Here is a 72,089-nt window from a genome sequence, read left to right as displayed (position 1 = left end):
TCAAATAGTTAAAAATAAATCTTGTATGATGCATGTGACTCTTGGTGAAAATTTTTGAATTCAATAATATAAACTTGTGTTTTGCATGCTTCCGCTCCTTCAACACAAACCTAAATTCTGACCATAACCTATCTAAAAAGTGAGCTGCAGTCAGCATATCAAAACTGCTAGAACCGAGAAAGTGCCTAGAATTATGGGTTTGAACTAATCTGGCCAGCCTTAGAAAAATAGGCATATATTGGGTTAAAAAACTTCAAATAGAGTGATTCAAAAAGGGAATTCAAGCTAAAACAATAAGGAACAATTTTGATGAAGAACATTTAGCCAAATTTCCACAGTAACCAGACCAATGGAACAGTGCAAGATAGAGAACCAAAACTGAAAAATTGAAATTTCTCTTAGGAGACCTAGAAATGGAAATGGCAACCAATGCCAACAAATTAGATACCCACAATGTGGTATGTAGGTATAATTGGAATTCACATACCTACTAAGCATGAGAAAGTCAACATTTTAACTTAAATAGTGCCATGAATAGTAACCCCAAAATGCAAAATTTAAATAATACCATTTTAAGCACATTTAAGGGTACCATTAAATAAGCAAGAAATAAATTGTTGGATTTATTATGAGATATGATACTAAAACACTATAAACTGTGTGTTTAATTGAAAAAGACACTGAGCAGGATAAGGACAAGTGAGTCAAGGCCTAGAGGTGACTCAGTCCAGGTTTGTGCATAGTAACTTTAAACTATTGTTTTCACATTGAAACCTTGATTTGTTACTCATTGTAAGTGTATTGTGCTAATTTTGAATTTCAAGAACTATTGTGTTGCCACTTTGTGAATGTAAATAGGACTTCGGAAATTGATTAGATTTTGTATGGAAAATTTCAATAAATAATTTTAAATTGATTTCGGATTCACACTTAGCATGACAGCACCATATTATTCCTCCTCCATTTGTGGGGTTGAGATCGATTATTTTCCTTCCTCTCTGGCTTGCCAGTTGAGGTTGAGATCGAATGAGTACTCATATAGCTAGCTAGCCACCTCCCTCATTGATTTTGACTAGTGAGGTTGTAGATTACTTTGTCGTGGTGTTCAACACGGCATTGATCGGAAATTTTGTGTCATGACCTAAGTTGTGTATGGATCGGCAACACTGTGTTTATTAAATTATTTGATAAAATTGTATTATAAATGTGAATTGAAAATTGTGAAATGTGATTGTAAAATGTTTGAATTATGATTTATCAATAAATGGTTTATGTTTAGTATTTTAAATTTTTATTGTGCACCATTGAGTAAATTATGCTCAGCGATAGCTTATTTTGCTGTCACAGATAAAGAAGAGGAAAAAGCAGCAGAGTAAGCTGCTGAGTGGACAAGGACTACACTGAAATTTTTGTACGAGTATTTATTGATACCCTTATAGTTTACTTTAATGTAGATATAGAATTGTTCATATGTGTTGATGTAAATTGAGCAGTTGTATAGTAATTTTGTAATAATATTATTTTTAAATTTTGTGTATGTAAATAAACTTTAATGCAATATTTATGATTTCATGGATTTATTTTGACAATATTCTGAAATTTGAATTTTGATTTGAATTGTGGTTGACTATGTTGAGATATTGGAGGTTGGGGTGTGATTGAAAATCATTTGAAAATGCTTTTTACAAGTTTTTTAAAACTTAGTTTTTTCCAATTACAGACGACACTTTGCTGAAATTTTTACAAAATTTGCAGAAAAATAAAAGTTATCAAAATTTTTACCTAGTCTTTGAAATGAAATTAAAAGTTTTTAATACCTATTAAAAGTGCTTACCACCTTCAAAAGAAGACAAAATTGTTTTACAATCCCTTATAGTGTATTTAATGTGTTATCGATAGGCGAACTTTGGTAATTCATTAAGTATACTATGGGATCATGTTATGCCTTACGAAGGGATAAGGTCCCTCAGTGTGAGACCTGTGGCAGAACACATGGTGGGGTATGCTTCAGAGCCATAGGGACATGTTTTAACTGTGGAGGGACCAGACATTTTGCTAAAGATTGTAACAGTTCATGCTGTTCTGGACCATCTGCCACATCAAAGGGATCAGCTAAAGCCTCTACACTGAGGGGTTCACAGCCAACTAGCAGAGGCAGAGGCAGAGGTTGGGGTAGTACCCCAAGGAGTCAGAGCACAGTGAATCAGTTGGAACAAGGTAGTGCTCTAGCCAAAGTTTATACAATGAGACAGCGAAAAGAGACTGAGACTTACGACATAGTTGCTGGTACCTTCTCAACTTTTAATCAAGATGTATTTGTGCTCTTTGATCTGGGTTTCACCCATTCCTATGTTAGTGCTAGCATCTTTGATTGTCTTGCTGTTCCATGTGAAAAAAATGGATTTTGAGGTGCTGGTAATGAGTCCGCTAGAATAAGAGGTCAGGGTCAACAGAATATATAGAGATTGTCCTTTGGTCATCCAACGACATACTTTTCTGTCCAATCTGATTGAAATGACCTTCAGAGATTATGATATCATCTTGGGCATAAATTGGTTAGCCAGGCATCACGTTATGATTGACTATAGACTAAAAACGGTCACTTTTGGTCTCCCTCAGTACGGTGATATGGTAATACATGGGGGGAGATAGTTATTGCCATCAAACATTATTTCGGTTACACTGGCCAGAAAAATGATCAGAAAGATATGTGAAGCATACTTGGCCCATATGGTAGACACCCAAGTGGGGAGTCCAACATTGAGGGACATCCCTACAGTAAGTGACTTTTTGGATGTGTTCCCTAATGAGTTGCCAGGATTACCTCCTGAAAGAGAGGTGCAGCTTGAAATGGATGTTATACCTAGTGTGGACCCAATCTCCATAACACCATACAGAATAGCACCTGCTGAATTGAAGGAGTTGAAGGTGCAGTTACAAGAATTGCTTGACAAGGGCTTTATTCGCTCTAGTGTGTCACCTTGGGGAGCGCCATTGTTGTTTGTTAAGAAGAAAAATGGCACTCTCCGCTTGTGTATTGATTATCAGCAATTGAATAAGGTGATAATAAAGAACAAATATCTGTTGCCCCATATTGATGACCTGTTTGATCAATTGAATAGTGCAGCTGTGTTCTCCAAAATTGATTTAAGATTTGATTATTATCAGCTGAAGGTACAAGAGCAGAGTATCTCAAAAACTACTTTTAGAACTCTATATGGCCATTATGAGTTCCTTGTCATGCCATTCGAGTTAACTAATGCTCCGACTGCATTTACAGACCTAATGAATACTATCTTTAAGCCATACCTGGATCAATTTGTGGTGGTATTCATTGATGACATATTAGTCTATTCTAAGAGTGCAAAGGAGCATGATAGATATCTGCGGATTGTGCTACAAACTTTGAGAGAAAAACAACTATATGTCAAATTGTCGAAATGTGAATTTTGGCTAAAAGAAATTTCTTTCTTGGGGCACATAGTATCAACAGAGGGCATTAAAGTAGATCCCAGCAAGATAGAAGCTATCCTTTATTGGAAGCCACCTAGGAATATCATAAAAATTTATAGTTTTCTGGGTTTAGCTAGATACTACCATCGGTTTGTGAAAGGATTTTCTATGTTAGCTTCTCCACTGACCAAGCTGCTTCGGAAAGATGTGAAATTTCAATGAACGGATAAATGCCAGCAGAGTTTTAATGAGTTGAAGAGATGTTTGACTAAAGCTCCAGTCTTGACTTTACCTACATCGGGTAAAAAATATACAGTTTATAGCGATGCTTCTTATAATGGGTTAGGCTATGTACTGATGCAAGATCGGAATGTCATTACTTATACATCACGCCAGCTAAAACCACATGAGAGAAACTACCCGACACATGATTTAGAGCTTGCTGCCATTGTATTTGCTTTGAAGATCTGGAGACACTATTTGTATGGGGAGAAGTGTTACATCTATACAGATCATAAGAGCATAAAGTGTCTAGGCACTCAAAAAGAGTTGAATTTGAGACAGAAGAGATGGTTAGAGCTGATAAAAGACTATGATTGTCTAATAGACTACTAGCCAGGGAAAGCAAATGTGGTGGCTGTTGCCTTAAGTCGAAAGACTATGACAAGTCTAAGAATTTCTCCTTTGTCCATGGTACATGAGTTGAAAGTACTGCATGCCAGTTTGGAGATTAATAATGAGGGACAAACAATAGTTGCATGGCATGTACAGCTAGTGTTGATCGATCAGATTAGAATGGCTGCACAGAATGATGAGAAATATCAGAAATTGATGAAGAAAGCTCAAGATGGCAAGAAACCTGAATTCTCTGTGAGAGATGATGGGTTAGTACTACACCAGGGCAGGATGTGCGTTCCTAATGATGTTAACTTGAGACAAATCATTATGAAGGAAGCACGTGAGTCTCCTTTTGCTAAGCACCCTGGTGGTACTAAAATGTACAGAGGGCTAAAGGAACACTATTGGTAGATGGGTATGAAGAGGGATGTAGCTGATTTTGTCTCCAAGTGCCTAACTTATCAGCAAGTGAAGGCAAAACATCAAGTACCAGCTGGGTTACTACATCCATTGCCAATGCCTGAGTGGAAATGGGAAAGGATAACAGTAGATTTTGTAATGGGACTTCCGAGAACACAAAAGAGCTATGATGTAGTATGGGTCATAGTTGACAGATTAACCAAGTCTGCTCATTTTTTGCCAATTCGAATGGACTATAGTTTAGAGAGATTGGCCAAACTGTACATTGATGAAATAGTAAGACTGCATGGAGTGCTAGTATCGATTGTGTCAGACAGAGATCCTAGGTTCACTTCTAGATTCTCGGGTAGTCTCCAGAGAGCCCTAGGAACTAGATTGACTTTTAGTATGGCATTCCACCTACAGACAGATGGCCAGTCTAAGAGGGTAATTCAGATATTGGAGGATATGCTACGGGCATGTGTGATTGAGTTTGAAGGTAGTTGGGATATACACTTATCTTTGATTGAGTTTGCTTACAACAACAGCTACCAATCAAGCATTGGGATGCCTCCTTATAAAGCTTTGTTTGGCAGAAAGTGCAGGACTCCCCTGTATTGGGATAAAGTGGGTGAAAGAAAAATGATTGGGCTAGAGATTGTTCAGCAGACAGAGAAAAAGATCAAACTGATCAAAGATTGACTCAAGGCTGTATTAGAGCATTAAAAGTCCTACATCGATCTAAAGAGAAGAGACATTGAATATGCAGTGGGTGATAAGGTATTCCTCAAGGTTTCCCTTTAGAAAAAAATTATGAGATTTGGCAGAAAGGGAAAACTGAGTCCTCATTTCATTGGATCATATGAGGTTCTGGAAAGAGTGGGTCCTCTGGTATATCGATTGGCACTACCTCCAGAGTTGGAGAAGATACATAATGTCTTCCATGTGTCTATGTTGAGGAGGTATCGATCAGACCCATCTCATGTACTACCAATAGAGGAGATTGAGGTGAATCCAGACCTCACATATGAGGAAGAACCTATTGAAATTATGGCATATGAGGTGAAGCAGCTGAGAAATAAGCAGATACCACTGGTAAAAGTGCTGTGGAACCATCATTCAGGCCAGGAAGCTACTTGGGAGCGTGAGGAGGATATAAGGAGACAGCACCCACAGCTATTCAAAGATTGACCCCAGGTAAAATTTCGAGATGAAATTTATTTTAAGGGGGGCAGAATTGTAACACCCCTATATGCATAGCCTGGCATATTTCACTATTTCGTTGACTGGTATCGGTCCGGACAATTAAGGGGATTAGAACTATATTTAAGTCACCTAGAAAAGCCCTAAATGAAAATAAATAGTGATTACCAGAAGGTCAAGTATAAATAAGAAAAACAAAGCATAAAAGGTTAAATGAGCTAGGGGTTACAACGATGGGTGACCTTACTGGGAAATGACTGTGAGGTCAGTTCTAACCCTATTTTTGAATGGGACATTGTGACACCGCAGTCTTAAGAATTATTACAAAGCTATTGGAAAAGAGAAAATCATATAAAAGAGTTGATAAGTAGGTCAAATAATTAGATTAGGATTCTGAAAGAAATACCAAATTATTGGTAAACCGGATCAGACCGGCGAGAGGCAAATTGGTCAATTCACCCCTAGAGGTGACTTATGACCTAACTGTCCAATAAAATCTAAGAAATGAAAAATTTTGAAATATGAAATTAAATTAAAGAAGTATGGAAAAACAAAAGAAAAAGAAAAGAAAAGAAAAATAAAAATAATGACATCACATGTGTGACATAAGCAATGACATCATAAACAATTTTTATTTAATTCAAGTTTCACTAAGTTAATTAAAGGAAATAAAAACACTAAAATGAAAAAGAAAATCTTATTCTTCTTCTTATTGTGGACAGCACCACCCCTCTCCCATTTCTCTCTCTACAAACCTCCATTAAAGCTTATTTTTAAGCTTTTAAAACTCCTAAATTACCCATAAATTCCTCAAAGTTCTTGATTAAACCTTGTTCTTACAACTTAAAAAGAAGATTGAAGAAGAAAAAGGAAGAAGAAATTGAAGGATTTAAAGCTTGAAATTTCAAAGAAAGAGGTTAGTAGATTTTCTCTTAAATCTCTTTTTAGATTTATGTTCATAAACTTGAATTAGCTTAGAATTGATAAAAATTTGAAACAAATCATGCACCTCTACCCTTATGGAAATTTCAGCCAGCATATAGGGAGCTAGGATTTGCTTGAGTTTGATACAATTAAAAGTTTAATTAAGAGTAATGAAGTGTGTAGACTATGTTTAGACACTTTAATTGCACTAATTGAGCCATTTGCAAAAATTAAGGTTCTTGGGACAATAAAATTGGGGAAAATTTTTTATGGAAAATGGTCAATTGATGCAATTGAACCAAATTGAGGTTAAAAATAGTCAATTGGGACCAATTGGGATGTGTTGGAGTGAAGAGAATTGCAATGCAATTCGGATTGAAGAATGTTCACTTTTGGGCAGTTTGACCTAGGTCCCTTTCAGGAGCCAAAACTGTAATTCTCCCACCCTAATTGGTATGAGGTCAATGGAGAATGAAAATAGACACATTATGACACAATTTTCATGTAGGAACCCAACCCTAAAACTGAACAAAAAGTGGTGTAAAATTAGGTCAAATCCGGGTAATGCACAATGCCACTGTACAAAACTAACCATATGAACAGTACTTATTCAAATGGCCATAACTTGGTGTAGGAAGGTCCAAATGACCTGAATTCTATACCGATGGAAAGCTGAGACATAGTAGTACAACTTTTATGAGGAATACAAACCCAAATTCTGACTATAACTCATCCAAAAAGTGAGCTAGATTCAGCATATCAAAACTGCTAGAACCAAGAAAGTGCCTAGAATTCTGGGTTTGAACTAATCCGGTTAGCCTTAGAAAAATAGGCATATCTTGGGCTACAAAACTCCAAATAAAGAGATTCAAAAATGGAATTAAAGCTAAGACAATAAGGAACAATTTTGATGTTAGCCAAATTTTCACAATAACCAGACCAATGGAACAGTGCAAAACAGGGGACTAAACCTGAAAAATTGAAATTTCTCTTAAAAGACTTAGAAATGGAAATGGCAACTAATGCCAACAAATTAGATACCCAAAATATGGTATGTGGGTGTAATTGGAATTCACAAACCTATTAAGCATGAGAAAGTCAATATTTTGACTTGAATAGCGCCATAAATAGTAACCCCGAAATGCAAAATTCAAATAATACCATTTTAAGCACATTTAAGGATACCATTAAACAAGCATGAAATAAATTGTTGGATTTATTATGAGATGTGATACTGAAACACTGTAAACTGTGTGTTTCAATTGAAAAAAACACTGAGAAGGATAAGGACAAGTGAGTCAAGGCCTAGAGGCGACTCAGTCCAGGTTTGTGCACAATAACTTTAAACTATTGTTTTTACATTGAAACGTTGATTTGTTACTCATTGTAAGTGTATTGTGTTAACTTTGAATTTCAAGAACTATTGTGTTGCCACTTTGTGAATGTAAATGGGACTTTGGAAATTGATTAGATTTTGCATGCAATATTTGAATAAATAATTTTAAATTGATTTCGGATTCACACTTAGCATGACAGCACCATATTATTCCTCCTTCATTTATGGGGTTTAGATCGATTATTTTCCTCCCTCTCTGGCTTGCCAGTTGAGGTTGAGATTGGATGAGTACTCATATAGCTAGCTAGCCACCTCCCTCATTGATTTCGATTAGTGAGGTTTTAGATTACTTTGTCGTGGTGTACAACACGGCATTAATCGAAAATTTTGTGTCATGACCTAAGTTGTGTATGGATTGACAACACTGTGTTTATTAAATTATTTGACAAAATTGTATTATAAATGTGAATTGAAAATTGTGAAATGTGATTGTAAAATGTTTGAATTATGATTTAGCAATAAATGGTTTATGTTCAGCATTTTAAATTTTTATTATGCACCACTATATAAATTATACTCAGCGATAGCTTATTTTACTATCGCAGATAAGGGAAAGGAAAAAGAAGCAAAGTGAGCTGCTAAGTGGACGAGGACTATACTAAAATTTTTGTACGAGTATTTATTGATACCCTTGTAGTTTATTTTGATGTAGATATAGAATTGTTCATATGTATTAATGTAAATTGAGCAGTTGTATAGTAAATTTGTAATAATATTATTTTTGAATTTTGTGTATGTAAATAAACTTCAATGCAATATTTATGATTTCATGGATTTATTTTGACAATATTCTGAAATGTGAATTTTGATTTGAATTGTGGTTGACTATGTTGAGATATTGGAGGTTGGGGTGTGATTGAAAATCATTTGGAAGTGCTTTTTACAGGTTTTTTAAAATTTGGTTTTTTCCAATTACAGACGGCATTCTGCCGAAATTTTTACAAAATTTGCGGAAAAATAAAAGTTATCAAAATTTTTACCTAGTCTTTGAAATGAAATTAAAAGTTTTTAATACCTGTTAAAAGTGCTCACTACCTTCAAAAGAAGACAAAATTGTTTTAAAATCCCTTGTAGTGTATTTAATGGGTTATCGGTAGGTGAAGTTCGGTAATTCATTAAGTATACTATGGGATCATGTTATGCCTTACGAAGGGATAAAGTGTGACATAAACTTTCAAAGTTAGAAAATCTATCCATTTGAGTTTTTTTCTTTCTTTTTTATAATAAAAAAATAACATGAGTTTTTATAATAGAAAATGAATCATTCAACGTTGTATCAATAAATTTTGTTAATATCCTATATTAGTTAGGGGTAATGTGCCCTTGATAAGGCCTTGGACACTCCTTCCCCCTAGTTTTGAGGTAAGTTAGGCCCAATCATTTTCTTAATTTTAATGATAGCATTAATCATGATTTGATGAACAATATTAATTTTGATATAGTAAAGTGAATGAATAATGTACTCCAATAGGTATGAACTTTTACTTGAGCCATAAAAATAAGTGTTCTTATTGCCACTTATGATCTGCATAAGTAGAACTCTAAAGATGCAAACATCAAACTATCATGACAAGTCTCAAATATTCATTAGGTACATAACCACTGCATTTTTTATTATTGGGCACAACTGGGGTCCATATTCAAAATGTCACAGCTCTATAGAAGACTATACTACTAATGACCTAAAGTTCATTAGTGCCATGCTTTTATAAATCTGTGAGATGGTTAAGAAAATTAAGCATGTGTCATATATATAGATATAGTAAAGTGAATGACTAATGTACTCCAATAGGTATAAACTTTTACTTGAGCCATAAAAATAAGTGTTCTTATTACCACTTATGATCTGCATAAGTAGAACTCTAAAGATGCAAACATCAAACTATCATGACAAGTCTCAAATATTCATTAGGTACATAACCACTGCATTTTTTATTATTGGGCACAACTAGGGTCCATATTCAAAATGTCACAGCTCTATAGAAGACTATAATACTAATGACCTAAAATTCATTAGTGCCATGCTTTTATAAATCTGTGAGATGGTTAAGAAAATTAAGCATGTGTCATATATATAGATAAATAACTTCTAAGAGGTGATTAGTTTACTATGTTTTGACAATCTGACTCATATTGGCTATTCCTTTTGGAAAGTTCTTGCCATATCAAAATAAGAAATCATTGGCTTCATCCTGTTGTCCAGTAAAGAAGGCCTTGAGCTATCCCTTCAATAACAATTTCAATTATAACATCCTCACTTTAGGCAGCTCCGTACATTCTCCTGTTCTGTCTACTAAAGTCTGTTCAGACAGCAAGAATATCTAGAATCACACTTAAATTGGAGTCAAGAGTCATAATTTAATTAAATAAAAATCAAGTAAGGTCGAAGAAAAATAAAGAAGTGGAGTATAAATCGATTAAATAAGCATAAGATCCTAGCGATGAGTAACCCTACTGGGAACTAACTATGGATTCAGTTGCTACTTCAAACTCATGTAGGACCTTGTAAGACCCTTAATTAAGACTTAAATGAGACATTATTATGAATTAATAAGTCAAGGAAATGAAAATAAATAAGCACAAATAAGCACATTAAAAGTTAAGGTGAAAAAGGGAGATAAGAACTTATCGGGTATTATGGAAAAGATAAATAGAAACCCGGTAAGAGAAAATTTTGATCAATCAAATTAAAGAGCTCAAAATTGACCAAAAGTGAAGCAAATAAAGGTAATGAAGATGGATTAGCTAAATTAATCAAGATTAGTAAAAGTAAACATAATTAACAAAAAAGTCAAATTGTAATGATTTTTAATTTCAACTTATTTACAACTTTGCCATTCTACCTATTTACAAAAATGCCATTTCTCAATAAAATAATATAAATATCCATAAAAAAAATAATAAAAATCTGCATCTTCTTCAAGTGGCCCTCCCATGCTCTCTCTCATTCTCTCATTTTCTCTCAAAGTTCCACCTACTCAATTCCCAAGCTCTAATCACTTGAATCCTTCCACAATTTTCATAGGAAATCAAGAGTAAACCCTAAATTGAACCATGAATTGAAAAAATCATACTAGAAATTCAAGGAATTTGGAAGATTGTGAAGAGGAAGTGTTGACCCATTTAAGGTAAGCTATGTTCTAAGCTTAACTAATGGTGAATTCATAGTATTCAAGTTTGATTGTGAGGTTTTCCGTTGAAATTGATTGAAATTATGGATTGTAATGAAGGAGGGGAATTTGGTTAGAGGGGATTTTGGTTGATTTGGAGGTTGATTGAAGTTGTTTAAGGCTTGTGCACAAGGTTAATGCTATGGAACTTCAAGATTTTGAAGTTTATGGTAAATTGAATTAGGGTTTTAACTTAATTAGGGTTTTCATTTCTTGTGACCTATTTGATGGCATTGTGTATATATTATTGCTATGGGATGTGTAAATGTTGGGATATGATAATTGTAACACCCTCCCTGTAGCAACTCCGTACATTCTACTGTTCCGGTGACCAGTGTCGGTCCGGACAGCTAGAACGTCCGGAAAAATATTTAAACTAAAGTGAGGAACCATAATTAACTCAAATATTAATAAGAAAAATTTAGTAAAAATTTTAGAAATAAAATACAACTAAGTCAAATGAGCCGGTGCCCAAGCGATGGGTAACCCAGTGGGAAGTTGCGGTTCTCGCAACTAGGAGCCCTAGACCCGAGAGAAAATTTATAAAATAATTTTTGGGACTCCAGAGAAGGGTCATTGAGGTTCCTATGGCATTAGAATGCCAAGAAAATATTTAGAAAAATTTTTCAATCGGTACAGACAATTTTGACCCGTTAAGCCAAACGGAGGGCATTTTGGTCATTTCGCCTTCAGAGGCGATTTTTGGCCGACTTGTCCAGTTAAGTAAATAATTATTTTGATCTAAAATGTGAATAAATATTGTTGAAAAATTGAATTGAGAATGAGTAGAAAAGAAAGAAAAGAAAAATAAAGGAAATTAGGGATAATGACATCACATGATGTCATTTACTTACTCCCAACCAATCAAATCTTAACAAGCTATTAAACACCACTTAAAAGAGGATAAAATGAAGGAAATAACTAAAAGCTATCAGCCATCTTCTCCCATCAAAACCAGCCGCACCACCATAGCCATGGAAGCCTCCATTTCTTTTTTTTTCTTCTAGCTTGGATTTCTCTCTATTCTTACCCCAAAACCCTTAGGTCCCTTCACTAAAATTTGTCACCCAACCTTGCTAGAGTGTTTGGCAACCAAGAAAATAAAAGAAAGTGAAGAATTCATAAGAGAAAATTCTGCCCTACTAAGGTTAGTGCTTATTTATGCATATATCTCTCTTATTCCATGTTAGGGACTTAAAATGAGTATGAAATTATAAATTAAATGAAATAAAACTTATGTGTATGTACACCATGGATTTTGGCAGCCCTAAAGAAGGGATAATATTGATTGTTTTGATGGGCTTAGAGTGGACTAGAGATGATGTTTAAAGTATATATATATATATGGATAATGAATTGGTGAGTTTAACTAAGGTATCTTATGTGAATTTGAAATGGGGAATTAGGGTTTTGGAGAGAAACTTGGACCTTGCTTATGTAATGGTGAATGAACATTCTAATGGTCAATTAGTGACCATTTTAGGTAAGTTGACCATAATTTGGAGTGAATTATAGCATTACAAACTGATTTGGTATGTCGCCGGTGAGAGCGAAGAGGTGTGGCTGTGAGTCCAGCCTGTTTGGACAGCCATAACTTGGGCTGTGTAGGTCCAATTGGTGTTTGGCCAATTGGACATGAAACTAGACACATAATGGCACAATTTTGGTGAAGAAACCATGCTTAAAAGACCAAAGCTAGTGGACCAAAAACTTGCCCCAATCCGGATGTCCTGCAACTAGATTCTTCAGAATGACCAAATGAATAGTGATTGTTCATTTGGCCATAACTCATTGTAGAATGGCCCAATTGATTACAGCAATAAGTTAAGATATAGACCAACAACTTTCATGAAGAAACCTACCCCAAATTATGACCAGAACTTATCCAACAAGGCGATTGCGATCCACTGCTCATCAGACCGTAGATATGGTCGATTCAAATTTTTCAATCCGGCCAATTGTGGTTTTTGGACCATAACTTGAGCTACAAAACTCCAAATGGAGTGATTCAAAAAAATAAATTCAACTAGACAAAATAAGGAACAACTTTCATGTTTATCATTTTCTCAAATTCCCACTGCAACAGTAACTAATGGAACGGTAAATTTAAGATATAAAAACTGAAAATTCTGCTCCATTAGTTTTAAGCTTAGAAAAGGTATTGGTGATTAATGCCAATAAGTTTTGAATGCAAAATGTGGTATGTTGGGAGTGTTAAAACCAATGTACCTATTTTCTATGCAAAAGTCAACATTTTTGTTGACTAATGAAGTGAATAGTAACACCAAAGCTTGAAATTCAAAAATTACAAAATTCAAAAGTATCAAATGCCCTAGTATACCTAACAAGATTGGTTTGGATAGTTTGGCATGCCAATAGGGTTCAGTTAGCAGTATTGCACATGGCATTATGCCATTCCGTGATTTCATGGCTTCTAGCCATTCTGATATTGTGTTGATATTTGGCCTTGTGCCTATTGTTATTACAGCTTATTAGCTGTTCGGTTGCACACCGGGAGATGCATATGTGACCGATGGTGTGACGGCCTGAGGTACTAGATACCCAAAGGCGCTTACCCGCTTATCCAAATTCATTCAAAGATAGGTTACTTGGGCAACCAAAAGAATGAAAGTGGATAAATTTAACGAAATAATGAATATAACAAGTACAAAACAAGTAAGACATCGATACATTCAATGCATATTTATTTCTGTTATTTCCTTTTATTTTATTATTGGCACCACTAAGCATTATTGTTTAGCGCGTTGCTTTTGCCACGCATAGGTTCTAGAGATCTCGATCGAGAGTCCAAAGAGACCACGATCGGGTGAGACCTCCTGCAGCTCTGCATAGTGTCCGTGTCACCTCACCATCTTCAGTGCATTGGTAGGACAATAGGTTTCATTTTGGTATTTTGTAACTATCTTTTATTTTCTATTGTGTAAATGAGACTTATATAATGTATTTTGATGTTAATGTAAATAGTGAAAATTGTGGTTATGAATGGAAAATTTGAGTATTTATTTATTTCTTATACATATGAGTACCATGAGAAATGAATGATTGAGAAATGTTGTTGAAAAATATTGAGTTTTTTATGATTATTGGAGTTGAGAGTGATTGGATATGATTATTGGAAGTGTTTTTCACAGGTTCCGAAGAACTGTTTTCTCCATTTTTAGTCGGTACTCCGCCGGATTTTTTATAAAATTTTTGGAACCTCAAGTAAATTATAATTTCAATAAATGACTTAAATGAATTATATTTCATAAGTTATATTCAAAACTATGATAAAAATTAATTAAGGAAGAATAAAAATGATTAAGATAAAATAGAGTGTTCCGGTACACCGTGTGACATATCTTACTCGAATATATTGTAGACGGGTAAGAGGTGTCACATTTAGTGGTATCAAAGCACGGTTTAGGCATTTTTGGGCCTAGATTGAGTCCATACCATGCATTGCATTTGTAAGAGTCGAGGTGACACTAATGTAGATCTATTTGTCTTTGTTATTTTGAATAGGATATGGACCCTACATCTCAGAGAGCAGTTGAGGAAGAAGTGGAGAGTCATGCTCCACCTGCAGCAACTGAGACTGGGGGTAGGGGAGAACCTACTCCTCCAGCTCAAGCAGAGCCTGCTCAGCCTCCACAGGCCATGTTCCAGCAAATGGCCGAATTCTTCAAACAAATGGCTGGGGTAATGCCAGCAGCACCACCACTACCACCTCCACAGCAAAAATCACACCTGGAAAGACTAAGAAAATTTGGAGCAGTGGACTTCTTTGGCAAGAGAGAAGGTGATTCTGTTGCAGCCAAAAATTGGTTGAACAGAACAGGCAGGGTTTTAAAACAACTCCACTGCACTCCAGAGCAAAATCTAGAAGTCTGATTCTCATGCAAAATGATGCATATGAATGGTGGGATACTGTGTCCAGTGAAGTACAGCCAGAAGTAATAACTTGGGACTTCTTCCTCTCTGAATTCAAGAAGAAATATGTGGGTAGTGTATACCTAGAAGAGAGAAGAAGAGAGTTCATTAACTTGAGGCAGAGACAGCTGACACTGGTCGAGTATGAAAAGGAATTCGTCTGATTGAGCCGCTATGGAAGGGAGATAGTCCCTAATGAGGCCGAAAGGTGTAAGAGATTTGAAGATGGATTAAATGACAACATAAAGATCATGATCACTGCCTTGGGAATCACCGACTTCACCAAGTTAGTGGAAGCTGCAATAAAAGTTGAAAAAGTAAAAATAAGTGAGCAGACCAAAAGAGAGAGATAGCAGAAGAGGGGCCCAGGTCAGTCTAGTTCATCTCCTGCATCTGGGAAGAAGTTCAAGGGTCCATCTGCACAGAGTTCAGGTCAACCACAAGGTCAGGGTCAGTCTCAGGGGCCCAGACCACAGTTTACCCCTAAGAGAGGTCAGTCCACACCATCAATGGGCAGCTCTCTAGGGATGGGGTTTAGGGGACCAGCCCCAGCATCTTCTGCATGTCCACATTGCCTGAAGTGGCATAAGGGGGAGTGTTGGAGAGTGACTGGTGCCTGCTTAAGGTGTGGGTCGACAGAGCATTAGCTAAGGAATTGTTCACGCAGAACTACTACAGCTGCTCCAACACAAGCAGACAGACCTGCTCCTGCACCACAAAAGGGTAGGAAATCTGGCAAATCTGACGCAGTGGGATCATTACAGAGGCCTGCATCTGAGCCAGCAGAGAGGCCTGAGGGCAGACCACCTGCAAGAGCTTATGCCATTAGAGCTCAGGAGGAGCAAGATGCCCTGGACGTCATCAGGGGTACGTTCTCCCTCTACACTACATCTGTGCATGCATTGGTGGATCCAGGATCCACTCATTCATACATCTGCATCAACCTACCCGTAGAAAGGGGGATACTAGTAGGGGAGAGTGACCAAGACATTCTGGTCACTAATCCATTGGGCCACAGTGTGGTAGTGAACAAAGTGTACAAGGGTTGCCCGTTAAGGATTCAGGGGTATGAATTCTTAGCAGATCTAATTGAGTTGCCCTTCCACGAGTTTGACGTGATTTTGGGAATGGACTGGTTGTCACGTCATCAGGCAATGGTTGATTGTAAATTGAAGAGAATTTCTCTAAAAACTTCTGAGGGTAATGAAATTACTATTGTGGGTGAAAGGACAGATTTTCTGTCCAATGTTATCTCAGCCATAGCTGCAAGAAGAATGATGAGAAAAGGCTGTGAAGCCTACCTAGCACATGTGGTGGATACTAGGCAGGCTAAGCCAGATCTGTGTGACATACCCACAGTAAAAGACTTCCCAGATGTGTTCCCTGAAGAATTGCCGGGTTTGCCACCAGAAAGGGAAGTCGAGTTTGCCATTGAGACATTGCCGGGTACAGCACCAATCTCTATTGCTCCTTATAGGATGGCACCTGCACTGAAGGAACCGAAAATCCGATACAGTGAGTCTGGATAAGGGGTTCATACGCCTAGTGTGTCACCATGGGGAGCTCCAAAGCTTTGTAAAGAAGAAAGATGGGACTTTGAGGTTATGCATCGACACGGCAGCTTGAATAAAGTGACCGTGAAGAACAAATATCCGTTGCCTAGAATTGATGATCTGTTTGATCGTTGAAGGGAGCAGAATATTTTCAAAAATTGATCTCGCATCGAGGTATCATCGCTGAGGGTGAAGGATGCAGATGTGCAAAGCAAAGCGCATTCAGGACCCGATATGAGCATTATGAGTTCCTAGTGATGCCCTTTGGCCTAACGAATGCACCAGCAGCATTCATGGACCTTATGAACCGTATCTTCCATCCATATTTAGATCGGTTTGTAGTGGTCTTTATTGATGATATTTTGGTGTATTCCAAGACCAGGGAAGAACATGATGAACATTTGAGGATTGTTCTGCAAACCCTGAGAGAAAAGAAGCTGTATGCTAAGTTGTCCAAGTGTGACTTTTGGTTGAATGAGATTGCATTCCTTGGACACATAGTGTCAGCTGATGGGATTAGGGTGGATCCTAAGAAAATAGAAGTAGTGATGGAATGGAAGCCTCCCAGAAATACAACTGAGGTCAGAAGCTTCTTGGGGCTAGCTGGGTATTACAGGAGACTTGTGAAGGGATTTTCATTAATAGCTGCTCCAATGACCAAGTTGTTACACAAGAATATCAGATTTGACTGGAATGATAAGTGTCAGGCTAGTTTTGAGAAGTTGAAGGCTATGTTGACAGAGGCACCAGTGTTAACACAGCCAATGTCGGGAAAGGACTTTGTGGTCTACAGTGATGCCTCTCATAATGGGTTAGGGTGTGTATTTATGCAAGAGGGGAAGGTGGTCGCTCATGCTTCCAGGCAGCTAAGGCCACATGAACAGAATTACCCTACCCATGATCTAGAGCTTGCAGCAATTATCTTCGCACTGAAGATATAGAGGCACTACTTGTATGGTGAAAAGTGCTACATTTACACAGACCACAAAAGCTTGAAATACTTGCCAACCCAGAAGGAGCTCAACCTTAGACAGAGACGATGGATTGAGTTCCTGAAGGACTATGACTGTGTAATTGACTATCATCCTGGGAAGGTAAATGTAGTTGCTGATGCTTTGAGCAGAAAATCCATCACAGCTTTGAGATCATTGAATGCCCGTCTATCTTGGGTTCGAGATGGAGCTATTTTGGCTGAGTTGCAAGTGAGGCCAAGCCTATTACAGCAGATTTTAGATGGGCAGAAGGTAGATGAGAAGCTAAAAGCTATTATGAGAAAAATCCTAGAAGGGAAAGAAACTAACTATGAAGTGAAAACAGATGGGTGTCTGTACTACAAAGGAAGACTCTGTGTACCAGATGATGGGGAATTGAAGGTTAGTATTCTAAAAGAGGCACACACCAGTGTGTATGCTATGCACCCAGGAAGTATAAAAATGTATCATGATCTGAAACTTCAGTATTGGTGGCCTGGTATGAAGAAGGACATAGCTGACTATGTGACTAAATGCTTGACATGTCAGCAAGTCAAGGCAGAACATCAAGTTCCATCAGGTTTGCTACAGCCTATACGCATACCTGAATGGAAATGGGATCGGGTCACCATGGATTTTGTAAGTGGTCTACCTCTCACCCAGAAGAAACATGATGCAGTATGGGTGATAGTGGATAGATTGACAAAGTCAGCACACTTTCTGCCAGTTAGGACTGACTACTCACTGGAGAAGTTAGCAGAATTGTATATTAGTGAGATAGTTAGACTGCATGGAATTCCACTTTCCATCATACTGATCGAGACCCAAGGTTTACATCGAGATTTTGGAAGAAGTTGCATGAGTCCTTGGGTACACAACTCCACTTCAGCACAGCTTTCCATCCTCAGACGGATGGGCAATCAGAAAGAGTAATCCAGGTAAACAATTGAACCAATTGAATTAATACAAATATTGAACTAAAATGATAATAATAACGTGAAATTTATGTCAGGTCCTTGAGGATATGCTGAGGAGTTGTGTCATTGAGTTTGAGGGAAGTTGGGATAGATACCTCCCACTGGCAGAATTTACATACAACAATAGCTACCAAGCTAGTATCCAAATGGCCCCGTATGAAGCACTGTATGGGAGGAAATGTAGAACTCCAGTGTGCTGGACTGAATTGGACGAAGATAAACTGGTAGGGCCAGACCTAGTGAAACAGACTGAGCAGAAGGTAAAACTAATCAAAGCCAATCTAAAGGTTACCTCAGATAGACAGAAATCTTATGCCGACCTGAAAAGAAAAGAAATAGAATATGTGGTTGGCGACAAAGTGTTCCTCAAGGTGTCACCATGGAAGAAGGTATTGAGATTTGGAAGTAAAGGTAAGTTGAGCTCTAGGTTCATTGGCCCATATGAAGTCATTGAACGTGTGGGACCAGTAGCCTACAGGCTAGCTTTACCACCAGAGCTAGATAAGATCCACAATGTGTTTCACGTGTCTATGCTAAGAAGATACCGCTCAGATCCTTCACATGTCATCTCCAGGGAAGAAATTAAAATACAACCGGATTTGACATATGAAGAAGAACCCATACGGATCCTGGCTCGGGAAGTGAAAGAGTTGAGGAATAAGCAGATTCCATTGGTGAAAGTGCTTTGGAGGCACCACAACACCGAAAAGGCAACTTGGGAAAGTGAAGAGACGATGAGGCAACAGTTTCCTCAACTGTTTGCATCAGGTAAATTTCGAGGACGAAATTTAAATTAGAGGGGAAGAGTTGTAACACCCTCCCTGTAGCAACTCCGTACATTCTACTGTTCCGGTGACCAGTGTCGGTCCGGACAGCTAGAACGTCCGGAAAAATATTTAAACTAAAGTGATGAATCATAATTAACTCAAATATTAATAAGAAAAATTTAGTAAAAATTTTAGAAATAAAATACAACTAAGTTAAATGAGCCGGTGCCCAAGCGATGGGTAACCCAGTGGGAAGTTGCGGTTCTCGCAACTAGGAGCCCTAGACCAGAGAGAAAATTTATAAAATAATTTTTGGGACTCCAGAGAAGGGTCATTGAGGTTCCTATGGCATTAGAATGCCAAGAAAATATTTAGAAAAATTTTTCAATCGGTACAGATAATTTTGACCCGTTAAGCCAAACGGAGGGCATTTTGGTCATTTCGCCTTCAGAGGCGATTTTTGGCCGACTTGTCCAGTTAAGTAAATAATTATTTTGATATAAAATGTGAATAAATATTGTTGAAAAATTGAATTGAGAATGAGTAGAAAAGAAAGAAAAGAAAAATAAAGGAAATTAGGGATAATGACATCACATGATGTCATTTACTTACTCCCAACCAATCAAATTTCAACAAGCTATTAAATACCACTTAAAAGAGGATAAAATGAAGGAAATAACTAAAAGCTATCAGCCATCTTCTCCCATCAAAACCAGCCGCACCACCATAGCCATGGAAGCCTCCATTTCTTTTTTTTCTTCTAGCTTGGATTTCTCTCTATTCTTACCCCAAAACCCTTAGGTCCCTTCACTAAAATTTGTCACCCAATCTTGCTAGAGTGTTTGGAAGCCAAGAAAACAAAAGAAAGTGAAGAATTCATAAGAGAAAATTCTGCCCTACTAAGGTTAGTGCTTATTTATGCATATATCTCTCTTATTCCATGTTAGGGACTTAAAATAAGTATGAAATTATAAATTAAATGAAATAAAACTTATGAGTATGTACACCATGGATTTCGGCAGCCCTAAAGAAGGGATAATATTGATTGTTTTGATGGGCCTAGAGTGGACTAGAGATGATGTTTAAAGTATATATATATATATGGATAATGAATTGGTGAGTTTAACTAAGGTATCTTATGTGAATTTGAAATGGGGAATTAGGGTTTTATAGAGAAACTTGGACCTTGCTTATTTAATGGTGAATGAACATTCTAATGGTCAATTAGTGACCATTTTAGGTAAGTTGACCATAATTTAGAGTAAATTATAGCATTACAAACTGATTTGGTATGCTGCCTAGTGAGAGCAGTAGGTGTGGCTGTGAGTCCAGCCTGTTTGGACAGCCATAACTTGGGCTGTGTAGGTCCAATTGGTGTTTGGCCAATTGGACATGAAACCAGACACATAATGGCACAATTTTGGTGAAGAAACCATGCCCAAAAGACCAAAGCTAGTGGACCAAAAACTTACCCCAATCCGGATGTCCTGCAACCAGATTCTTCAGAATGACCAAATGAACAGTTGTTCATTTGGCCATAACTCATTGTAGAATGGCCCAATTGATTACAGCAACAAGTTAAGATATAGACCAACAACTTTCATGAAGAAATCTACCCCAAATTATGACCAGAACTTATCCAACAAGGCAGTTGCAATCACTGTTCACTGCACTGTAGATATGGTCAGTTCTGAAATTTTTCAATCCGGCCAGTTGTGGTTTTTGGACCATAACTTGAGCTACAAAACTCCAAATGGAGTGATTCAAAAAAAGAAATTCAACTAGACAAAATAAGGAACAACTTTCATGTTTATCATTTTCTCAAATTCCCACTGCAACAGTAACTAATGGAATAGTAAATTTAGGGTATAAAAACTAAAAATTCTGCTCTATTAGTTTTAAGCTTAGAAATGGTATTGGTGATTAATGCCAACAAGTTTTGAATGCAAAATGTGGTATGTTGGGAGTGTTAAAACCAATGTACCTATTTTCTATGCAAAAGTCAACATTTTTATTGACTAATGAAGTGAATAGTAACACCAAAGCTTGAAATTCAAAAATTACAAAATTCAAAAGTATCAAATGCCCTAGTATACCTAACAAGATTGGTTTGGATAGTTTGGCATGCCAATAGGGTTCAGTTAGCAGTACTGCATATGGCATTATGCCATTCCATGATTTCATGGCTTCTAGTCATTCTGACATTGTGTTGATATTTGGCCTTGTGCCTATTGTTATCTGACTTTATTAGTTGGTTGCCTACAGGAGATGCATATGTGACCGATGGTGTGACGCCCGAGGTACTAGATAGCGATGCGGTTTACCCGTTTATCCATCGATGCTCAAGATAGGTTACTTGGGCAACCAAAAGAATGAAAGTGGATAAATTTAACGAAATAATGAATATAACAAGTATAAAACAAGTAAGACATCGATACATTCAATGCATATTTATTTCTGTTATTTCCTTTTGTTTTATTATTGGCACCACTAAGCATTATTGCTTAGCGCATTACTTTTGCCACGCGTAGGTTCTGGAGATACTGACCGAGAGCCCAGTAGACCACAGACTGGGTGAGACCTCCTGCAGCTCTGCATAGTGTCCGTGTCACCTCACCATCTTCAGTGCATTGGTAGGACACTAGGTTTCATTTTGGTATTTTGTAACAATCTTTTATTTTCTATTGTGTAAATGAGACTTATATAATGTATTTTGATGTTAATGTAAATAGTGAAAATTGTGGTTATGAATGGAAAATTTGAGTATTTATTTATTTCTTATACATATGAGTACCATGAGAAATGAATGATTGAGAAATGTTGTTGAAAAATATTGAGTTTTTTATGATTATTGGAGTTGAGAATGATTGGATATGATTATTGGAAGTGTTTTTTACAGGTTTCGAAGAACTGTTTTCTCCATTTTTAGTCGGTACTCTGCCGGATTTTCTATAAAATTTTCGAAACCTCAAGTAAATTATAATTTCAATAAATGACTTAAATGAATTATATTTCATAAGTTATATTCAAAACTATGATAAAAATTAATTAAGGAAGAATAAAAATGATTAAGATAAAATAGAGTGTTCCGGTACACCGTGTGACATATCTTACTCGGATATACTATAGATAGGTAAGGGGTGTCACAATAATGAGATGGCAAAACAATTGAAAGTATGTGAGTGTGCATTAGGACTGATTCTGGACAGCCTTAGTCCAGTGAGTTCAAATACTCATAACTTGAGTTATACTACTCCAATTATTATGAAACCAAAGCTAAATTAAAGATGAAACCTATACCTACAATTTTTATGTTTTGGCCCAAACCAAATTCCTAGGGTAACTTGGTTGAACTTCTAGAGTCAGTTGGACTTGTTGAATCTAGAATTTCCTGCAATTCCAGCAAATTGCCCTATGACCTCTGTGTAATAAATAGGGCATAAATTCCATTGTGTAACTCTGATTGAGGTGATTCAAAATGCTCTGGAAACCTAAGACATAGGCCTACAACTTTCTTTTAGAGACTTTGTCCAAATTCTGAGTGTAAGATACTTGAATATTGAGTGCAAAATTGACTTAAAAACCTGAAAACCTAGAAACTATAGGATACTGCATTTGTGAATAAGGGTTGATCATTTAGCCATAACTTACTGTACAAAATCCCAAATTGAGTGATTCTTAAGCCTGTGTAATCCTAAGACATAGAAGAACAATTCATATGAAGAACACAAAGTTAAATTATGACTGCAATCTATTCAAAATAGCTTAACAAAATGGGTCTAGAAATCTGCCTGGATTTTGGAATGCCCTGAAAATTGAAAATTAGTCACTGAACCTGTAACACCCTCCCTGTATCAACTCCGTACATTCTACTGTTCCGGTGACCGGTGTCAGTCCGGACAGCTAGAACGTCCGGAAAAATATTTAAACTAAAGTCGGGAATCATAATTAACTCAAATATTAATAAGAAAAATTTAGTAAAAATTTTAGAAATAAAATACAACTAAGTTAAACGAGCCGGTGCCCTAACGATGGGTAACCAGAGGGAAGTTGCGGTTCTCGCAACGAGGAGCCCTAGACCCGGGAGAAAAATTATAAAATAATTTTTGGGGCTCCAGAGAAGGGTTATTGAGGTTCCCATGGCATTAGAATGCCAAGAAAATACCTAGAAAAAATTTTCAATCGGTACAGACAATTTTGACCCGTTAAGCCAAACGGAGGGCATTTTGGTCATTTCGCCTTCAGAGGTGATTTTTGGCCGACTTGTCCAGTTGAGTAAATAATTAATATGACATAAAATATGAATAAACATTACTAGAAATTAAATTGAAAATGAGTAGTGGAGAAAAGAAAGGAAAATGGGAAAAAGACTTATTTATGACATCATTGTGATGTCATTTAAAATTTTCCACCAATCACACTTGAGCAACTAATTGACTAACAAATAAAAGAGACTAAAAGAAGACCAAAATAACAAAAATTGCAGCAGCCATCTCCCTCCCCAAAAGCCAGCCGAAACATACCCTAGACCCCTCCATTGATTTTTTTTCAATCAAGCTTAATTTCTCCCTTTGTTACACCACTAAACCCTAACCCTTTTCATTAAACCTTGACCATATCACTTGGGGAAGCTTTTGGCAGCCAAGAAGAAGAAGGAAAGTGAAGTTTTGAGCTTAGGAAAAATCTCCCTACAAGAGGTTAGTGCATATATGTAGTTAAAACTCATTAATTCCATGATTGAGGCTTGTAATGGATGAGAAATTGTGAAATAAATGAAACAAATTCATGTGTATGTCCACCATAGAATTCGGCAGCCCTAATAGAGGAATGGTTTTGATTGTTTTAATGGACTTAAAGTGAGCTAGAAATGGTGTTTAAGGTATGAATATGCATGGATGTTGAACTAGTGTGCTAATTGAGGTTTATGGGTAAATTGAGTTGGACATTAGGGTTTTGAGAAGTGAAACTTTGACTTGGCTTATGAAACTGTTAAAGAACACTCTAACGGTCAATTAGTGACCATTTGAGGTATGTTGACCATAAATTGGACTGAAAAATGGCTTGGCAAAGAGAATGACTATGCTGCCTAAAGACAGCAGAATGGGGACTGAGAATCCAGTCCAATTACACAGCCATAACTTTGGCTGTGTTGGTCCAATTGGTGTTTGGCCAATTGGACATGAAACTAGGCTTATAATGGCACATTTTTGCTGAAGAAACCATGCCCAAAAGCCCAAAGCAAGAGGACCAAAACTTGGCCCCAATCCGGATACCCTGCAACTGATTCTACAGAATTGACCAAATGAACAGTAACTGTTCATTTGGCCATAACTCACTGTAGAAATGGTCAATTGACCTGAAATTTTTACAGAAACAAGTTAAGACATAGAAAAACAACTTTCATGAAGAAACCTACCCCAAATTATGGCCAGAACCAATTCAAAATTGCAATCACAGTCACTGTTCATGCTACTGTAGATATGGTAATTTCTGCAGAATGGAAATCCGGCCAGCTATGGTCTTTGGGCCATATCTGGAGCTACAAAACTCCAAATGGAGTGATTCAAAAAAGGAAATTCAACTAGACAAAATAAGGAACAACTTTCATGTTTTTCATTTCTTCAAATTCCCACTACAACAGTGTTTAATGGAACAGTAAACATATGCTTCAAAAACTGAAATTTTCTGCCCTCTTGATTTTAAGTTAGAAATGGTAAATGTGACCAATCCCAACAAGTGTTAAAAGCAAAATGTGGTATGTTGGGAGTGCCAAAACCAATGTACCTAATTTCTACCTAAAAGTCAACATTTTAGTTGACCAAAGAGGTGAATAGTGACACCAAAACTTGAAATTCAAAGATTGAAGAATTTTAAAGTATCGAATGCCCTAGTATACCTAACAAGATTGGTTTGGATAGTTTGGCATGCCAATAGGGTTCAGTTAGCAGTACTGCACATGGCGATATGCCATTCTGTGATTTCATGGCTTTTAGACATTCTGACTTTGTATTGAGACTTGGCCTTGTGCCTGATATTATTCTACTTGTTAGCTGCTACTGCACACCGGGAGATGCATATGTGACCAATGGTGTGACGGCCCGAGGTACTAGGTACCCAGTGCCAGTTTACCCGTTATCCAGTCCAGTCGTCTAGTGTAGGTTACTTGGGGCAACCAAATGAATTTGTTTATTGGAAGTGTTTTTCACAGGTTCCGAAGAACTGTTTTCTCCATTTTTAGCCGGTACTCTGCCGGATTTTCTTTAAACTTTACGGAACCTCAAATAAATTATGATTTCAATAAATGACTTAAATGAGTTATATTTTACAAGTTATATTCAAAATTATGATGAAAATTAATTAGGGTATATTAGAGTGTGCCGGTACACCGTGTGATATTACTTACTCGGGTATACTGTACACGGGTACGGGGTGTCACAGAACCAGTTTTAGTAAAATGGCTATAACTTAAACTACATAAATGCAAAATTGAATGATTACAAAGCCAAAATAAACATAATACATAGATCTACAAATTTCATTAGGAAAGTATGGCCTAATTCCTGCTATACCTTGGTCCAAATTGTTAAAGAAGTTAAGACAATAAATCTGGAAACTATGAAATGTTAATATAATAGTTCAAGATATGAATGGTAATGAATGCCAATGGCATGAAAAACATGAATGACATATGAAACTGTATTTTGGGACTTATGCTCCCATGATGAATGAATGATAAAATAGTGAGAATGCTGACTTACTAATAATGATAAATTAGCCCGAGTATGCCTAGACAGTAGTGTAAGGTTTGGATAGATTGGCATGCCAAGAAGAGATGAGATTAGCAGTACTGCATTTGGCTTTTATGCTTGGATACCATTAGCAGGCACTGAGTGTCCGATATGGTTATCCCATGTTCATGATCACTTTGAATAATCATTGGCAGGCTCCGAGTGTCTGATATGATTATTCCTTTGGCTTTTATGCCTAATTATATTTACATACCAGGTAGGCACCAATGTGTTCAACGGTATGACTGCCTGAGGCATCGAGTGTCTAGCACCAATAAAACTCTCATATCCAATCCAAACAGTTTGATTAAAAGTTACTTAGGTTCTGAAATAAATTAAAGAAGTTGAATATCAAGATTAAAGAAAGGGAAAGATCCCAAAAACATAAATGCTTCCAAAGATCATTAAAAGTGTAAACATGAGAAAATAAAAGAAAACCATTATGAGTGATCGCTAAAATTATTATGTGATTAAACAGTAAAGTGACTACAACAATTTGATATTACAAATTCTATTTTTCTTTAAAATGATTCATAATTATTTAAATGCATATTTACCTTATATTTTTACAAGCATTGAATTTATTATTTTTGTTTGTATATTATACTTTATTATTATTGCACCACTAAGCAAAAATGCTTAACGCAATGGGTTTTTCCTCGCCCAAGTTCTGGTAGTAAGGCCTAGTAAACCTTGAGACAGGGGTAATTTGCAGGAGTGGTTACTGTTACCTCTACCCATCATTTTGGTAGGGCTCATTGGCTCTTAGTGATGCATCTTCACATGTACTATAACTAGATACAAACTTTGTAAATTAAATTTTGAGTTGTAGTAATTATGTACATTATGTAAATCAATGAAATGAATGAAATTTATGGATGGAAATGGTTATGTGAATGAATATGAAATATGATTTGAGATGTTGAATTGATACAAATTTGAGATTATTTTATTGAGATGATGTAAACAGGTTAATGATTTAATAGGTCAATAGTTAATAATACGTAGAGACTCTTACAATTTTTTGGTTAGAATTTCCTGGATTTGAATTATAATGAAAGATAATTAATCCCAAATTGACTAATAATAAAATTAAGTGCTTTGGCACATGATGTGGTATTCTTTTGCTCGGTTACACTGTAGATCGGGTAAAAGGGTGTTACATCAATCTTCCTTCAAGTCTATATCACCAAAATTATGTACTAATTAATTTGTAGCTCATTCTATGACTAAAGGGAGGAAGTGAACCAAAAATCAAATTGTAACATGACGATATGCAAATTCATTTACATGAAAAAGACCTTTATCACTTAATAATGTTGCATACCAAATAAATAGAAATCCAAGCTTTTTGTTCACCATATACTCATAGAACAACATTTTCTTTTTTCCTTCCTTTCATTGCAGAATCCTAAAAGTTTGACTATATTAATCTATTGCAGCTTTGCTAAAAGTTCAACCTCATTTTTGAACCTTTTAAGTTCTTGATGGAAAGTTTTAGAGGATATTTGGTAAAACTAGCTTATAAGCTCTAAAAATAAGCTTACCTATTTATTTATAATATTTTTTGAACTTATAAGTTGAGATTATAAACTTAAAAAAAAAAGTTGGGATGACTAGCTTTTCATTTTGGGTTTGACTAAGTATTTTACCATATTATACTCATTTAATTTTTAAAATTTCAACATAAATCTCATCTAATATTTTTTTAGTCATTTTGATAATAAATATATTTATAAGCTATTTTTTTTCAAAACACATCAACTACTTATTAGTTACTTATAAGTACTTTAACCAAATACATAGCTATTTAAAATTTTAAATGCTTATAAGTTCAAATCAACTTATTAATAAGTGCTATGTGATTATAAGTTGATTTTTATAAACTAAGCTAGAGGTGGTTACAGTTTAGGAATCGCCAATTCAGGTTCAATGAAATAATGAATCTGAACCAAATTACCATGAGACAGTTTGAAAGATGGTTCTCCAATCACCGATTTTGGTTTAAGGATAGTTTAGGACGGTTCAAGATGGTTTGGAGGGCAGTTTGGGGATGGTTTAGGAGCGGTTTAGACAAAAAAAATAAGAAAAATTTTATTAATTTAGAATTAAGTTATATTTGTAAAAATATTTTAATTTTTCTTAGAAATATTTCAATCAAAATAAAATAAGAAAAAAGAGAATTAATTTATCTTTAAGAAAAATTTAATAAGAAAAGCTTCAACTTCATTAAAAAATTAGAGATGAGATTTTTTAAAAAAAAATTAAAAAAAGGTGCATGAACTTAATTTTGTCTGTGTATCCTTTTGGAATTTAGAAGAATTAAAGTTTCTAGTTTTATTGCTTACCCTTTTTCTAAAAATTATATGATAATTTGATAATTAAAAAAAGTATAAAAAAGAAAAAAAATAAAATAGAGGGTATTGGAAATTTTATTAAGGATATAAAATAATTACAGAATAATTGAGATAATGTTGAAAATTTCAGTGAGTGTATAAAATAATAAAGTAGAAAAATTGAGAGTATTGATAATTAAAAATGTGTAGAAAATGATTGTTTAGGAAATTTCAGAGAAATTGAGAGAATATTGAGAATTAAAGAGAATATAAAGAATAATTTTGTAGAGAATTTAAGATTTATATAAATGAATTAGTATTTAATTTTTTTTATATTTAAACTGCTGATTTAGTCCGATTTGAAATCATTTATTTAATCTGGTTCAGAACTACTGATTTATGATTCTCAAAAAATATAAATCTAAATTAAATGGCAAAAAGGCCTGATCTGATTCAAAATCAATTCCTTTTTTAACTAATTTTAGCCATGTTTTGAGCAAACTGATTTTGATTCAGTTTTGGCTCAAAAATGAATCGTGACCACCTCCTAAACTAAGCAAAATATCCTCTTAGAATGTCTATTCATTACTATTTCCCGTCCGCTTCAAGTTTTCATTAGAATTGATAATCCAACCAAAATAATCTAATTCGATTTTTTAATTAAGCAATTCAATTTGATCATATTTATTTTAAAAGGATTAATTAAAAGCCAAACTAATAGAAGTTGCCAAAATTCTATGCTGAAGTACTTCACACTATCACTTATCACCTAGAGCTAGGCCTCATAGCCTCACTCTCAGCCCCTGACCTCAGAGTCCTCACTCTTAGGCCTTCCCCTCACCATTCACAGTTTTAGTCTCCTTCTCAGCGACTCTTTGTCATGGTCCTCCCCCAGTCCCCTCTACACATTCTTCTTTTTCTTCTTAAGGAGGCCTTAGTCAGTCCTCTTCCTCGCTCACTTAGTCCTCACTGCAGCTGCCATGCATGGATTCTAGGGAAATTTATTTCTGATAATGAAATTTGTTGATAAATTTTGGGGTTTGAGGTTAGAAATTTGTGAGTATTTGGTTGGTGAATTGTGACTGAAAGCATTGTTTTTGTTTTTATTTTCAGTTGAATTTCTAGATTTATTGAAAAATTTCTATGGTTGATTAAATTTTTTTGGCTATTGATTATTCATTTGTGATTTATTTGAATCTTTTGATTTGTAATTGTTGCTTGTTGGCTAATTTGTACTTGTTTAGTGTGAAGGCTGTGTTGTGTATATTGTTGTGTTGTGTGTGTTGTTGTCTATTGGCTTGAGAGAAAATGCAGAAAATGAGAGAAACTACAGGAAAGGGAGAAAATATGAAAGCCAAAAAGCGAATTGAATCCAAATAAGATTCCATTCTGTTCATAACTTATTTTCAATTCGGTTCTTGTATTTTTAAATTTTAGTAAATCAGTTTTTTTTTCATTCAGTTCATTCCGATTACACTACCTAACTAGAGCAAACAGATATAATATTCCTAACATTTCCTTCATAACCTAACAATTTTGTTGAAATATCCTTATTCACATATCCATACCCACCCTCTCCAAGCCTATTTTGGCTTGAAAAGTATTTTGCACTTGCTTTGATTTCAGAAAAAGTGGTTACTTGCAGATTTGGAGCATTCTGGTATGAGATCTTCAGAGCTTTGTGCTTTTGCCTGAATCCGTTTGTCCTAAACCATATATAAGATGGAGAAAAGGAACACAAGCTGCTAAAGATTGATAAAAGCATATTTATTTCGATAATGGCATATCCATTCAGCGTTCATAGCCTAGAATTGTCTGTTATACATATTTTGGTTTTAGCATTCTATTTCGTACGTAGTGTGACACAGCCAAGTAAGAGACGGAGCTTGACAATTGCAACTGGAATTGAAACTATAATCCACAATGGCTTCTTCTTTACATAATCATTAGCAACCTATACGCTGTCAGTTTAGAGAAACCCACACATCAATAGGATTGGAGATAATGATTTAATTGGTTTATAGCCTGTACAGCCATCTATTGCTAGAGCTGGGCCAATGGCAAGTGCTTCAAACATTGCAGATTGGAAGTGATCACAGAGATTAAGAGGGTACTGATTTTAGATGTTATGAAGGTAAGTTAGCTTCTGCTTAGTAGTAAAGTCTGGTTATGGATTGATGATCTATATGAACATTCTTCTTTTATCTCATTCAGTCTGGATGTGAACTTGACAATTTCAATCTAAGATGATTTTTGTTTCAAATAATTTCAGACTTGAAGAAAGCTCAACATTAATGGATAAGTTAATTTACCCATTTAGTTAAATTGTCAGCCTATTATAATTGAATTATGAGAAATCAGAATACAGATTTAATGATTTGAAAACTGAATTGAAATCTTTGGGGTGTTTAATGTCCTCTCCCTTTAATTATGAAACCAAAGAGATTGTAAGAAAGTTATTGCTTCTAAAGTGAAACTTTCAATTTGATTGATGACAAATGACAGCAGGTCCTCTGCCTGTATTTTCTAAATAAATTTGTGTTTTACCTTCATGGCAACAAAATCCTGTTCAGAAAAATTGACCATTATCTTGCATTTGACAATTGAAAACCTGGAAAATGGAGCATCCTGCTTTAATCTTTGTTAGTTGGTTTTCATACTTGGTTTTTCTTTTTGTTTTATGTATTTGCCTCTTTCACTTCTTTGCTATAAATGTAAGCACAAAAAGAATGTGTTTGAATATAATTATATATCAACACCTGCTCCAAAACCTCACTATTGGATTCCCAAAATTCTTCAGCAAAAATTTAACGTATGTCACTTGAAAAGATTGAATTTTGTTACTAAAACTATTGGGTGCTTTGAATTGAAGCTTTCTTATTTGGTAATTCAGATATCCCAATGTGGCCTTTAAGTTACTAGCAGCATAAACTGAAGCCAACAGTACTATAGGAGCTCTCTTTGGAGTTATAGCTGCTAGGGGATGCCTTACTGTTTGGGATATTACCAACTCCATCAAGGTTAGCTCCACTTAGATTTTCCATCATTTTTTTTCTATAGATTTCTCACGTTAAGAGCAGAAAAGAACCAATTATATGAATTGATTTAAGGAGAAATTAGAAATGGTTCACATAAAAATGATTTAGCAATATTATTGTTCTTGTGTCATATTAGCATTCGATTAGTCACTTAGCAGTGGAGTTTTCACTTTTTAATTATAATAGAGAAGGTTATAAATTCAAACATGGCTAATGAACTAATGATACTACTTCAAGCTTCCATTAACATCGCTCTTTCTTGTGTTTTTTTTTTTTTTTTTTTTTTTTTTTTGGGCACTATTAGGGTTGAAGAAATCCTAACAGAGAAATAGAGAAGAATGGAGAAGAATTAGCTGAGAAATAGAGAGAGAATTATAAGAATATTGTTGATAGAAGATACAAAGCGTTATTTCTTGATAATGCTGGAATAAATAACAAGATTATAGCTTGTAAAGCCATATAGCAGTTGGTAACTGCCAGAACTAATCTTCCAGTAGATTCTCCAATAGCTAAGCCAGCTGACAACTGATATGACAACCTATTTCTCGCCTTTCCCATTTAGTTATTCCCTCAACTAACTATTATTCTCTGCAACTGATCTCAACATAACATCACTTCTCTACTCCTTATTTTTCCAATACCTTTTCCTATACCATGTAATAACACCCCCTCCATTAGCACTTTCTTATCCCCAAGAATATGTAAAGTCTGGAAATTGAGCTAAAAGAAAGGATTGATCCTCCCAGGTTGCATCTTCTTCTGGCATATTGACCCACTTAATAAGCCCTTGCAAGAAATGTTGCCTATTCCTGCTGACCGCTTGAGTCTGCAACACTTTTCAGGAGCTACTACATCGTCTTCCTTATTCATTATGGGTAGTTGAACCACAGGAGTAACATTGTTCCCTAATTTCTTCTTCAATAAGGAGACATGAAAGACAAGATAGATTGCAAATTTTGGAGGCAATTCCAAACTGTAGGCCACTTTTCCTACCTTAGCAAGTATTTTATATGGCACATAATACCTAGCAGCAAGTTTCAAGTTGTGTCTCAGAGTTAGGGATGTCTATCTATAGGGCTAGAGTCTCAAATATACCGAATCCCTAACTTCAAATTCCCTTTCAACTCTATGTTTATCAGCCTGTTGCTTTATTATGTGCTGAGCATTCTTTAAATTTTCTTTCAACAAATTACTGATATGCTGCCTCTCTTTTAAGAAATCCTCAACAGAACCCACTACCATAAACTCTGGTCATGGCCGCGTTCGAGATCACGGTCAAGGGTAACGGAAATAAGCCTATAACGATCATAACATAATGGTAATGGCTTGGCGCAACACAAATTTGTTTGAAAAATTTGCAAAGTTCATAAAATGAGTAGATGGTAGTAGATACAAGTAAAACTAACATGTATAATTATATAATAAGTATAAATGTATTAAATTAGATGTTATTAATAATGTATTTTAGTAAATTTAATTTTGAAAAATAATTCAAATTAGAATAAATACATAAACCTATAGATTAGACAAACCAATGCTTCATATTATAAATTTAACAACAAACATAATATCAAACAAAATTTTCTTAAACAAATATGCAAAAAAAAAAAAAAAAAAAAAAAAGCAACAACAAGAAGTAATACTCATCTCTTACAAGAAATAGTTGTGGAGAATAGAAATATTTCATGATCTCACCTTAAAAAAGAATAAGGGAGAGATTTGTAGAAAGAAGGGAAAGTTTAAGTGAAATTTTGAGAGAAAATGTAATAAAAATAGTAGTTGGAAGGTTGGAACACATATAGAATTAAAAAAAAAAAACTAAAGAAAACACTGCATGCATATATTTTTTGTTAATTGAATTATCGAGGTAATGACCGTTACCCTTACTGAATGGTAAATAACAACCATTATTGTTATGTAATGGTGGTAATGGTTGTTACTAATGCAACTTAGTATTTGCCTTTGAATAATGTGGTAAAGGATAACAGCCACTTGAGAAACCCATAAATAACGGCTGATATTTCAAACCATATGCTATAACAGGAGTATGAGGGAGTGCATATCCATAAAGAACCTTGGAGACATATTGATGGCTCTATGATGGGTGGTGTTATACCACATTCAGCTAAGGAAAGCCAATTGAACCAAGTAGAAGGCTATGAATAGGCCATGCACCTAAGATAATTTCCAAACTTTGGTCGAGTCTCTTAGTCTGTTCATCAGATTGAGGATAATAAGTTGTACTTAGAGCCTAAGTAGTCCCCATTCCTCTAAAAAGATCCTGCAAAATAGGCTTGTAAATACTTTATTGCTGTCAGATACAATCACTTGTGGAATGCCATGCAACTTCACCACATTATCTAAGAAAATTTTAGCAATAGCAGAGGTTGAAAAAGAATGTGCTAAGGGCCAAAAATGTGCATATTTGCTGAATCTGCACAATCCCATTAAAATGGCATCTTTTCCTTTAGACTTAGGTAAACTCTCAATAAGTCTATATATTTTTGTTGCCATGCTTGAATAGGGATAGAGAGAGTCTGTAATAAACCAAGATATACACAATGCTTAGATTTGCATGTAGCAAATACGTCACAATTTGGAACCCACTCCATAACATCCTTTAACATTCCAGGCCAGTGGAAATGTCTCTTCAACCTAGTGAAGGAATGGAAGCGTGAAAAACACAAGTTTGAATTCAAAAATTTTCACCTAGGGTCACATGCATCATGCAAGATTTATTTTTATCTATTTGATTTCAATGATAAACAACATATTAAAACTCTTTTAATATGTTTTTGGATCTGTATTTGCCATTTAAGATTTTAAAATTAATCAGATTAATTTTAGAACTCTAGATTAAATCAAGAACGATTACACTAACCTCTTGATGCACTGCAGCGTGTCTGCGCCTTTGAGATTCGTCTTCAGGACACCAGATGTTGTCCCTCTAGCTTGTCCACACCAAGAACACCTATGGCAGCCCTTGAACAGCTTCTAAAGCTTTTTCTATTAATTAGAAATTCAAGTTCTGCCTTTTAAGAGATTAGAGATGTAAACAGGACACTAGAAACAATTTCTAGTGTTCTTAATTCAAAAGATTGATAGCTAATCTCTTTGAATTGATGAGAGATGAAGAAGAATAGATGAAAAGTCTCAAAGTGGCGTGATAAAGGAGAGGAGTGGCTGCTGATTATTTTTTCTTTTCATAACCACACTTAAATAGCTAGGTTAACACATTAAACCCTTGCCACATGTCACCCTTTGATTAGCTCTAGGTTTAAGTGACCCAATCACATTGTGCCAAGTGTCAAACCTATATTTAATCTTGATTTTAATCATCTTACATGATTAAAAAAACATTTGGCAAGCTTATGTGTAATCCCATATGTCACCGTTTCATGATGCCACTTGTCACACTGTGAAATGACCAAAATGCCCCTGTGTCTTAATTTTGAGTTATTAACCCAAAATAATTATTTTTCTTCTTCTAATTAATTTATATCAAATATAAATTAATTAATTAATCTCTATTAATTAATTTCTCATTAATTAAATTCATATTTAAACACTTTAAATATAAATTTAATTTATACTACACATCCAATAATATAGATTTGGTTTCAAGTCATGCTAGGGACTTTGCAATTTAATTGCAAACCAAACTTATTTAATTAATCAATTAAACTCTTTAATTAATTAATTAAATCATATTTAAATAGGTGATAACTTGTGTATGTGTGACTTACTAGGCTCATCACTAATTGGCAATGAGACATGATATCAACTCTTAATATCATCAGAACTCTTTCTTACCATAAATGATTTCTCTAAATCATTTTATGAACCTCATAGACCATGGTTAACACCTAGCATAGCATGCCATGGCCACCCAATTAGTAATAAGGTTTACCTTAAATGAACTTATAATCATATGTTACCATGCACTAGAATCTCTCTGTTACAAAATCCCAACTCAAGCTGGAGTCATGGTTTATGTCAAACTTCATTTGCTATGAATATTATGTTCTCTTTTAATTCCAGTTCTTGATTAAAAAGATTTTCTCATCAGAAACTCTTTTCTGAATAAATCTATCTGTCCTGGCCAGGAACTTGAAACATCAAGAACAATTAAATGAACATAGGATTTTATCTCTATTTACTTAGAGGAACAGATTCCATCTTGATCAACACCTACCTCCATATATAACTAGTAGGAGCCAACACATGCCCATATACCCATATATAGTACAAGTATGAAAGCAGTATCAAACTCAAACTACCTATATACAAGATAACTATGCTATCTCAGGTTTAAAGACTATATGCACTGATATGATTTATGACAAAACATTGACAAGAGTAAACTCCATGTGCTTGTCATAAGTGTCACTAGTTCGGCCTACTTATCATTTATAAGTGGCTATCATGTTTGTTATATGGCATGAGACTCACCATTTCATCTTATTTATATCTCATATAAATAACTTGGGAACAAACATGAATACAATCTTTCTGGATAAGTCATGTCCTTATTATGAAGTATCCTCGATTGTGAACCTATTTATGATACTTTGTGCTAGAAATATTGTCACTCATGTTCTTAACAACTTAAGAATAATATTTCTAACAAAATATCAATGGACCTTTTCTATTACACATAAATATATTATGTAAACGGAAAAGTGGAAATGCCTTTTATTAATAAAAATATGTATAAGATACATACTAAATGATATGCTCTAGGGCATACTACTAACAATCTCCCACTAGCACTAGAGTCATTCATTACAATATCTTAGACCTATCTTCTCAAGACGTCGGTCTAACTGAGTCAGTGACATAGGCTTAGTAAATGGATCAGCTGGATTTTCAGCTGATGCTATTTTTTGCATGGCTACATCGCCTCACCCAACTATTTCTCTGATAATGTGGTAGCGCCTTTCTATGTGTTTGGATTTCTAGTGAGACCTTGGTTCCTTAGCCTGTATGACTGCTCCATTATTGTCATAGTGTAGTGGAACCGCTGACTCAATGGAAGGAACTACAGTAAGTTCTGTCACGAACTTCTTTATCCAAACAGCTTCCTTTGCAAAGATCTCGATGCAAAGAATATACTCGACCTACGTAGTGGAATCTGCAGTCGTGCTCTGTTTGGAACTCTTCCAACTGACTGCACCTCCATTACAAATGAACACATATCCAGACGTAGACTTTCTATCATCGATATCTGATTGGAAATCAGAATCAGTATAACCATCCAATTGCAAGTCTCCACCTCCATAAATCAAGAATAAATCCTTAGTTCTTCTCAAGTACTTAAGGATATTCTTGACAGCTATCCAGTGTTCCAAACCTGGATTGGATCGATACCTGCAAGTCAAACTAACAGCATATGCGATATCCTACCTAGTACAAAACATTGCATACATTAAACTTCCAATAGCCGAAGCATATGGAATCCTGGCCATCTTATCTCTTTCTTCAGGTGTCTTTGGAGACATCTCTTTAGAAAGGTGGATACCATGTCTCACTGGTAACAATCCTCTCTTGGAATCAAGCATGTTAAACCTCTTTAACACCTTTTTCAAGTATAGACTTTGGGATAAACCAATTATTCTTTTCGCTCTATCTCTATAGATGCGAATCCCAAGAATATAGGTTGCCTCCCCTAAGTCTTTCATGGAGAATGTATTTGACAACCATACCTTTATAGTTGTCAACATACCTGTGTCATTACCCATCAACAGTATGTCATCCACATATAAGACAAGGAAAGTGATAGCGCTGTTACTAACCTTCTTATATACACATGGCTCATCCTCATTTTTTATAAAACCAAAGGATTTAATGGCTTCATCAAAACGGATGTTCCAATTCCTCGAAGCTTGTTTCAACCCATAAATGAATCGCTTTAGCTTGCATACCTTGGAACCATCTTGGGATTCAAATCCCCTAGGTTGTTCCATGAAAATGTTTTCGTCAATGTATCCATTGAGAAAAGCTGTTTTGACATCCATCTGCCAAATCTCATAATCATAGTATGCAGCTATTACTAATAAAATCCTAATTGATTTAAGCATGGCAACAGGCGAGAAAGTCTCCTCATAGTCGATTACTTGCTTTTGGCGAAACCCTTTCTCTACTAGACTTGCCTTATATGTCTCTACCTTTTCATCATAACCAATTTTCTTCTTGAAAACCCATTTGTTCCCTTTAGGTACAATACCTGTGTGGGTCAACAAGATCCCAAACTTGATTCTTATACATGGAATCAATCTCGGATTTCATAGTATCAATCCATTTTGAAGAGTCTATATCTGATATAGCTTCTTCATAAGTAAGTGGATCATCTCCATGATCTACTTTTTCATGAGTAGACAACTCTTGTTCTTCTTCATAAAGAAAACCATATCTCACTGGTGGGTGAGATACCCTGGTTGTTCTACGAGGAACAGCTGTAGATGTTTCATCAACGGGTATAGGTTGACTAGATGGATCTATATCCATCTGATCTGTTGGTTGGTCAGAATTCTCCAATTCTAACTCTATTTGCCTTCCTTTGCCTCCTTCTTGAACAAACTGTTGTTCAAGAAATGTGGCATCTCTACTTATCATAACCTTTTGTGAAGTAGGCAAATAAAAATAATATCCAAAACTATCTTTTGGATATCCAACAAATCGACCTTTTTCTCGATCCGGTCTCCAATTTATCGTTGTTCACTTTTTGATATAAGCTGGACAACCCCAAATCTTAACATGCTTAAGACTTGGTTTTCTTCCATGCCATATCTCATAAGGTGTGGAAGAAACTGATTTTGATGGAATCCTATTCAGAATATACAAAGCTGATTTTAATGCAAATCCCCAAAAGAAGATTAGCATATCAGTATAGCTCATCATGCTACGTACCATATCCAATAGGGTACGATTTCTCCTTTCAGATACACCATTCAGTTGTGGCGTTCCTGGAGGAGTCAGCTGAGAAACAATGCCATACTCTCTCAAGTATTCATCAAATTCAGTACTCAAGTATTCACCTCTACGATCTGATCGAAGAGCTTTAATACTCTTTCCTGTTTGATTTTTACTTCAGATTTAAATTCTTTGAACTTTTCAAAAGATTCATGTTTGTATTTCATCAAATACAAATACCCAAACCTTGATTTATCATCAGTAAAGGTAATAAAATAATGAAAACCCCCTCTAGCCATTTCTTTAAATGGACCACATACATCACTATGTATTAGCTCCAAAATATTTTCAGCTCTTAGCCCTTGTCCAACAAAGGGTGATCTAGTCATTTTTCCCTGAAGGCAAGATTCACAAGTTGGAGTAGGCTCAGAGCTCAATGAGGATAGAATCCCCATTTTCTCCAGTTTTGCAATCCTATCTTCTGCAACATGACATAACCTTAAGTGCTAAATATATTTTGAACTTGAGTTGGTTTTCACCATGGCATTGCATTCTTTTAGATTACTTGCATTCAATTTGTGTTTGTCATTATTATCCAAATAATAAAGACCATCATTCATATAACCCGAACTAACATATTTATTTCCAAAATAAATATTGCAAACATCATCTGTGAACTGAAATTCATAGCCATTTCTAGTCAAACTAGATATAGAAATGATGTTCTTAAAAGCATCAGGTACATATAAAATATTATCCAAACACAAAACATGTCCAAACATGTAAAAAGATTTAGATCCTATGGCTAAAGCTTCAACAGTTGAGCCATTGCCAATCCGGACTCTAATATCTTGAGAACGCAAGTCGCATCGCTTGCTAGTTCCTGCATATCATTAGAAATGTAAGAACTAGCACCAGTATCTAAAACCCAAGCTGTAGATGAACTATGAGTATCATCAGAATCTAAATAACGAGATATGGACATACCTTCCGAAGGTGTATCCTTCTTGTCCTTCAGAGAAGCAAGATACTGCAGGCGTTCCTTTTCCAAAGGCCCATCCTTTGGCAAGTGGAAACACTTTCCTTTGCCTCCATCAGCTTTAGTCTTCCTTTTCTGTTTAGCTATTTTCTTGGAAGGACCAGAAATCTGAGGTTTCTTTTTCTTATTGCCCTTCTTCTTGTTGGACTTTCCAGCAGAAGAAGATGCAACCAAAGCTACCTCTTTTCCTTTATTGCCTGGCATATTCTTTTGGGTAATAACCAGCATGTTGAGTAAACCAGCTAAGGTGCATTCCTGTTTAGTCATATGGAAATTTGTCACAAAATTCTCAAAAGATTAGGAAGGGACTGAAGGATCAAATTCGTTTGTAGTTGGAAATCCATGTTGAAGTCAAGATGTTCCAACTGCTCAATCAGCCGAATCATCTTGTGGACATGATCCCCAACATTCTGTCCCTCAGACATCCTCATACGGAATAGCTGTCTAGATATCTAATACCTAGCATTCCTGTTGTGCTCACCATACAACTCTTGTAGGTGAAGGAGGATCTCACTCGCACTATGCATGTTCTCATGTTGCTTCTGTAACTCATTACTCATGGAAGCAAGCATGTAACACTTAGCTCTCATATCATGCTCCTTCCACTTGTCCAAAGTTTCAAGTTCCTCTTGTGTGGCCTCTGGAGGTAAGGATCAGGAACATTTGAATCTAGAACATATCCTATATGTTCAAGGTTCAGGACAAGTTTCAAATTTCTTAGCCAATCAGACAAATTAGGTCCTGTCAACCTATTGTGATCAAGTATGCTTGCAAGGATATTGGATGGTGGTGGTTGTTTTGTGCTCATTTTTATCAGAAAATTAACTGCAGAAAATAACCAGATTAATTAGTAAATGTATCATGTAATTAACCAAAATGATTATGATCTTTTAATCAAATTGGTCCTCCCACTAACTTAGCGAATCCTACACTTCCAAAGTAAAAAACGAAAATCCTAGTTGGATGGATTTCTAGCGGGTGATTGAATTCTTATAATTCTATTGATCATCCTCTGGTATATCCATTATTGGAATTACAATAAACTATAAGTGAGCAACTCCTTGCCCATCACATCTCATGTGAGGTTCAATCCTTTACCTAGCCCCTAATGCTCAAAATCTCAGGTACATCCATTATTGACTTATCTTGCATTAGTTAAGTTGATCCCATTGAGCCAGTAATTATGCAAATTATTTTAATGTCCTCAGGTACATCCAATATTGACCACTAAACCATTTACATATTTACAACATCTCATGCTTAACAATTATTTTTAAGAAAATCTCTTAAATTAATTGCATCTTATGCAACTATTTAAAATTTCTTAAAATAATTGCCCCAATGGAGGGCCTATGTTATAATTACTTTAATTATAGCATTTCCAACTTAATCATTTGTTTGGAAGATTTTATGGTCATTCTAATTATTATTAAGGTCTCACTTTGCACATTATCCAATTAACATGCATATATCATATAATAGCATACATACCCATGCATTTCATGCATTCATGGATAAGCAATAAATATGGTATGATCATGGACTTTCTAAGGGATTCAATTCTGAGCCACCAAGAATTGAATCAGGGCATTCCTAGGTGCATTTCATTCATTCATTCATTTTACAAGAGTTGCTGAAGGAGTACATAATCAACACTTGATCTTGAATTCCTCCCACTGGTCCTACCAATGCTCTTGACCTCCTTGAACTTCTTACAATCCAATGTTACATGGTAATCCTTGGCATACCAAGGCGAATTTACAAGAACTTAAATAAATGAAATTACAACCCAAAAATTATTACAAACTTAATAATACATGCTCAAAATAAATTAAAATAAATTAATTAATTTACAATCCCAAAGAAACATAAAAGAAATAAATCCAATCACATTGGTCTTTTATAGTCCATGATCATCCATCATGCATATCACTATTTAACAATTAAATAAAACATACATACTTAAATTAAATTGAATATCTCATATTCAACTTAAAAATCCAGATTTGAATATGATTCAAATAAATTTAAAAATTCAGATTTGAATCTCATTCAAACAAATTTAAAAATTCAGAATTGAATCACATTCAAACAACTTTAAAAATTCAGATTTGAATCACATTCAAACATTTTTTAAAAAATCAGATTTGAATCACATTCAAACATTTTTTAAAAAATCAGATCTGAATTTTATTCAATCAATTTTAAAAAAATCAGATTTAAATATAATTCAAACAACTTTAAAAATTCAGATTTGAATCACATTCAAACAACTTTTAAAATTCAGATTTGAATCACATTCAAACAATTTTTAAAATTCTGATTTGAATCATAATTTAATTGTGTGATTAAAATTACTAATTAAACACTTTAATTAGTCAAAGAATAGGCCTTAGATCATATAACAATTGCAGAATTAAAAGCCAAACCTTGAACCACTCATGGTAGCCAAACCATGCGCACCATTGATGGTGTTTTTTTAAATATGCCGCCACCTTGCTTTGCAACCAGCAATGATCTTTTGATCTCATAATCAAATACACAATTAAATCATATAATCAACAATCTAAATGGCAAATATAGTGGCTCTGATACCAATTGAAGGAACGGAAGCGTGAAAAACACAAGTTTACACCATTGAATTCAAAAATTTTCACCTAGGGTCACATGCATCATGCGAGATTTATTTTTATCTATTTGATTTCAATGATAAACAACATATTAAAACTCTTTTAATATGTTTTTGGATCTGTATTTGCCATTTAAGATTTTAAAATTAATCAGATTAATTTTAGAACCCTAGATTAAATCAAGAACGATTACACTAACCTTTTGATGCAATCGCAATGTTCGCGCTTTGAGATTCATCTTCAGGACACCAGATGTTGTCCCTTTAGCTTGTCCACACCAAGAACACCTATGGTAGCCCTTGAACAGCTTCTAAAGCTTTTTCTATTAATTAGAAATTAAAGTTCTACCTTTTAAGAGATTAGAGATGTAAATAGGACACTAGAAACAATTTCTAGTGTTCTTAATTCAAGAGATTGATAGCTAATCTCTTTGAATTGATGAGAAATGAAGAAAAATAGATGAAAAGCCTCAAAGTGGCGTGACAAAGGAGAGGAGTGGCTGCTGGTTATTTTTTCTTTTCATAACCACACTTAAATAGCTAGGTTAACACATTAAACCCTTGCCACATGTCACCCTTTGATTAGCTCTAAGGTTAAGTGACCCAATCACATTGTGCCAAGTGTTAAATCTATATTTAATCTTGATTTTAATCATCTTACATTATTAAAAAATATTTGGCAAGCTTATATGTAATCCCGTATGTCACCATCTCATGATGCCACGTGTCACACTGTGGAATGACCAAAATGCCCCTGTGTCTTAATTTTGAGTTCTTAACCCAAAATAAATATTTTTCTTCTTCTAATTAATTTATATCAAATATAAATTAATTAATTAATCTCTATTAATTAATTTCTCATTAATTAAATTCATATTTAAACACTTTAAATATAAATTTAATTTATACTACACATACAATAATATAGATTTGGTTTCAAGTCATGCTAGGGACTTTGCAATTTAATTGCAAACCAAACCTATTTAATTAATCAATTAAACTCTTTAATTAATTAATTAAATCATATTTAAATAGGTGATAACTTGTGTATGTGTGTGACTTACTAGTCTCATCACTAATTGGCAATGAGACATGATATCAACTCTTAATGTCATCAGAACTCTTTCTTACCATAAATGATTTCTCTAAATCATTTTATGAACCTCATAGACCATGGTTAACACCTAGCATAGCATGTCATGGCCACCCAATTAGTAATAAGGTTTACCTTAAATGAACCTATAATCATATGTTACCATGCACTAGAATCTCTCTGTTACAAAATCCCAACTCAAGCTGGAGTAATGGTTTATGTCAAACTCCATTTGCTATGAATATTATGTTCTCTTTTAATTCCAGTTCTTGATTAAAAAGATTTTCTCATCAGAAACTCTTTTCTGAATAAATCTATCTGTCCTGGCCAGGAACTTGAAACATAACAATTAAATGAACATAGGATTTTATCTCTATTTACTTAGAGGAACAGATTCCATCTTGATCAACACCTACCTCCATATATAACTAGTAAGAGCCAACACATGCCCATATACCCATACATAGTATAAGTATGAAAGCAGTATCAAACTCAAACTACCTATATACAAGATAATCGTATATCTCGTGTCTAAAGACTATATGCACTGATATGATTTGTGACAAAACATTGACAAGAGTAAACTCCATGTGCTTGTCATAAGTGTCACTGGTTCGGCCTACTTATCATTTATAAGTGGCTATCATGTTTGTTATATGGCATGAGACTCACCATTCCATTTTATTTATATCTCATATAAAGAACTTGGGAACAAACATGAATACAATCTTTCTGGATAAGTCATGTCCTTATTATGAAATATCCTCGATTGTGAACCTATTTATGATACTTTGTGCTAGAAATATTGTCACTCATATTCTTAACAACTTAAGAATAATATTTCTAACAAAATATCAATGGACCTTTTCTATTACACATAAATATATTATGTAAACGGAAAAGTGAAAATGCCTTTTATTAATAAAAATATGTACAAGATACATACTGAATGATATGCTCTAGGGCATACTACTAACACCTAGTATGTGTATTATGAATACCAAAATGTCCTCCCATAGGAGAATTATGGTACAATTGCAACAACTGTCGCTTAAGATCAGTGGAAGCTCCAACCACCCTTCTACCTTTATAGAGAAGCACCTCATTTTTCAAGAGATAACTTGGATGAGCATCTGATTTGAGGGACAAGTGCAGCTCAGAAACCCTCTCATCCTTTTCAAAACTAGAGAGTAAGTGATTCATCCAAGTTGGAGCAATAGTTGACTGCATAGAGTGAAGAGAAGCAACAAAATCTTGCCTTCTTTCAGGTCTTCTTGGAAGAGCATCAACAACTAAATTTTATGTCCCTTTTTTATATGAAATTTTGTACTCAAGACCTAGCAACTTAGAAATTCCCCTATATTGCAAATTGGTGTGCAATCTCTACTCAAGCAAAAATTTGATGCTTCATGATCAATTTTAATGAAGAGCTAACCTTGCTCTAAATAATGTCTCTATTTTGAGACTGCAAATATTATAGTCGGCAACTCTTTCTCATGCACTGAAAGGGACTTGCTCTTGGGGCCAACAATCTTGGAAATATAGTCTATTGGATGGCCTTGTTGTTGCAATAAAACAACCATACTCTAATTATTGGCATCTGTTTCAACCACAAACGGTTTGTTAAAATTTGGCAAAGCAAGCATAGTTGCTTCTGCCACTGCTCTTCTCAAGTGATCAAAGGCTTGCTGAGCTTCATTAGTCCATTGAAATGCCTCTGTTTTCAACATAGCAGTTAATGGTCTGCTAATAATCCCATAGTTCCTTACAAATTTTCTGTAATAGTCCGTTAACCCCAAAACACTCCTTAATTCTTTAACTGGATTAGGGACTGGCCAACTCATCATAGCTTACACCTTTTTAGGGTTAGTAGATACCCCTTGACCTGAAATAATGTGTCCCAAATACTCAATCTTAGTTTCACCAAATGAACACTTAGATCTTTTAGCAAACAGTTGCTGGGCTTTCAAGATCTTAAACACTTTTTCTAAATGGTGTAGGTGGGAGTCCATATCCTTGATGTGCACCAAAATATCATCAAAAAATACAAAAACAGACTTCCTTAAATGAGGTTGAAAAACATAATTCACCAATGCCTACAAAGGCATTGGTCAGCCCAAATCGCATCACTTTGAATTTAAAGTGGCCATGATGTGTTTTGAAAGTTTTCTTGGAAATGTCCCCAAGCTCCATTCTGATTTGATAGTGCCCTACTCTCAAATCAATTTTTGAAAAGTACTTAGCACCATGCAATTCATCCAATAAATCATCTATTATTGGAATTGGAAATTTGTCTTTCATTGTCAAGTCATTTAATTTTTTGTAATCTATACAGAACCTCCATGTCTCATCCTTCTTTTTCATCAAAAGCACTAGGGAAGAGTAGGGGCTAGCACTAGGTTGAATGATGGAAGAGTCAAGCATTTCAGATATTAGCTTCTCACTCTCTACCTTTTGATAATAGGGATATCTATAGGGTCTAATGTTGAATGGTTATGCTAAGGGTTGAAGGGGAATTGCATGATTATGGTTTCTGAATGGGGGTAGCTGTTTAGGCTCTTCGAATACACACTTATTCTTCTACAATAATAACTCCAATTTATGATTCATAGAAGAATTCCCAACAAAATTTTTAATAATTACTAGACCCTATTGAATACAAAATAGGGAGGAATGAGAGCGCACCCCCTTCTTAGCAAATTTACTGTCAGATTGCCTCAAGGCTGAATGCCTATATTCCTCTCCAATACCTTGCAACTCCACTTCTTTCCCATCCTTAGTAAATGAAATCTTAGAAGTTTTGAAGTAAAAAAGTATACGGCTGAAACTCCTTAGCCAACCAACTACCATAATCATGTCAAATCCTCCCAACTCCAGTATTCCCATATCAAAACTGAAGTTATAGGATTGCATCTTCCATTTAAATTGAGAACATTTGTGACCACACTTCAATTTTCTACCATCAGTTACTATTAAAGAAGTCACAAGAATATTCACCAATTCAATTCTCAATTCCTTGGTAATTTTTCTATCAATAAAACTACTGATAGTGCCACTGTTAATCAATATTACCAATTGTCTATTCTTGTGAAATCTGAACACCTTGATTGTATCAACTCCCTGACTTCCTTCCACTGCATGTATAGATAATACAGCTTATTCATTCCTTCGTAAGTCTTCTATTTGCTCAGCTACTTCATGCCAAACATCTTCTCCTTTATCTTTTTCTTCTCAGTAGTATGTACAACGGCCAGCATTTTGGGTTTACATTAATGGCTTGGAAAATATTTATCTACACATTTGAAACAGGGCTTAGGTTGGTTTCTAAGTGGAAGATTGGTTTGAGCAGGTGTTTGAGTTGGTTTGGTTGCTGTAACAGAGGTAGTATTTAAAGGTTAGTTCACTGAAGCACTACCACGTCCAGGGTCACTTTTGGTAGTAGAGAAGTTGGATTTGTTCAAGGCATTAGTAATTGGGGGTTTAGGTGGATAATGATAGGTCTGGTAAGGTTTAGAAAACTGGTAAGTGGTATTATAGTAGCTATTGACACTAGAATTGGCATTGGTAGATCTGGTTACAGGTTTGACTCCCTTCGTATTCTCAATTAATTTCTCTTGCAATCTTACTAACTCTACTGCCTTGGCAAGAGTAACAGGTTTCATCATTCTCACCATCAACCTTATTTCATCTTTCAATCCCAATAAATCCATACAAGAAATAGGGTTCTCTTAATTCTAGCATAAGCCTTTCCATCCTAATTCTCAAATCTTCAAACCCATTCTGATATTCTTTCACAGATCTCTCGTCTTAAATTCATAAATTTCTTTACAATATCTTCTAGCCCTTGATCCCCAAATCTTCCACAAATGGCTTTCTCAAAATCTTCCTAAGAATGATGATCTCCACCCCTATTCCAATTATGAAACCAAGCATCTGACCTATCAACTAAAAACATATTGGTTGGACCTATTCTTTGGTCTGCTGGTACTTTGTATACTTCAATGTACTTAACATATTTCCTCACCCAAGCCCTTGGTTCATGGCCATCAAAAGTAACTAAATCAATTTTAGGCAAAATTTTATAATTAACTCTAATGGTCAAGAAGGTTGCAGGGACTTCTTTGGGTGTTGGCAGTAGCCCTCTTTCCTCAGTGCCAACAGCCTTACTTTCCACATTCTCAGTTCTATTCCCTTCCCCCTCATTACTACAAGATCCATTGCCTTTATCCACCATGAAATTGATCATGCAGGATCGCAATTCCTCCAAGATCACATTGTTATCCTTTGAAGACTACCTCACTTCTTCCTTAAACTCCCTTAACTCCTCGCAATTCTTTTGGGTGCTTTCTTGCAGATTCCTGACTTGTTCCTTAAACTCTACAATTTTCACCATCTCGCAACTGATGACCACAAATATAATCATCTTTTTGACCCTCAAGAACTAAAAAAATGGCTCAATTCCTTTTGTAACAAGGCTTTGATACCAATTGTCAGGGTTTCAAAAACCTTAACAAAGAAATAGAAAAGCATGGAGAAGAAACAGAAGAGAAATGGAGAGAGAATTAGAAAAATATTATTGAAAGAGAGAGAAAGTGTTATTTCTTGATAATTGTAGAATGAATTACAAGATTACAGCCTGTAAAGCTATATAACAGTTCATAACTGCCAGAACTAATCCTCCAGTGGCTTCACTAATAGCTAAGCCAACCAGCAACTGGCATGACAACCTATTTCTCACCTTTCCCATTCAGTTATTTCCTCAACTAATTATCATTCTCTAAAACTATCTCAACATAACATCACTTCCCTACTCCTTGTTCCCCCTATACCGTTTCCTATAATATGTAACAAGTACATTTGGCTCTGATAGGGTTCAAACTCGAGACCTCACTCCAAAGAGACATCAAACACCACCTTTGTCTTGATTTAGTTCGACGAGTAAGTCATATATCCTGCTCTCTTATTCACATTGCACTTGATATGATTTGATAGCCTATTTGATATTCATATCATTGTCATTAGAAGGAAGAAAAAAGTTTTTTATCTACCTACTTGAATGAGATTAAGAAAAAAAAAATCATAATGAAGCATAGACTGCAAATAATTTATTTATTTAGTTTAATCAACTGCAGTCAGGTTAAGACTTCATTTATGCTGTACAGAGCAGGTAGGCCACAAAAGTTAGAACTTCAGTAAAAAAAAAGGTGGTTCTTGATTAGAAGCTAACAATAGTACATTAATCATGAGAAAGGTAAAAAAATTGTAATTGTTATGTGATTAACCTTTTAATCTCTCCTTTAAATAAATAGGTTCCATTATTTGATCAAATGGATGAAAGGATGCTGGATGCTATATGTGAGAGGCTGAAACCTGCGTTGTCTGCTGAAGGCACATTTCTTTTCCGTGAAGGTGACCTTGTCAATGAGATGCTTTTCATAATCCGTGGTAATCTTGATTCTTACACAACCAATGATGGTCGTACTGGATTTTTCAATTCTTGCCGTATTGGTCCTGGTGATTTTTGTGGTGAGGAATTGCTGACATGGGCTTTAGATCCAAGGCCATGTATCATCCTTCCATCATCTACTCGCACTGTCAAGGCCATTTCAGAAGTCGAGGCATTTGCACTGAGAGCAGAAGAGAAGACTACACAGCAAGCAACTAAGACAGAAATTTAGGTTCTGCTCTCATCAATGGAGAACAGTTGATGGTCCATTATGTTTGGGTAAGGAATTTGCGAGACTGAGTATATTATAAATGGGTAAGAGAATCCATGGTTCCATTGTAATTGGACGAGAGAAAAATAAATTGAGTGAGTCTCTAAAATTAAAATATCACATTATTTTAATTTTCAGAGTCTCTATGGGTTGAGAGAAAATTGATCAATGGGTTGTGAGATAAAAAGAAAAAGAGTGGTTTGTATATATATATATATATATATATATATATATATATAAAAGAAGGGGAAAAAAATTAAAATAAAGATGAGAGAAAAATGTGAGCTTAGTTATAGGAAAAATTCAAAGCTAATTTTATTAAATAAATTTTGGCTAATACATTTCGCTAGTTAATTTTTATTTTGTAAAATTAAAATGTTCTCTTATTTAATTTCTTCTTTATATGTGTACAGTCTAAATTCTCAAACTATACAAATAAAGGCGTCTGTTTACATCACAATTTAATTTTAATATTTTTGATCATTAGTTAATTAATGGATATGATGTATTAAATTAATTTGCCTTATTTAACGTGGCATGGCTCATACTCAAGCTGGCGAAAGACCAACAGCCAATGGATATTAATTATTTGGAGTTAGATTAATTAAATAATTATGTACAAATGAGTGTTATTTATTAGGTAGTTATATATATTTAATGTCCAAAACATATCTATCGGAGACTATGGGTATGAAAGTAGAGCAGTGGGATAGTGGTGTAAGTGGGTGGTTACAGGTGGTTTTGGATAGTAGCAAGTGATGGAGAAAGTGGCCACCAAGCAGCTCTTTTATATAAATAGACTTGCTGGAGGTTCATTCAATGGCTGATAAACATAATGTTTTACTTTCTCTAGTTAAGCCACTCTTTTTACATTTTTATACAATTTTTTACTTTTCGGTCTAGTATCAAATTTAATTTCAATCTTTTATTTTCAATTCAAGCATGCAATTTTCTCTGCAAACATTTCAATTTCTGTAAGCAATCTCTTTAGCTTTCAATGCAATTTACAGCATTCTTGCCTATATTTTAATTCTTGCAAATCTGCTTTTGATTTTCAATGCCAATTTATAATTCATGCACGTATTTGCTTTTCAAGCAATCAGCCAAATTAATTTTCAATGCTCAATTTACTTTTCCAAACAATGATTTAATTTTCTCAAAGTGATTATTTACTTTTTTGTTTATGCAAAGCGATTAATTTACCTTTTCAATGCACAGATTTAATTTCCTGCAAAACTCTCAATCTACTTTCAAGTCAAGCGTTCAATTTACTTTTCAATACATATATTTACATTTTTGCAATGATCAGCCCTTAATTTTCAAGCACAAAATTACTTTTCAATACACAAGCTAGCCTTTAATTTTTCTCAAGCGATCAAATTCTTTTAAATTTTTACAAAAATTAAACGAGTAGAGACCCTAATAAAGTGCATCCTAGTGGAGTTAGGAAACCCAAGAGAAAATTAGGTCCTCTTTTTCCTGCCAAACATTATTTTTAAAAATCTAACTGGCTATTTCACATTGCGATTATATATGCCCCTGGGGATACCCACAATTCAATTTATACGTGAGAAAAAATCATATATATTTTTGACACGTGTAAATTGAGTAAAATTAATTTTACAAGGAAACGCAGTTTCAAGATTATCTTAAACAAATTGACCTAAAAAAATATTCCATGATAGCTAGGTCTGTTTCTTACATACATTATTTATTGAAAAAAAAATACTCATTGAGAATTTTCTAGCAAATAGTATATATATTTTTTTAATTTGGTTCACACACTTTTCTTAAAAGTGTATTTTTTTTATTTAGTTTATTCACTAACTTTGTTTGAAATATATTGAAAAATATAATTCAATATTTTAATATGAACTTATTTTTAAAAATCCTGAATTATTTTAGATATTTCATTTCATTATTTTCCTTTTGCATGTCGAATTTAGTGTTGAGAAAATTGAATAGTACAAAAGAATTCCCACTTCTCTTTAAATTTTCTTTTTTTTTTTTTATCATTATCTTTTTGTCTACTTTTGAGTAAACCCAACTTTTTGATCGGATAAATTTTGACAACTGTTCCTGAACTTATCTAGTTGTAACATTACAGTCTTTCAACTTAAAAATATAACATAAAACCCCATCAACTTACAAATTTTACACAGTAAAATCCCTCTAAACTCCAATTATCAGTTTTTCAGTTAGATGCTGACCTAAACAGTTTCAGCATGGAGCTTCGTTAGTATTTATCTTTTCTCTCTCAAGTTATTGGTAAATTAAATTATTTTTTTTCTCTATAGACAGAATAATTTTTCATGTATAAAGAGAATAATTTTACACTTTGCATAAGAGATGAGAGAGAAATGTTGACTAAATGCCATGCAAGAGCTATTCACATCAGTTTCTAACTGAAAAAACAGTAATTGAAGGTTAGAGGGATTTTACTGTGTAATATTTTAAAGTTTAGAGAATTTTATGTTACATTTTAAAATTAAAGGACTGTAGTGTTATAACTATACAAATTCAAGTATAGTTATTGAAATTTATACTTTTTTGATCTCACTTAATTTCCACAAAACATTGTATGTAGAAGGTTGAATAAGATTGCAACAGAGCAATACTTTAGTCAAGCAGCAGTTTAATAGCACATATTAGTTTTATGGCAAGCAAATTTATTTAGGATTAAAATTTAATTATTATTTAAAAAAAAACCATCTTCAATATTTTATAGCACAAACTTTGAATAGGTCACAGCCTCTAGACAATCTAATCCGTTACCTAATTCACTATTATTAGTCTAAAAACCAAATATGTATTTTTTTTATTCATGACTTCGATAATTTTAAATATGATTTCAATACTAGCTAGTAATTTGGATAAAAGGTTGACCAAAGTCATCAGAACTCCATGTCCAAAAGAAAATGTCAACATCTACTTTAATAAATATCTAGATATTTTTTTCTTATACATATATTCTCATGCAAACTATGCATTTGACGAATCCTAGGCAATGGCTGGCCTTAAATTTATGTACTTCCTTTCAATCATTGTCCTCTTGACCATCACCACCGGATCAGGATGCATCATGGCGTTGCCGCCGGCAATCAAAGGTGCTTATTGGCCTTCATGGCATGAAACATTTCCACCTTCTGCCATAGACACAAGTTTGTTCACTCATGTCTACTATGCTTTTCTCATGCCAAATAATGTCATGTTCAAGTTCGAAATACCCAATTCGACTGTCGTTCTCCTCCTTGATTTTTCAACCACCCTTCATCGTAAAAAACCACCAGTGAAAACCCTCATCTCTATTGGCTATGGAGGTGCTAATCCTCAACAGTTTGCTAGAATGGCATCAGAGGCAAAGTCACGCAAGGTGTTCATAAATTCAGCTATTGAAGTAGCAAGAAAATTTGGCTTTGATGGCTGGATCTGTACTGAGAATCTCCTAAGGACCCAAGAGAGATGCAAGACTTGGGTTATTTATTTAACGAATGGCGTGATGCTATCCAGAAGGCTAAGTCCACAAAAAAGCCTCCTCTATTGCTAATGGCTGCCGTGTACTTTTCCGTCGAGTTCTTATGGTTCAAAAAGTACTGGAAGTACCCGGTGGCACCGATGAAGGAAAACTTGGACTGGATTAATGCAATGTGTTATGCTTATCATGGTTATTGGGACACTACAGTCACAGGGGGCCCACGCTGCTTTGTATGATCCAACTATGAAGCACGGAAACGGCACCGAGTGCCGTTTCCCAGTGTCGGAAACGTTTCCGACGACGAAACGCACCGACACGGCTCGGAAATGTTTCCGGGCCGTTTCTGAAAATATTGAAAATCGGAAACGCGTTTCCGTCCGGAAACGCGTTTCTTTAAAGAAAATTAAAAAAAAAAAAAAATGGGTAGGTTAAAACATTCACCAACAACAGAAAAGAAAGAAGAACAACAGAAAAGAAAGAAGAAGAAAAAGAAAAAGAAAAGGAAAAGGGGTACCTCGGCAGTCGGCAGTCGGCAGTCGGCAGACCACTCGGCACGTCGGGTAAGAATCGCGAAGAAGAAGAAGAAGAAGAAGAAGAAGAAGAAGAAGAAGAAGAAGCAGCAGCAGCAGCCGATTCTCCCAGGTAAGGCGTTTCCCTTTTTTTTTTCCTTCCCATCGTGAAATGATTTTTTTTCCTTCCCATCGTGAAATGAATGGGGGCTGGGTATTGGGTAATTAGGTTTATATTGGGGTGGTTTATTAATTTATTATTATTTAATTTATTATTTTTTTATTATTAATTTTTTTTTCTAATTTTTTTGTAAAATAATTTTATCAAGCAATTTTTATTAATTAATTATAATTTTATTCTATTAATTAATCATAAATTTGTTATATTTAATATCATTTTTTTTTTCTCTAAATGTATATTCCATAATTAGATTTTTCTCAAATTAAATTTGAGGAGTTATTATAAATATTTTTTTTTTAAAAAAAGATAAAAAAATTTTTTCCAAATTCACTAAAAATTTTCAAGATTTGCCATATTTTTACAATCAACATTTCAAAGGAAATTAAGGACAAATGTAAATATATTTTTAAAGTTATTTTTAAAATTATAAAATTTCAAGTTTAAATTCTAATTAACGATAAATAAAAAAAATTTCAACATTCAAAATTTGTATTTTATATTAATATATTTTATATTTTTGTAATAGTTTATATATAATGTGTTTAATATAATTTGTTTTAATGTATCGTTATATTATATATTAAAATTTTTCATAATATAGTCAATTTATTCAATTTTATTATTTAATTCTTTTTTAACATTTGAATGTGTTGTAATTAATATTTATTTCTTATAAGTATGAAACTTCTAAATATGTATTTTTATAGTTGAATTTAAATGTTGATTTGAACTTTATTTATTATTAAACATCTTTCATAATATATATATATATATATATATATATATATATATATATATATATATATATATATATTTATTTATTTATTTATTTATAAATATACCCCTATATTTTTTATATTTACACGTTTCCCCCACGTTTCCGTTTCCTATGTTTTTTAAAATGCCATTTCCCTGTGTCCGTTTCCGCGTTTCCCCGTGTCCGCGTTTCCGTTTCCGTGCTACATAGTGATCCAAAGAGTAATATAAGCACAAGCTGTGGTCTTAAGTCATGGGTTAGGGCTGGAATGCCTTGGCACATGGTTGTTATGGGCCTGCCATTGTATGGGAGGACTTGGAAGCTCAAAGACCCAAATCTAAACGAAATCGGAGCACCGGTGGTAGGACTTGGCCCCGGAGACGAAGGTGTGCTGAATTTTGCCGAGGTGGTAAAGTTCAATGAGGAGAATGGAGCAACAGTGGTATATGATGTGGAAACTGTATCCACATATTCATATGTTGGATCATCATGTATTGGGTATGATGATACCTTGTCCACACTACTAAAATAAGGTTTGCTCAAGCCCTTTGGCTTCGTGGGTATTTCTTTTGGACCCTTAGCTATGATAATGAGTGGAAAATCTCAATGCAAGGTAAATCTGGAATCTTACTCTACTTTCCTTCTTGTATACTTTTTTTTTTTTTTTGTGATATTGTTTTCAGTATGGTGATGTTAACAATGCATTTTTTACAGCCATTTTTTACAGCTTTAAGGGCATGGCCTATCGATGAATTATATCAAAGATTGGGAGATGGTATAATTCATTATAAATTTATAATTGTTATTTCTATTTATAAGTGATTAAAGACTTCATGTAAGAAGGCTAGCTGACAATTGAAGAGAAAATGGAATAGTTTCCATATGCAAGCCCAATGGATATATAGAAGTGAAATGTAATGAATACTAGTAAAAAGAATAAGGGTTATAATTATATGTGGAAGGAGTAAAATAATGAGAGTAGTGTGTGGTAGTTCAGTAATTGTTAGAGCCTATATATATTAGAATAGGCTATTCCAAGAATCAATAAACAAGAATATTTTTCTTTCATCTTTAAATATTCTCTTCTCTTCTCATCTAATTTATTTCTTTTCTCATCCAATCTATTTCTTTTCTCATCTATTTCTATCTCTTTCTCTCCCTATTCCTCTATTTCACTAAGTATGCAAGCTGATATGTAATAAATTGGTATAAGAGCACTTTGATCAGTGAGCAATAACTAGAATTGCTTCATCTATGGCAAATCAATGATACTTTCCAAATACAGATTTCTTTCCATTCTTGTCTTCCTCTCTTCCTTTTCTTCCTTTCCCCTCCTTCTTCTCTCCGGTGTGACTCTGTTTTTCTATCTTTTTCCCTAGTTCTTTTCAATTTCTTCTATTTTAGATCTGTAACCCTGAAATTAGGGTTTCCTTTTCTTTTTAACAAATTCTGTTTCTTCTTCTTCTTTCTTTCTTGAAATTCTTGAATCAAATTTCTTTCTTTTTCTGTTTATTTTTAGTTTTTTCTTCTATTTTCCTTCTTAATTTTTTTTTTCACTTCCTGCATTTCAAGAAACTTGTTTCTTGAAATTTTTCTTCCTTTCCCTCGTTTTTTCTCTTGTGCTGAAATTTTTTTTTTCTTTCCTCTATATCTTTCTTCCTTTTTTATAAAATATTTTTTCCTATTTTTCTAATTTCTTCTTTGTTCTTCTTTTCATAATTTGCCTTCTTCTTTTCTCTATAATTTTCTTCCAATTCCAGTATCAGTTTCTCGTTCTAAGTCTCTAGAATGTTTTGACTAAGGGATGGGATGAGCTAGATGAGTTGACAAGGCTAGATAAGCTAACTTAGGTGGGCTAATGCGTTGAATGTAATGGACAGGGCAATATTCTATTATTTTATAGGGGTTAATATAAATAGGAGAAGAATAGTTGTAAATGGGTATTCTGAAAATCAATAACAAATGCAGAATTCTTCTTTCCCTCTTCTTCTCTAATTTTAATTTCATCCTTTCTATTTCTCTTCTCACCCAATCCCTTTCTATCTCTTTCTCTCCCTATTTCTCTATTTCAATAATTGTGCAGGTTTGATATGTAACAGAAATATTTGATGGGTTCATACGTTAGATGGTGGCTGTAAAGATAGAGACACTTATAGAGAAGGAAAGGAAAAGCTGATTGTAATGCCCTCACTTTAGGTAGTCCATACATTCTACTATTCCGATGACTAATGTTTGTTCGGACAGCCAGAATATCGAAAACTACACTCAAACTAGAGTGAGGAGGCATAAATTGATTGAATAAAGACCAAAAAAATTAAGGAAAAATAAAAGAAAAGAAATGCCAATCGGTTAAATGAGCCGGAAGTCACGGCGATGGATAACCCTAATGGGAAGCGACTATGAAGATAGTTGTCAATCCCAGACCCATGGGAAAACCTTGTGAAATAAATATGGGAACTTAATAAGAGGATTTATAAGGTTTAAATGCCAATAAAAATGCCAAAGAGAATATAAGAAAATCTAGCCAATCGGTAAAGACAAATATAACTCGATAAGTTCAACGAAGGGCATTTTGATCATTTCACCCTTAGGGTTGAATTTTGACCTAAATGCCAAGTAAAATGAGAGAGATTAAAACACATAAAATAAATGAAAATTATGAATTTGTGTAATGGAAAAGAAAAGAAAAGAAAAAGAAATTAAATTATGATGTAAGCATGACACAAGGATGAGTTAAGCATGATTTAAGCATGATGGAATAATGACATAATTAAAATTTTAATTCAATCTTAAGAAGATAAATACATAATAAGAGAAAATCTCATCTTCTTAATTTCTTCTCCCATGGCTGACCCATCTTCCTTAGAGTGCTCCACCATTTTTCTCAAGCTTCAAGCTTGATTTCCCTTTATTCCCACCTCAAAACCCTTAAGTGTCTTTACTAAAAATTGTCCTCACACATTGAGGAAGATAGTGGCAGCCAAGAAATGAAGGAAACTTGAAGTTTTACAGGATCAAACTGGGCTCCAAAGAGGTTAGTGCACTATCTATACCTCTCTTCTTCTTTAAGCATGGTTAGTATGTTCAATTAATTTAAAATTTCATGAAATTGATAAGAATACTGTGAGCAAGTAGAACCCTAATTTTTGGCAGCCTTGGGAATAGGGAGAATTTGATAATTTTAATTGTTCTAAATTTGTTAGTAATGGTATGTGATGAGTGTACTTAAGTTAGATTGTGAATTTTATGTATTATGCATGAGTTATGAAAATTGAAGTTAGGGTTTTGACCTAACTTTGGGAACTTTGTGTATGGCTTGAAATTGATGATGTTGAGATGGATTTTTTTACTATTAAAAGTGCCATGAATGTGAATTAAAGTTTGGAAGTTGGGTGAAATTGAAATTGGGAGTGCTGAATTTTCATGTAGGATTTTGGACCTATGAGTCCAATGTGGTTTTTAAGCCATAAATATAGTTGTCTTGCTCCAATTAGTGTGAGGCCAATTGGAGATGAAACTTAGGATAATTTGCTACATTTTTTATGAAGAGACCATGGCTAAATGCTGACCCTAACCTAGCCTAAAATTGGCTTGAATCTGGGTAATCCTATTCTGGACTTGGAAAAATTATCAAATAAATAGTAAATGTTTAAATGGCCATAACTTACTCTAGGAAGGTTAGAATGACCTGATTTTTAAACCATTGGAAAGGTTAGACATACGAGAAAATTTTTCATGAGGAACATAGGACCCAGTTCTACCTCTAACCCAACTAAATTGCTAGAAAAATTTAGGTCAATAATTCTGACTAGAACCAAAATTGACCTGAAATTCTGGGTTTAGACCTACCCGACCAGTTTTGGCAAAAATTCCATAACTTGGTCCACAAAATTGAAAATATAGTGAAACCAAAGCCAAAATATCCATAAGACCTATAACTACAATTTTGGTGTTTTGACCAAAACTCAAAACCTAATGGAACTTGGTTAAATTGCTAGGACAAATCAGCATGCCAAAACCTAAAATTGAACTAAATAACCACTTGACCCCAGAGCTGTATTTATAGCATAACTTTTAATAGAAAACTCCAATTGGGATGAGCCAAACTGTTCTGGAAACTTGAGGAACATGGCTCCAACTTTGATTCAGGAACCTTTCTCAAAATTTGAGTGTAGGAACCCTAAAATGCGAACAACGACACTGACCTGAACCTGAAATCCTAAAGGCACAGGGTTCATGAATCTAGGTCAGTCAATTAGCTATAACTCACCCTACATAACTTGAAAATTTATAATTCTTGAACCTAAGACATAGGGTAGCAACTTATATGAAGAATATTAGGCCTAAAATTGACTGTAGTATGCCTAAATGACTAGGCAAAGATTGACTCCAAAATCTGCTTGATTCTAGAACCAGAAAGAGCCAATGAACCAATTATGGTAATTTGACCATAACTTGAGTTCTAAAACTCCAAATGATATGATTCAAAAAGGAAAACAAAGATAAGACATAGAAGAATAACTTCCGTGATGGAAGTATGGCCAAATAGTAACTACAACTTGACCAATTGGCTAGGTGAAGTTAAGACACTAATTTTGGATTCATGTAATCCTTTACAAAATGACCTAAGTTGTAAATGTTATTCACCCTACGTGAGTTGATGAACATATATTAGATGTTATTAAATACTTGGGACTTATGTTTTCCCATTACAAGTGACATGAAAATACTATGAAATGCAACTAGTACACAATATGAAATAATGAAACAATAAGTACTTAATAACACTACCTTGCCCAAAGTATACCTAGACTTATGTATATAGCATGGATCGATTGGTATACCAATTAGGGAGTACAGATTACAGTACTTCCCACAGGAATGATCATTGATAGACAATATATGTTTGATATGGTTATTCTACAGGCTTTATTCCTGCCCGTTGGCCATTGTGCCTAATTTTATTTCTGGCTTCATGCCTGCCTGCTGGCCTCGTGCCTGACATAACAGATGTATACATGTTAGATATACGGATGTTTAACTAGTACACTCCCGTGTATCCAGTCTTTATAGTCTGTCATAGGTTACTTGGGCATAAATATGAGTAATAAGTTTTAAAATTAAATAATTACATGAATAGATCACTGATATGAAATTAATAAGACCGAACATGAGATAAATGAGCAGAAAAGATCCCGATAAATTTAATTGCTCCCAAAGTTTAATTAGCATGTAAAAGACTCAAAATTTATGAAAGTATATATGAAATAGAAATTTTTATTTATTTAGTTATTTTTACTTTACTTTATGCACCACTAAGCAAAATTGCTTAGCACATTAGTTTTTACCACGCATAGGTACTGGAGACTACCACCAGCAGCAGCAGCAGTAGATAGGCATTGCATCAGATCTGCCATTGTGTGGTTATCACCTCAGCAGAGTAGTTTTGGTAGGACCCATGTATATTTAGCTTTTGTATTTTGATTATTATATATAAGTAAATGATGTAACTCATTTTGTGACTGTAAATAAATTGTAAATTATTGTATATGAATTTTATATAAATGAAATGACATGTGATTTCTTTTTCAATGAATTTATGAGAATTTGATGACATGATATGGTACATGGATAAATGAGATAGTTATTAAACTATTTTTAACAGGCATACGCTAATAAAAACAGAGGGGACTCTATCCGGGTCTCTATAAAAATAAAATGTGATAAAAAAAATTTTCTACACATGGGATAATATAAACAAATGGACATTAAATTAAAAATGTGCACGACAAGATAAGATAAGGTGCTCCGGCACCGAATATGACATATCTTGCTCGGCTACACTGTAGACGGGTAAGGGGTGTCACACTAATGAAGGTGAGTAAAAGAGCAGAATTTACACTGCAAGCAGGAAGGTTATAAATAGAATTATTGTAGCTAGTTTGATCCAGGTTTGTGCATGTAAACATTGTTGATTGGAAGTGATCAGAAAGATTAAGAAGGTAATGGCTTTGGATGTTATGAAGGTAAGCTAGCGTGTGCTTAGGAGTAAACTCTAGTTATGGATTGTTGATCCACGTGAACATTATGCTTTTATCTCATTTGGTATGGATGCGAACATGACAATTTCACTCTAAGATGATTTTTGTTTCAAACAATTTTGTAAAGAAAGCTTAGTATTAACGAATAAATTAATTTACCCATTTAGCTTAGTAGTACTAGAGTCATCTCTAGGGCTGTGAAATCTTAAATTTGAGTATCAGTTAGAGCCAGTTATTAAAAAAAAAAAAAAAATCATCAACCTGTTATAATTGAATTATGAGACATTAGAACACAAATTCAATGATTTGAAGATTGAATTGAAACCTTTGGGGTGTTTGTTGTTCTCTCCCTTGAATCATGAGACCAAAGAGATGTAAGAAGTCACTTCTTTTGAAATGAAATTTTCAAGTTGCTTGATGACAAATTACAACAAATCATGTACCTACATTTTCCAAAGAAATGTGTGTTTTATCATCACCAGCAACAAAAACTTGTTCAAAAAAATTGATCACTATCTTGCATTTATAATAAAAAAAACTAAGAAGATGGAGCATCCCACTCTAATCTTTGTTAATTGGAATTCATACTTGGTTTTTTTTTTTTTTTGTTCTATATATTTACCACTTTCACTTGTTTACTATAAATTGATGCATAAAAGAATGTGTTTGGAATATAATCATATATTAACATCTGCTCTTTTGTGTTGATGCTAAATCTTAAACCTCACTCTTGAATCCCCAAAATTCTTTAGCAAAAAAGTTAAATGTGTATCACTTGAAAATATTGAAAATTTGGTTACCAAAACTTTTGGTGCTGTGGATTGAATCTTTCTTAATTGGTATTTCATATATTGTTAATATTCCACATCAATTTGGAAAAGGGTAATATACGTCTTATAAAACCTTGAGCACGCCCCCACACTTGAGTTAACTTTTGATGTTGGGTTAGACTCAGCCTAAGATTGTATCAGAGCCTCCCCAACTGATGCAACCCAAGATCTTTGCTCAAGATAGTCGAATAAGCCTTTGGTATCCTTACCCCTACTTCAAATGCCTTAAGTAATTGATTGGTTTGTTAATTCATCTTAATTGGCTTAACCTAATTGATTCTAAGGTATTCTAAACCTTAATCCCAATTTAGTAGCAATTAAGAATAAATTAAATAGGAAGCTAAATTGTTAACTTAAGATAAAAATCTAAGTAAACAATTAACTACCTTAGCATAAAATTAAAGAAAGCTATCAACTCATTTTAATATGAAAATTTATCAAAAGGAAAAACTCAAATCTCAAATCTCATCTTATGGAATTTGGCTAATGCATATTTATAGGGGGTTAGAATTCAGATTTCCTCCTTTACAAAGAGTCCTAATAATATAATAATTCCTATCTAAGTTGATTAAGTCAAACCCACCAGAACAAAGTTCTAAATATTAAGAAAACTTGTAAAACTAATCCTAACTTAATGACTAACCATATGCTGGCCGAATTAACATTAATTCCCCAAGGGAATTCGACATCAACAACAATTTAAAGAAATAATTAAAGAAAATAGTCCTAGCTAGATTACAAGGCTCTATAAAGCATGGACATGAAATTCCATGCCAAAACTTATGGCTGACCAAATCTAACCAATTAAAGAAACTTAATAACTTAAAAATGGCTTCATGAAAAATCAAGATTCTTGAACCATTGGAAACCCCATGAAAAGATCTTCAAATCAAGTACCATATGTGATATCTTTTCAAGTGGTTTAAGCCTTCAAAATAAGTGTATAAAGTTAAGCCCAATTATTGATCAATTCTTAGTCCACCAATAAACCAACCTATGTATTAGGCCCACACGGCTCAATTAAATTAATTAACTTAGGCTGGTTTGTGCCTTCATCCATCCATGTTTACTAGTCCTTTAAGCCCTTAGTTGAATTCGACCCAAGTTGGCATGTAACATGGTTTTGTGCACACATCTGAACTTGGGCTTTCAATTGTTTCAGCTTGGATCTTGTGATTGACCCATTATTTATCATTGGGAAATCATTCAAACCTTCATAATGGATTGGCCAAACCTCCTCTTGTGCATGGTCCATTGAATCTGCCTTTGATCTTGCATCACTAACTGAGGTTGAACTTCCCATAAGTGTTTTACTCCTCTGGCATGAGGAGCGTGTGTTAATATCCCACATCTCTCTTTAGAGTTGTGGTTGCTAGGGATGCCTTTTCTGCTTAGGGTTTTACCAACTTCATCAAGCTCCACTCCACGTAGATTTTCCATCATTTTTTTTAATAAATTTCTAACACTAAGAGCAGAAAAGAACCAATCATATCGTAATAACCTGAATTTTTTTTTAATATAAAGTTTACTAAATTTTAATAGTATTTAAATATTATTTTAATAGTATTTAAATATTATTTTAATATTATATAACTAATTTATAATATTGTAATACTTTCATTTATATATTATTTTTAAAAGTTATTTCTAAGCATATTTTATGAATTATTTAATAGTTCAATTTTAATTTAAACGATTAGTTTTAAATATTAATATTAAATTAATTAACAAAATATATTATTTCATTATTGTTAACCTTGGTTCAAAGATTTGATTTTAGCTATTATTATTATTATTATTATTATTATTATTATTATTATTATTATTATTATTATTGAAGTGTTTTATTTTAATTTAATTTAAATATGTTAAAGTAAGCTTGGACCTAATTAAAAAGGAAGAAAAGGACCTAAATGAAAGCACTGTGAAAGTTTAGGGATTAACAAGAAATTAAAAGTTAAAAAAAAAAGAGACCAATAAAAAATTTCCAGCAGCTTCTTCTCCCCCATCCCCCCACTCCCCTCCTTTTCCCTCTTCCCTGACTACCTTCCTTCCCCCATCCCTATCTCTCTCTCTCTTTCTCCAACCAGGGGCCAAACCACTGCCGGCCAATATCTCCAACCATCGCCCTCACCATCAGCGACCTCCGGCGACATCCTAGCAACAAGCTTCGACAGCCTAAATGAGAGGAAGGGGAGAGAAATCCACGCGTCGTCGGAGCTTTGGACCCCAATTTCTAACATTTTCCACACCGGACAACCATGCTTCCACTGGTGTTCACCTCCTCAAAGCCAAGTGCACCTTTCCCGACCGATGATGTTCCAAACTGCCGCCAGTAGCATGTCATTCCAAGGAGAGAGAAAAAGTGGGTTTTTACCACTTTTTGATGAGATTCCAGTTGATCTGACCATCAGATTGATGATTCGAGACCACCAATGAACTCAGGGTGACGAAACCTTTGAGATGGGATCCGATTAGACACTATTTGGAAAAGGTGATCATCGGACGGTTCAAATCATTTGATGAGATTTTCAACCTTTTTTGACGCTTGTAAATTGAATATAATTATATGATAATTGTTAACAATTTATGGGCTTCATTTAGGTGCAATCGAATTAGCGATAGATCACCAACACTCGGGATCGAGTTTTTGGCCCAGTCTGGGTGTCCAGCGAGCTGTCCCAGAAAGGGTTCATGTTTACAATCATTCCTAGTGTTTTTAGACATCTCGAATGCATTCCAGGTAGCAGAATTTGCAAAGGTAGTCTCAAACTTAAGTTGTGTATTTTTTACCTTGGCTAAACTAGCTGATAAATCTATAAAATATTCCTCGCTTAGTAAAATTGAGTGAAATAAATTTAATTAATACAAGGACATTGTAAAAGACATCCAGGAATACTTAAATAATTTTTGAAGTGCTAAAAATAATTGTTTAGACTGTAGAGGAGTTAGGGACTCGAGCTGGAGTTTAAATGTTTGAACTTAGATTAGGTTTCTTGTAGGCCTCGGATGGGCATTATAATTATTGTTGTGGGCCTAAGGCCTTGTATGTTGCTGTTGTTATATTTTCTTACAGGGGGGTTAGGTACAGTTATAAGGGAGACTCTACTGAAATTTTGGTAAGACCTTGGGAATTATTTTTACTTCTTTAAATTAAATTAATTAGTTAATTCTGTTAGTAAATTTATAGAGGTCAGTGTGTCTGTATAGGTGATCGATGCCTGCTAACCTTTCTTCTCACTCCAGTCGGACCAGCTGTAATCGGATTGATCAGTCTGTGAGTTGGATAGTAGTTATTTTTATAATTTCAATATTAATTATATATCTCGCATATTCATGCATTTTATAAATATTTAATTATGCACATAGATAGTTAATATATTAGGAATATTTTGATTGTTACATATTTAAATATTATTATTTGTTTGTGATTACCGTCCTGAGGATGATTTAGAGCTGAGTATATTATTTATAAATCGTATATATAGATATGGATTGGATGGGTAGTCCCAGCTTAAGCTAGTCTCACTGGAACCCGGTTCTTATGGATATGGAAAGATGGGGTGAGGCACGGCTTCGAGTTAATCTCGCTGGCTCCTGCATTTAAATCTAAGCGAAAGTTCAGCTTGAGTTAAGCTCACTGGTAGGATTTGAATTGAGAGAGCTGTATAGGAGATCAGCTCCCAGATTTATATATAGATGTAATACATTGGGTACGTGAGTAGCTCCAAATTATCTTTTCGTGCGAATACTAGGTGAATTATTTGTTATATGTATTGCATGTGCATTTCACGATAAAATTATACTAGTTTTTAGATAGTTATAGAAATTGCACCTATAATCAATATCTAAACTCTCTGAGTCGAATGCTTATTCCTATTCAAATATTTTTCCCAGGTTGTATGAGGAGCAAGTTTACTTTTGGGTCTAACCTATGTTTTTCTCTATAGGCTATGGTACTTCTTGGTTAGTAATTTTTATAGTTTTTATTTATTTAACTACTGGAACTCCGTTGTGACACCAATGTATTCATGTATTATAGTAATTAATGGAGATTAAGTGGTTTGTGCATAATAGCTATCAGGGTTGAGCTAGGCTCCCTTAATTTTGGTTTTTTTTTTTCTCTGATTGTTATCGGATTGGGTTGGCCTAAATAAATTTATAATATTTTATTTTATTTTGTTGCATGTTAGACCTTGATTTTGGTCCTAGTTATGGGTTTGGGAATAGTGAGGCTTACTACGGGCCTCGGGGGCTTTATGCTGACTCAGGTCCTAATGCCGATTCGGCCTGTGGAATCATATCATGACACATATGAATTATAAGGAGAAATTAAAAATGGTTCACATAAAAGTCATTTAAGAATTTTATTATTGTATCATGTTAGCATTAGATTAGCAACTTAGCAGTGGAGTTTTTACTTTTTAATTATAATAGAGAAGGTTATTCAAACTTGGCTAATGAACTAGTGATAATGCTTTAAGCATGTATTAACATTGCCCTTTCTTGTGGTTTTAACACTCTTGTTGTTGATAGTTGGACCGGCAATAACACTAATTTTCTTCTATTGGACATGATTAAAAATTATTCTCTCCATTATGCACTTGCTAAATTCTTTTCAAATAAATTAATTATGGAAAGAAAGTAAGATATTGCATATTTATTTTTCTTGAGAGAAATAAGTATATTTGTGATGCAAATTTGTACTTTATAAGATTTTAAAACTTAATTACATTTTATTTCCCAAATTGATGTATTATAAATATTTTAATCTCTCAAAATATTATATATTTCAATTATAATACAATAAAGATTAAAATTATTAACTTTAAAAGCATTTATCTTTGATTCAGAGGTATTATAGTCATCCTTATTTACAAGATTTTGAGTTCGAGTTCTAATCAAAGCTAAATATTATTGGTCCAATGACTAACAATATTTCTTTTCTTTTGCTACTTTTCATATTAAAGAAATTATATGTAATGCAACACCAATTTCAGTTTTGGCTAAGCCAAGCATATGGTCATTGTCACTCTAATTCCTAGTTTGGTGGATTTCTTTGGTTAACATTAACTTATTGGGTGGGTTAGATCTATCAATTTGTTTGTTTAACATTACTGTTGGAGTTACTATTGAGCAAAAAAAATTTTTTTAATATATTATTAGATAATATTAAAAATTAATTTAAAATTAAATTTAATAAGTTTTAGTTATTAAAATACTAAAATAATAAAATAACTTTTTTAAAAATTTTTTTTATAACTGCATATTTAAAAGGTACTTTAAAAAAAAAAGTAGTTTTGGTCCTCAAAATATATACAGTAAGGCTTGGAGGATTTGCGATTAAACAGTTTTAGAGGACTAAGACCTAACTATAGGATTTTTGTTTTAGTTTATGTTTTGATCAAATATGATAGTTAATTTTTTCAAAAAACTTTGTTTCCCCCTTAAAGGGAAAGAAAAGGGTTTGCCTTAAAATTGGATGAACTAGATAATTCCAGTTTAATGTGAATAGACCCTAGGACTAGAGATGGTTTTCAATGCGACAACTAACAGAGGCCATCAGCCTGGGATTCTAGGGAGGAAGTGGTGCGATTTCACTCCTCCATCAGTCTAGGGTTTTCAACTTGTGCAGAAAAATTGAACATGCAATTCACTCTTGAATTTGGGTAAATCCTTTCTCTCCTTTTTCCTCTGAATCTCACTAGTTATCGTTTCAGATATTTCTTCTTTTTCATTAGATTGAAATAAGTTATTGTTTTTTCTAGTCAGGCAAGAGGAATGAATTAGTGCTATTCTGTTATGGGCTTAGTGTTGTCTCATGAATTGATATGCTTCATGAAATGAAACTCAGGGATTCCACTAAGGATTATTTCAAAGTAATTGATGTGGACTTCATGTCCCACCTGTTCACTTTCTTTAGCTAAGGGGTCTAAGTTTTGATTGCTTTCCACTCAATGACCAAATCTTTATGGCGTTATCTGAAGGAGCTCTCTTTGAAGCTGTAGCTGCCAGGGGATGCCTTTTTGAAGCTGTAGCTGCCAGGGGATGCCTTTCTTGCTTGGGGTTTCAACAACTCCATCAAGCTCAGCTCCACTTAAATTTCCATCATTTTATTGATTTCCAACACTGAGAGCAGAAAAGAACCAATCATATGAATTGATTTAAGGAGAAATTAGAAATGGTTCACATAAAAATCATTTAACAATGTTTTTCTTGTATCATTTTAGCATTAGATTAGTAACTTAGCAGTGGAGTTTTTACTTTTTAATTATAATAGAGGAGGCTATAAATTCAAGCTTGGCTAATAAGCTAATGATACTGCTCTAAGCATATTTAACATCGCTCTTTCTTGTGGTTTTTTTTTTTTTTTTTTTTTGAGATATATTTGGCTTTGATTGGGGTTTGAACTTGAAATGTTATAGCCCTGAAAATGAGTTCAATATCACTAAACTAAAGCTTATTGGTCTCTTTCTTTTGTAGGTTTAACACTCTTATTGTTGATAGTTGGAATAGCAATAACACTAATACTTATGGAGAATTTTCTAGCAAATAGTTTATTATTATTATTATTATTATTATTATTATTATTATTATTATTATTTGGTTCACACACTTTTCTTAAAAATTATATTTTTTTTCTTTAGTTTATTCACTAACCTTGTTGGAAATATATTGAAAAATACAATTCAATATTTTAACATGAACTTATTTTTAAAAGTCCTGAATTATTCTAGATAGTTTCATTTCATTAGTTTCATTTAGGATGTTGAATTTAGTGTTGAGAAAATTGAATGGTACAAGAGAATTACTATTTCTCTTTGAATTTTTTTTTTCTTTTATCATTATCTTTTTATCTACTTTTGAGTAAACCTAACTCTTGATCCCGCTTAATTTCTACAAAACATACTTAATTTCCACAAAACATTGTATGTGGAAGGTTATTAACAATCTGTTTAAGTTTTTGAGAATAAAAATCTATTTAAGTTTGATTGATTCTTCCTTTTTCCCCACTAACTGAACAAGCTATGCAGTGTATAATATATATGTGTATATATATATATATATATATATATAGCAGGAAGTTTTCTCTTGTTACTACTACGTGGTATTTTAAGAAAAGAGCTTATCAATAGACATATTTTCTCTTAGTTTTGTCACATGGCACTTACTATATAGAAATTTATATATTTTTTAATTACTTTTAGTTTTGTCACATGGCATTTACTATATGGAAATTTATATATTTTATAATTATAACAATTATTATCTTCTACACTAAGTATTTAATTCTAACTTTTATTTAATCCTCTTTTTAATTTCCTTTTAAATATCTTTATTATTACCATTATTATCACAATTTTCATAATTATTGTAAGTAATTATTGTCTTTTATGCTTATATATATATATATATATATATATATATATATATATATATATATATATATAGAAGTAGGGAAAATTTTTCTTGGTGTTGCTCTGTGGCATTTCAAGAGGAAAGCTTACCACGCGGACATATTTTCTCTTAGTTTTGCCACATGACCTTTACCATATAGAAATTTATATATTTTATAATTATAGTAATTATTATCTTTTATACTAAGTACTTAATTTTATTTTTTATTTAATTATCTTTTTAATTTCCTTTTAAATATCTTCATTATTACCATTGTTATCATAATTTTCATGATTAACTAATTAAAAATATTAGATATATTTCAATAATTTTATAAATTCTTTTTTAATGATTATTAAATTTTTAATTATTTTATTTAATTATAAAAATTTTAAAATTATATATCAAATGAAGTTAAATATTTTGCTCTCTTACTCCTTTTTATATATTTAATAAATTGTAATTTACTTTAATGTTATTTTATTTGTATTTATCTTATTTTAATACGCATATAATAAGGACATATTTTCAATTATATATATATATATATATATATATATATATATATATATAAATTCTGAAAAAATGAAATAAAATTTTATTTTCATAGTTATGGTAAATAAGAAATTTATATTAATATTTAATTCTCATTATTTTTTTATTTTTTATAGTATAATTTATAAATAATTAATATTATTGCTTTAGTTAATATAAATCATGTTATCTTGTTTTATTATTATTTAGGAAAAAATTTTTTAATATATATATATTGTAACATTCCAAATTTTTAAATAATTATTTACATGTAAATTTTGATATTTTAATGGACTAAATATTGTGATATTTTAATTTGAATTTTTTGGATTTTTAAAATTAGGTTTTTATTTTTTAAGGTAATTAATTTAAATGATTTTTAAAAATTAATTCAAAGATCAAGTGGCAAGTTTGAAAATATTTTTGGACTCTATAAATTTTTTTAGTATTCTACAATTTTTTCAGAATTTTTGGGCTTCATTTTGGGTACTAGGACATAGCAAAAATCAAATTTCAGGTGTTCTAAATTAAATTGGCCGAATCGGACAAGTCCTCTTTTTCTCTTCTTTCCTTCTCCTCTTTGTGCTGCAAGACCTCCCTCCCATCTCTTCCTCTTTTCTCTCTCCTCCCTCCCCACCACCACCGGCCACCACCTTCCCTACCTTCTTCCCTCGCTAGTGCACCCCTAACGCCCTTCCCCCGCTGCTAGTAGCCTCCTTTCCGGTCCAAACTTCCCTCACATGCGCGCACGACTCTTTGTCTTCCCTTGTCATTTTCGACGATTTCGGCTACCAGTTGGGCCAAGTCTTATTCCATTTTTGTTCTACATCTCACAGGCTTTCCATAGACACCAATTTCATAAATTTTTATCAAATGGTTTGTGTAAATCGAGCTTGAAAAATTTTAACCCTTTTTGACTTCCAAACTAAATTTCTCCTAAACCGAAAATCCTACCAACAATCCGAGACCACCAGCGCGTCCTACACATCGAAAGCTTTGCAACGACACCAATTTCGAATTTTTTTTACACCAAAAATTTGGTGAGTTCCACAAATTTGCTAGTAATTTTTCAAGTCTTTAATGAGTCTTTTTAATTAAATAAAAATTGTATTTTAACTCCTGGTGTTGTGGATTTTATGTAGGTGCTTTCGTTTCGAAGAAATTTCACTAGCAACCGGAACAACAATTTCAGGCTAGAAGCATGAGCTGCCGGACTCACTTCAGAAATGGGTCAGTATTATAATACTTTTTACCATTTTCATATGCCCCGAATGCATTCCAGGTATTAGAATGAGTGTAGGTAAACCCGAACTTCGAATTCTCCCTTTTACCAAATGTTTAGTCTAGAATAAAAATTCATAAAATATTCATGGGTAGCTAAAAAATTATAATTCCAATTGCAATAGTAGAATGACATTGTAAAGGTAGGGAATAATTATAGAATTTTTGGGGCTAATTTGGATTTTTATAAAATGTTAGTTTTAAGCTAAATAGCTGAATTGTGTATTTATGTGAGATTTAACTGGTTTGCAAGCCTAGGAGGGGCATTGGGTTATTATTGTGTTGTGGGCCTGAGGCCTTTTAGATTGAAAAGTGTTAGTTGAGTGGTTTTGCAGGTTGGGTAGATCCTAGGTACGAGAGAAACTCTGTCGGATTTTCGGTATAAATTTAAAGTGTCTTTGACTCTTTAGTTCTTTGTTTTGATCTGTTATTGATAAATTTCTTGAATATAATTGTTTAGGTAATCCGAGTCAACCTTCTTCTTATGCTCAGCTGCCCCAGTAACCTTGGATAATCTGTAAGTTTGATATTAATTTTATTTATAATTTTAATATTATTAATTTATATTCAAAGTATGCTTATGCATTCACTTATATATATTTATGTAATTAGTTAAATGCTAAGCATGTCCCTTTGCTGCATATGTTATTGAATTTGTTTATGGATATTGCCTTAAGATAGCTTGGAGCTGTGTGTATGTGTTGGCGTGAGTATGGTATGGATATGGATATAGTTAGGATAGATAGTCGCGACTGAAGCTTGACTTGCTGGGACCCGATCCTTATATGTAGATAAGTCAAGGTGAGCATGGCTTTGAGTTGATCTCCCTGGCCCCCACACTTAGATTATTAATCGAACGTCCGGCTTGAGTTGACTTTGCTGACAGGTATTAGATTAAGAGAACTGTATAGAGAATCAGCTTCCATATATGTATTGATGTGACAAATAAGTGCGTGCGTGCGTGCTTCACATTATCTTTTATGCGAATATTGGTTGAATTGTTTGAACTATGTGAATGTGTTACATTTCATACATAGAAATGCATTAGATTTAAACAGTTATAGAAATTATATTTACAATCAATATCTTACTCTCTGAGTTAAACGCTCACCCATGTTTAACTATTTTTCCTCTGGTGACAGGTGATTTTATTTGTGATTAACCTGTTTTCTTTCCCACAAGTTGAAAACAAAAAATATTTTGATTTGCTTTTATTGTCTTTTATTTAAATCTAGAACTCTGCATGGACCGATAGTTATATTTTTATTTGGATTTTATTAACTTAGTACTAGAGTTATACAAATTAATTATGTGAGATTAAATGAATGTATTAGATGTTTATTATTATTGATGGAGGGAGCCGAGCTCCCACATATCGATATATGTGATTCGAGGATTGTGAGGGTGAGCTGAACTCCCCATATTATTGATATTATTTATTTACAGATCGAGTAATTTAATGCTCCCGTTGGATAGTTCAATTTATGGCCGGACTCTATCTATTTGTTTTCTTGAAATTGAGCCACTTTAATGGGCTTTTTTATTGGATTAAAAATAGTTAGGCTTACTATAGGCTTCGAAGGCTTTATTCTGACTCTAGTCTTAGTGCCGATCCAACCAAAAAATTAGGTCGTGGCATATATATATATATATATATATATATATATATATATATATATATATATATATATATATATCATTGAATTCTCTTTATTTTTTATTAATTAATTATACAATTTCTTTAAATTATGATTAAGTTATTAATTCTCTAATTATATATATCTAAGTTACAAATTATTTAATTATGACACTTTAATATTATAATTAGTAGCTATTATTATTATTATTTAATTATTACAAATACATGGAAAGCTCAATTTAATTAGAAATGGAAAAAACAAGAGTTAGTTAGACTAATTTATTAATTATAACTAACAAATACATATACTAATTTTATATATGTTCCATTTTTACTTCCTGATGAAGAGGTGGTACAGATTTTTGTCAAACAAATTCAAGAGGAGATAGAATTTTAAATCTATCACATTTATTCCAAGTGACAATTTTTAATTGAATTTATTGATGATAATTTTTTATGTATTTCCCAAATAGTTGTAATATACAATTATTATATAAATATATAAATATGGAAAAGTATTAATTACAT

The 72,089-nt window shown here is 33.7% G+C and overlaps 1 protein-coding gene and 1 pseudogene across 1 annotated transcript; both read left to right on the top strand.

The window, feature by feature from the left end:
- Positions 1–48,526: 48,526 nt before the first annotated feature.
- LOC131175271 (protein CNGC15b-like) lies at positions 48,527–48,877 on the top strand. Its single transcript, XM_058138984.1, has one exon. It carries the CDS (start codon positions 48,527–48,529, stop codon positions 48,875–48,877), a length of 351 nt encoding a protein of 116 aa, XP_057994967.1.
- Positions 48,878–51,862: 2,985 nt separating this feature from the next.
- LOC110652131 (class V chitinase CHIT5b-like) lies at positions 51,863–54,769 on the top strand (annotated as a pseudogene).
- Positions 54,770–72,089: the final 17,320 nt, after the last annotated feature.

Source organism: Hevea brasiliensis, chromosome 17 (assembly GCF_030052815.1).
Source record: "Hevea brasiliensis isolate MT/VB/25A 57/8 chromosome 17, ASM3005281v1, whole genome shotgun sequence".
NCBI classification, from domain to species: Eukaryota; Viridiplantae; Streptophyta; class Magnoliopsida; order Malpighiales; family Euphorbiaceae; genus Hevea; species Hevea brasiliensis.
The sequence above is the reverse complement of the archived record's forward strand: the minus strand, read 5'-3'. Positions and strand labels throughout refer to the sequence as shown.

Bases quoted from the DNA above. Each gene is read 5' to 3' on its own strand.
- LOC131175271 (XM_058138984.1), top strand. From the start codon at position 48,527: ATGGATGAAAGGATGCTGGATGCTATATGTGAGAGGCTGAAACCTGCG.